Here is a 72089-nt window from a genome sequence, read left to right as displayed (position 1 = left end):
GACGGCTGTTTTAACATTAAGTTATGATTGAATTTTTTCTTGTTACAGTTATGAAATAGTTTGATAACAAGCAGGAAACGTTCATGGGCCAGTGACATGACCACATTGAAATGGTCTATAGTGAATGTATGCATTTCTTTGTCTGCAAATTTAGTATTATCACCTATTTTTTATCTATATCATTTTACATAAATATGTTGTGCACAATTTAACATTATTGATTTTATTTTCAGATTTCCGTCTGAAACATTACTGTAGATGTTTCAGTAACATTAAAATATTAGATTTTTTCCATGTACTGTATATAATGTCACTTTTGTGTTGTTAATTTGTTGAGAACACTTATTTCTGACTCTTAATACATCTGCGATTTATATAAATATTTTATCAACATCCCTGATTATACAGTTAAAAATGCTCAACTTTGTCCCTTTGAGCAAAAATCTTAACCTCTCGTCCTTACCCGGCATCTTTAAAATCAAATCTGAAGGAGATTCTTTTATTTTCTTTTATTTATTTTTCATGTAGAACCTGCAGGTGTGTTTTTATCTTGTTCTGTGTCTGAAAATTCAATAATACCTTAATAAATACATTTAACAAATGCCAAACTTTAAAATATAAGCATATAATTACACAACATTCCAAAATGACCTAAAATAAAGCTAAATTAAATTCACTTTTTTAACAAAAACATACACTATTGCATCTGAATCCAGATATATACTGTAGTACTGTCGCTTTCCTCATTCCTTTGCTTTCTTTTTCTGTCTTCCCTCTGCCTCCCTCCCTTTTTTTCTTTCCCTTCTCTCTCTCTCTCTCTCTCATTCGCTTTGGGAAGCATGCCTTCCCCAGCTGTGTGTTCAGCCCCCACAGTGAGGGCTCAGGGCAGGCCAGGCTCACAGCTGGCCAGACATTGTGGAGCCAGTCGACAGGCGCATGGAGGGCCGCCCGCCCCGGCCTCTTCCTTTGCAAACATGCCCAGGTGTGGGGCCTGATGGCTGGGCCTCTGATGTGTGTGTGTGTGTGTGTGAGAGAGGGGGGGTCATAAAGGCTGGGTATTCCCACTGAAGCTGTGTCAACACTGAATGCAGGGGAGTGTTTGTGGCAATGGGGGGGTGGGGAGGGGGCCGTTCGCAGCGATTACTGCCTCATTGTAACCACATTGTAGGGAAATTGCTCATATTTAGCCAAGCAGCCAGGCTGGCGCACGGGCAGATGCGTTAGAGGGCTTTCATTTCAGATGTATGCAGACGCAGTGGTTGTTTAAGTCAACAGTGTGTTCTCTGTAACATGGAAAAAATCAAATATGGTAATGCCAAATCATAAAAGTGTTTAAAGATCAAACTTGATTATTTGTTTACATTCATAATACCATACTTTGATATATACTGTAGTAGTTATATGGTAATAACCTTACAGAAATAATAATGTAATACCATATTATAGAGATTATATCAGTGAATTTTGAAATATAATGTATTTACATGGTATTTTCAGAGTATTTGCAGAATTACCATGGTATTTTTTGGTAAATTGTACTAAAAACACCTAGCATGGTGCTAAGTGAACAACGCATTCTCGACACATGCATATATGTGAGCGCATATGGGAATTGTATACTTCACATGTCTGCTAAATTGCAGCAGATGTATGATGTTTTGGAGTCGTAGATGGACGGTCCAAGCTGTTAATCTATGATCTCATCCCAAGCCATGGGTTTTGTTAGAGATGTGGCCAAAAGCTGGACAAAAGGTGCTTGAATGAGATAACAAACATCCTATAATCCTTTGAACATCTTTATCTGTGGCCTAGACACACACACACATACTCACACACATACACACACACACTCACTAATGAGGTGTTTCTGGCTCTGTCTTGTGTTGGATTCTCTTGAAATCTCACTACTGTCTCAGTCACAGTGTTTCAGTCCCTCTAGTGGTGGAGAACGGGTGTAGAACCCTCTGCACATCTGTATCCAGTCCCTGAAGAATGACAAAAAGATTCAGTGTGGCCATGAACGTGTAATAAGTGTGAAAGCATAATGATTTGTTCAAGCTGTCCGTGACTCTCAGGAGGCTAATTCCTTCAGTTTTCTCTTTATTTTATGAATTATAACACTTCGAAATGCACAACGCTCACCAACAAGTAGGGACGTGTAAAACAATTTGTTATGCAGTGATTTATTTGTTGATTTCACTGGAAAAGCACTAAAGTGGTTACCCGGTGCAATGATATTTACAATAGTCCTTTAAGCTTAAATTAATAAATAATTACTGAAATAATTGATCATGATGTATGTTATCATTACAAAAAGTTTGTGGTCATACCAAAAAAACACGACAATACCAAGGTGTTTATGTTATTTCGGTGTTAAAAATCGAAAAACAAAACATAGATGTTTTAGGGTATTTTTTGTGTACAATAATCATCAAGATTTCTGTTGGACATCGTGGTAAATGCTCCAAAGACATTATTTTTTCAAGATGCGTGCCTTTTATAAATAAGCCATGATATTATCTTATTATCTTCTTGTGTCCAAAAACATGTCATAATAGTAGTGGATAAATGTGTATTCAAAATCAAACTTCATTATGAATTTACATTGACAACATGGTACTTTTTGGCGGCCTGGTAGCTCAGCGGTTAGCACTGTTGCCTCACAGCAAGAAGGTCGCTGGTTCAAGTCCCGGCTGGGCCAGTTGGCATTTCAGTGTGGAGTTTGCATGTTTTCCCCGTGTTCGCGTGGGTTTCCTCTGGGTGCTCCAGTTACCTGCACAGACCAAAGACACGCAGTACAGGTGAATTTGGTAAACATAATTAGCCTTAGTGTATAAGTGTGTGTGTGAATGTAAATGGAGATTTTCCAGTGCTGGGTTGTGGCTGGAAGGGCATCTGCTTCGGAAAACATATGCCGGAATAGTTGGCTGTTCATTGGCGACCCCTGATAAATAAGGGACTAAGCCGAAGGAAAATGAATGAATGAATAAAGATGGTACTTTGATAAATAGTTTAGTTAGCTATATCATAGTATTACCCTTACAAAAACATTAGTTCACACTAAAGGACATTATTTTGTTTTTATTTTGTATCCAAAATCACAGTAACATCACACAGGCAAGAAAAGAGACATTCAGGCATTCCTCTTATGTATTCAAAACAGTAGTGAATTCTATCTTTGTAATGATTAAACTTAGTTATTTGTCTACATTTACAATCCCATGGCACTTTGATATTTACTATAGTAGTGATTACCTTATTAATATATTATGTTGTGACCTTTACAAAAAAAAAATGGCAGTAGCATGGTGTAGTGATGGTAATTTTTATGGTATATCCAGTGATATCACTATTTCAAGAAACCATGGTTTTACTTTAATATTGTATCCAAAAAACAATACCACACAAGCCAGGACAGAGAACCCCCTCCAAAATAAAAATACAATATAAATACTAACACTATTCATAGCCTCCTTAAAATAGTGACTTGTGAAGCTAAAATAGCACAAATTAATAAGGCTAGACCTAGTACTATTGATGCATGGCAATGTTTTTCTTCCAGCATTTTGGACTATATAAAGAAATGACCATGTAAAGGTTTTTTTTTTCTCCATATAAATCTTTCAGATTGAAAATTGTGGATCTGTCTGTTGCTCCCCCTCCCCTGTTTGTTTGTTTGAATGTCTTTTTCATTTTGTTAATCTAAAGTCAATAAAACGTTGATCACAAAAAATAAATACTAACACTAATAAATAGCGGACACAAGTACTTATTAAACATAATAAAGCTACATTCATGATTCATTGCATCTTACAATAAGGAAAGTATTTATAAGGGTTAAGGTTAGGATCAGGGGTAGGTTTAGGGAAAGTACCTAACTATTAACAAGTTTATGTAATGACTATAATAAATACATAGTATGTACATCTGAAGCAGGACTTTAAATGGATTACCTCCCGTGATACCAAAGTATAGCATTAACGTAAAATGTATAGTATTACCCTTAAACATATTTACCATTGTGGCTGAAATTCAGGTATCATGGTGTTTACACTGTGCTCCAGGGTTTTTTTTCCAAGACACAATGATACAACAGACCTACATGCAATGCAATACTGTGGCATTTACATGATCCATGCCTTAGAAACTCTGTTATGTTATAAAAAACACATAATCCCACCTTCTTTAACCAAATAGTCCAAATTGCAGTGGATGATTGTGTTTTCAATAATCAGATTTGATTCTTTATTTAGGACACATTCCTATATGTTTTATTGTTCTCTGGCTCAAATCACAACAGGTGATGACAGAGAGAGAGAGAGAGAGTGAGAGCTGAAGAATTCTTTATAATTCAAGCATAACCTCAATAATGGGGTGCGAATGGTTCTGTGTGAGGTTGCTTGGCCTCAGAAACACCCAAGGGATGTCAAAATCCTCACAGCATGTGTGTGTGTGCATTTTGAGAAAAGAGACAGCGAGGCAACGTGTGTTTGAGCTTGTGCCGGTTACGGTGTGTGTTTGCTGAATATTTGTTCTCTCTTGTGTGAATGTGCTCTGTATTGTATCTGGGGAATGAATTGTTGCTCACCTGTTCACACACACTCTGACAAAAGGCAGGCAGCGGAAGCAGCTGTCTCACAACTGTATTGGTACAGTCCTGGGCTCTCATAGTCCTGTTTGCTCAGTACATATTCTCACCCTGGTCAGCTCAAACAGCTCCGTTCTCATGTACAGCTCATGTGTCACCGTTTAAACAGCTGAATATGTCCTCCAGGTTTGTTTACTCAGTGAGTACTGGATGCTACACTTCCGTGTGCTACAGGTGTATGTACTTAGTATATCCTGCAAATCAAACACAGTTAGCGGATCTTTACAACACATATATTTATGAATATGATCTCATGTGTGGCTTATATTTCTGCTTGTTAATGTAAGTAATGCTATTAAAATGATTGAAAAATTATAAAATTAAGTAATGCTAATAAAAAAATAGTTTATGTTGCAATTCTCACTATTCTCGCTATCTAACTAGTGCAGAGTGCAGAGAGGGAGAATGATGGGGATATATTAGAGATTGTCAATTCAAATTTAATGTAACCCTTTGTTTATTTGTTTGTTTTAATGTTAAAAGCTAACTGAAACTAAACACTTCAATTAAATGGTGTAAATTAATCAGATTTTGTTTAAATGTACATATTGTCACCCGACAATGCAAAGACTTTGGTGAGTAAATCAAGTCAAAGGCAGATTCTGCTTGACTAGTGTATTTATCATTGAACTCTATTGTGTTATAAATGTGATTGTTTTTTATTGCTATAAGTTATCATTTTAAAAGTTATACTGCATTAGATAATACAATTTAAAGTAATAATTTTTATTTATTTTTAAATATTATAAGATAAATTAAGAAATTACCCACAGCAACTTTAATGTAAAATTGTTTGGTATAGCTTCAGCCCACGGCTCTCAATGATATTTGGTTTTTGGCCCTTCATACGAAATCGTTTGGGCACACCTGGACTAGTGGCTTATTACTTGCCTTTTAATGAGCTATTGGCTGTTTATTAGTATTTATAAAGTACATGTTCTGCATGATCTTATTCTCCATCCCCAATTCTACCCAATTCCTAAACCGGTCATACTTTAATTGAAGGTAGAATTCTTGCTATTATTAAAACATCAACTATCATATTTGCCTACAACAGTTTTAAAATGTAATTTACATACACATGTAATGCATTATAAGATGCAAAATTAAACTATATAACCCAAATTTAATGCGTGTGTGTAAAGTGCAAGCAGAATACAGTGTAGCTGTTTTTGTAGCCTGTGGCTTTAAATCCGTATGAACTGCTTTTCCCTGCCTACTGCTCCGACGTGCATGTTTGCTTCTCATGCATTACGTCAGATAAACAGCCGTCAGTGATAGAGACAGACACAGATGAAGCTGAAATACAGCTCATTAATCAAACATCTAACAAGTAAGTTTATTTTATGTATTTGTGGTGGTTTATTCAAGCCTTTCTGAAAGGATGAGTCACACACAAATGCTGTTTGCAGTACACACACACACACACACACACACAAACACATATTATCATTTACTGACATCATGCGGCTGTGGTGATTATGGCGGTTAAAAATTACATAGCAATTTTACTGTACAAACATGCTCTGTTTTAAAAATGTTTTAAACTTATAAAACTACAGAAAGTATTAACAAATATTTGAATCCTAGTTTATTTGCAAAAAAAAAATAAAAAATTGTGGACATGCGTGTACATGCTATTAAAACAATATGGTGCCAGTCAATCAATTCGGTGGGCGGGGAGTGGTTCTCAAAATCACTGGCATTTGGATCCTATATTTTTAAGATCAGGAAATTAAAAAAAGAGACTTATTGAGTTCATATCACTCCAATATGACAGTGGACACACTATACCTGCACACAGTTCTGTCCAAACAGCTTACAAAAATCATAGGTGCCCTTTAAAAATACATTTTTAATGAATAGCTTACATTGTGACGAATGTTTAAGTCGAAGTGGTTTTAAAATGAGTCCTTGTGTTGAAAAAATATTAATTCATTAATTAATTGTCCTTCAGCTTAGTCTCTTATTTATCAGGAGTCGCCACAGTGTAATGAACCGCCAACTATTCCAGCATATGTTTTACGCAGCGGCCACAACCCAGCTGCAACCCAGTACTGGGAAACACCCACACACTCTCACATTCACAATCTCATAACACAGCCAATTTTGTTTATTCAATTCACTTACTGTGGGGGAAACCGGAGCCCAAAAAGATATTCAAAATGTTCTTCTCACAAAGAATAAAAGGATTTTTTAAAAACACTGTTTTAAAGTGGACCAAATAAGACCAAAAGAAAATCTTTATTTTCAAGTCTAGCAACAATCTACCATCATCAAGAAGACCTTTGTACTGGTAAACCTTTCAGCAATGTTAACGCTAAATCTGTTATTATGACTCAGATTTCCACAGGTCATTTAGTTTCTGTTTGAGGAAGACAGCGTGAGCTTGTCAAGCTGACAAATAACTGTCCAAATCTCCACATAAACACACACAGAGCAGCAAAACTGGAACAGAAACTGAAGTCTTTACAGTACAAAACAAATGAGACACTGGCTTGGGTTCAAATGTCGTGCAACTCAACTTCTTGCACAACACCCAGAACTCTATAACTAGAGTTTAGCAACATACTGTACAATACTGTGCAAAAGTCTCAGGCAACCATGTACCAACCAGGATGTTTAAGCAAAATTTTACTCTATCCGGGGGATTGCATATTCAGGTCTGTGTAAACTAAAGATTTTAACTAGTTTGAAATGGAACATGAGGAAGCACAATAATAATGCAATAAAAAACTTTTCAAGATTAAGTTAAGTCAATGTAACAGTTTTCCAATGAATTTACTCACCCTTTAAAGTAAAGTAACTGAGTTTTACAGTGTAATGTGAACAGGTTTTCCCAAAGATGGGGTGCAGCTGGAAGGGCATCCGCTGCGTAAAACATATGCTGGATAAGTTGGCGGTTCATTCTGTTGTGGCGACCCCAGATTAATAAAGGGACTAAGTCGAAAAGTAAATGAATGAATGAATGAATGAATGAATATGAACAGGTAGATTTTTTTTTCATCCCAAAAAAGAGGACAGTGGTTCTTTACATTAAAAAAATTACAATTCTTTAATCAATTTGTGTTGGTACAACAGTAAGGAATTAAGTTAATTAAATTAACATATAGGGCTCTATTTTAGCGATCTAGGCGCAAAGTCTAAAGCGCATGTTGCAAATGCATTAAGGGCATGTCCGAATTCACGTTTGCTATTTTAAGGATGGAAAAATACACTCTGCACCCTGGCACATGGTCTAACAGGGTTGTGTTATTCTCTTAATGAGTTAACCAATCAGAGTCTCATCTCCCATTCCATTTTAGAGTCAGTTGCATTGCGCATTTGCTATTTACATGGCAGACTTTGTTAGTGGAAGAACTGAATGCTTCACTAGTGAGAAAACAGTTAATCAAACCATCTGCAGTGCAAGGATAAAGAATGAGCCTTCTCCATTCGGCCTCTTTACTTTCTCTTTACTTTACTTTTACTCTTTATTTTACTCCTTTACTTTGTAGACAAGGAAACGGTGTTGTATGCACTCCACTGAAGACATCCATGAGCCTACATATTTAATTTAGTTTGTTAAGCGCAAAGATTTGTTTCGAAGCGATTTCTAAATTCAGTTCTAATTTCCAGCAAACCAATAAATGAACAATAATAACGAAGTTATATCCAAACACACGTCCTATTTTTATGCCCCATGTGGTAATACATATGTCTCCAAAACTCGACAGGTTGACAAATCTAAACTTATTTTTATTAATACAAATATAAGTATGCATAAGAAATACTACTACTACTACTACTAATAATAATAACATTATACAAATGCAAACTGTCATGATTAAACTGAAAAAAGCCCCCTATTCAATGTGGTGCAAAACATGAAAATTACTGTTGCACTGGTCTAAAAATAGCAACAAATCCCACTATACACGTCTTGCGTTGGGTGTATAATAGGGCCCATAATCTTTTACAAATTTAAGTGGATTGAACATAACACAATTAAGTTGTCCCCCCACAAAACTCACAAAGCTTCTTTTATTATAGTAGTTTGAACAAAAGCAATAGTCATTTTTGAGTGTATATGGCATCACTGTGAAAAGCCCACATTGTAGCCTTCATTTTTAGGTGAGTATCAACAAACTACCATCATCAAGGAGTCATTTGTACTGGTGAAAATGCCAAATCTGTTATTATGACTCAGATTTCCACAGGTCATTTACTTTCTGTTTGAGGAAGACAGCGTGAGCTTGTCAAGCTGACAAATGACTGTCCAAATCTCCACATAAACACATACAAAGCAGCAAAATTGGATCAGCTTTTACAGTACATGACACTGGCGTGCATTCAAGTGTCCATTGCATGTTGTGTGCATGTGTGTGTGTTTGTGCCTGCTACTACTGTGATCTGTGGAAATGATCCGGCTGTTGTTGATGATTGCTAGCGCTGTAACTGTGATGACATGTGCTGCTGATATTTACTGAAGACCTCAGGGGCCGATCCACACATCTGGAGTCTAGACTCAGTGGCTCTGCAGGCCCGAGACTCCCTCGTTTTCTTCCCCACTCTCGCCGCTGTCCACTGTTTGCATAGCTGCTTGTGTTTAATTTCAATTAAACTTGCCCCCCTTCGAGTGGCTAATTGATTCTAGCGATGAAGGACAAAGTAACCGGAGCCGAGTGTCCTCAAAACACACTAAGAGAAATATTATTCCGACGACTTACGCAAACCAGCACCGCCTGCATCTGTGTTTGTGAGAGAGAAACAATATGATTATCGCCAGAGTTGCTGGATGGAGAGGAGCCATTTTGGGCGTTTATTTGTATAGCTTTTCTTTTTTTGAAGAGAAAGAAGTCCTTTTTTTTCCTCGTCAAGGCTGCATACACTGTTAGCTTCATTTTTTAAGCTGAATCAGTTTAAGTTGAATCAGTCACTTCAATTACATCGATTCAACAGACTTAAAACCAGTTACAAATTTTGCATAACTAAAGTTAATAATAAATTTGAAACATAATTTATTTAAGTTAAATAAGTTAAAGTAACACAAACTCGACAGGTTGACAAATCTAAACTTTTTTATTAATACAATTATAAATATTCATAAGAAATACTACTACGAATAATGATGACATTATACAAATGCAAACTGTCATGATTAAACTTGAGGTAATGGTTTTTATATTTATGTAGAAAATAATTTTTGTAACATTTTAATGCTTTAATTTTTTCATATGTCAAGATATTTGTGTATTGTTGTACATCCTGTGTGCATTAAGCAATGTTTAAACGTTTGGACCTGCATAGGCAAATAACTAACGTGCTCTGTGTTGGACTTTAGAACTGCTTTTAGTTGATCAATGGTGAGGTCTATGTCAGTTTCTCAAAATAGCAATGCGCCTTACACACCTCCTTTTTAGACCAGCACACCCATAAGTCCACAAAGAGGCGCAAATGGATTTACTATTCAATGTGGTGCAAAGCGTGAAAATTACTGTTGCACTGGTCTGAAAGTACTTTGAAAATGATTTATTTAAGTTAAATAAGTTAAAGTAACACAAAACAAATGTTGTCATGACTTTTTGATCATATCAAAAACAGATCGTATCATTTTCAGTCTATTTTTGATCCAAAATACAATAAAAACTGTGATATTGGGAACCCTTATTTACATTTACATTTACATTTAGTCATTTAGCAGACGCTTTTATCCAAAGTGACTTACAAATGAGGACAAGGAAGCAATTTACACAACTATTTGAGCAACAGTGAATTTACTGTTCAACAGATTTACTGTTCAAATAACTGCTATTGATTTTCAAACACTTTATTTTTATTCCATATCATTTTTAAGCAAAGATGCTGAATTATACACTATAGCTATTATGGTCTTAGCATTGCTCAGTATACTATTTTCTAATGGTTGTTGACTTGCTCCCTCACCATTTGACTGTCACTTTTAAGTACAATCTCCATCCATACTCCAATCATTGACCACCTTCTTAAAAATATATCAATTGTCTGTTCTGTTCCCAAGCTTAGGCTGAGAATAACTGAGACAGCACAAATCAGAGGCCATGTTTTTTATGATGTCATCATATACTGTAGAGTCACAAAATACAAGACACTAAAGTATTTTGAATTGGTTTTATTGCCAAGCGTGCTTTACACACATAAAAAAAAATTTGGGCTACAGAAGCTTCCAGTGTACATAAAGTGACAAGTGACAACACAAAAATAAATATGAGAAAATACAACAAACATTAAACATCAAACATTTTGATACAAAATATTAAGTCATTTTCATCAACCCTATCAAATACAAATGACAAAATACTATTTTACTATATATAATACTACTAATTACTATTATAAAGCTATTTTATACTAATAAGTATTTGAAATAAATACTGGTACATGGTACCAGTGGTAAATACATAAATACCAATCATCCCTGAATTATTCATGGAACTCAAAGTTGACCTTAATCTAGTCTTTAGTGTCATGTGATCTTTCAGAAATCATTTTATGTTTGATTATAATCAGTTATTTTTGGTACTCAGTCATTAATTATGATTGTAATAATTTTCAATAGGGCAGCACAGTGGCTCACCGTGGTCGCTGGTTCGAGTCCTGACTGGGCCTGTTGGCATTTCTGTAAGTAGTTTTAATGTTCTCCCCATGTTCTTGTGGGTTTCCTTCGGGTGCTTCGGTTTCCTCCACAGTCCAAAGACATGCAGTACAGGTGAATTGAACAAACTAAACTGGGTACTGGGTTGCGGCTGGAAGGGCATTTGCTGTGTAAAGCATATGCCGGAATAGTTGACGGTTCATTCTGCTGTGGCAATATCTGAAATAGAGACTGGAAAATGAATGAATGATTCATTTTCAAGAGTGAATTTTTTTTCTTTCTGCTTTATAGTTTTGTGTAAACTGATATAGTTGAATTTGGTTTGATGAAAGGAAAGTTCAAAAGAACAACATGTATTTTAAATAAAATAACTTTTACTTTGCAATCATTGTTTGCAAAGTTTGCCCTTGTTTAATAAAACAAATACATTTTAACAGTACTTTTGAATGACTCTGTATTGAATTTTACAAAAAGAATTAAGCAGCCCAACAGTAATAATAATAATAATAATAATAATAATAATAATAATAATAAAATGTTTCTTGAGCAGCAGATCATCATCTTAGAATTATTTCTGAGAGAAGACTGGAGAAATGATGCTGAAAATGCCACTTTAAATTACTGGAATAAATGACATTTCAAACTACATTTAATAGGAGAACAATTCTTTAAAATTGTAATAATGTTTGACAGTTTTGCAGATTTTACTGTTGAATAAATGCAGCTCTAGTGAGGAGAACAGACTTTCTTTGAAAACATTTCAGAACCGTACTAATCCCAAACTTTTGACCGGTATATTTAGTGTGCATTTGACTTAATGCATCCGGGTGTTTATGAAAACAGTCACACAAAGGCTCTTGTTGGCTGTGGTGTGGTGATGAATGTGTGTCATTGTGGGGATGTGCGGTTGAAGAGTCTGTTTTACCTGTTAATCTCTTTATCCTCTCGGCTGCTCTATAGCTCATCCAGCCAGAGCTCCATACGCTGACAGGAGTTTACTTTACTTTACTTTACAGACGCTCCCTGGCGTCTTCTGGCCTGCTTTTCAAGTTGAGTTGAACTGCTGAAGTCATCATGTGCATAAAGCATTAGTAAAGGATATAATGGAGCGAAAACTTTTGTTTGCGTTCTTAAAAGATTCTTAACTATATTTGTCCAATTTTCCTACAAAAATATTTAATGATGCAACATTCTTATTTTAATTCAACTTAACTTATTTTCATATAATTAATTTACAATAAAAATAGGAAACAGTTGTCAGTAGAGTCAAGATTTTTAATGTATTTGTAAAAAGTCTTTTGTGTTTACCAAGGCTATATATAGTTGAAGTCAAAATTATTAGCCCCCCTTTGAATTTTTATTTATTTTTTGTTAATATTTCCCAAATGATGTTTAACAGAGCAAAGAAATTTTACAATATATGTCTGATAATATTTTTTCTACTGAAGAAAGTCTTATTTGTTTTATTTTGGCTAGGATAAAAGCAGCTTTTAATTTAAAAAAAAATATTTTAAGGTCAAAATTATTAGCCCCTTCAAGCTATATTTATTTTTCGATAGTCTACAGAACAAACCATCATTATACAATAACTTGCCTAATGACCCTAACCAGCCTAGTAAACCTAATTAACCTAGTGAAACCTTTAAATGTCACTTTAAGCTGTATAGAAGAGTCTTGAAAAATATTATATATATCATACTATCATACTATTTCATCAGATAATAATGATAAATAAATAAATAAATAAATAAATAAATAAATAAATAAATAAATAAATAAATAAATAAATAAATAAATTCATTCATTTTCTTTTCGCCTTAGTCCCTTTATTAATCAGGGGTCGTCACAGCGGAATGAACTGCCAACTTATCCAGCATATGTACACAGCGGATGCCCTTCCAGCCACTATCCAACGCTGGGAAACACCCATACACTCTTGAATTCATACACATACACTACAGATAATTTAGCTTACCCAATTCACCTGTAGTGCATGTCTTTGGACTGTGGGGGAAAGTGGAGAACCTGGAGGAAACCATGTCAACACGGGAAGAACATGCAAACTCAAACCAGCAACCTTCTTGCTGTGAAGCGATTGTGCTACCCATGGCATCACCATGCTGCATAAATAAATAAATAAATATAATGACTGTAAATAATAACAATAATTATTATTATATAAAATAATCTAATAAAACTTATAAACATGAATAATAATAATTATAAGTTAACAAAATCTAATGATAATGGCTGTTTTTCATCTTAATGTATTTTATTTTAAAATGTCATCTGTTTGAAACTTTTTGTTTGTTGTCATGAACAATTATTCAGAAATTATTCTAATATGCTTATCTGGTATTAAAATGTTCAAATATTCAAAATCTGCTTAAAATTGCTTATAACAGGGTTATAACAATGCTAAAGACTTTTTTTCTTGCCCTGCCAAAATTTTCACTGGCCCCACCAAAACAAAAAAGTTAATAGCTATTTCTTAGCCAAATGTTTTATGTAAGTCACATGTGTAGATATTTTTATGCAGTTCTAAATTATTTAACAAACGTTGGCTGATTTGCCAAACTGACAGCAAACTGTGCAAAACATCACTTCATTTTTTTCGTTGTTTTGTACCCAAATGTCTGCTTCCAAGACGTTAGTAACAGACGTTTCGTTTAGCCATTTGAAGTTGCCGCCATGTTGCTGTCTTTGCTGTACTGTATGTTGCCAGGTTATAGCAAAAAAATGACATTCTCACAACATCCAATCTGATAAGAGGAACAATGTGACATCACTGAGAAGATGGCATTTAAAGGCTTAAAATCAAAAACTGTTTCTTGATTCTAAGACTGTATTTGCATGCAATTGACAAATAGTCACAGGCAAATGAAACTTTAGTGACAAGGCAGTAACCGGCGCCAGGCCATCGGGCAGTCCTTATTGTTAAGCCTTGTATAATAATTAAAAACTTTAGAGAATTCTTTTACACATACAAATAATAAAATAATATGTTTAAACAAAGTCTAAGATGTGTGTTTTTAACATATTAATATTAAGGAATTTTCTGTCTGTATATTTGCTTTTCATAAGTAATAACAGTCCATACCATTGCTGAAATTAAAACAAATGTGTTCTCGAAACTAGTTTTAACATTGGTTTATTTTTCCAAATGGTCCTCCCAGAGCCCTAACTTTGCATTCAAACCCTCAAAATGATGGAAAATCAGTCTGAAATGATCTTTGTGTGTTAGAGAGAGAGAAGGAGGGAGGGAACGAGTAAGAAAGTATAAATGCACCCCTGATTTACAGCCTGTCTTTAGGTAAAAGCCCCTCCTTTTTCCATGTTCTCCCCTTCTCTCCTTTCTGTGCCCATAATAATGGACACGGTGTTTTTACGAGAGTACCAGAGCAAACCCCATTCACACCGCGGCACTGAGTCGCCACTAAATGGCTCTGTTCAGCTCACTGCTATTAAACAGCTCATAAAAAAGTGGCCACACAACTGCTTGAGTCACACAGATGCAGCTTCAGGACTCCTGATCTCAGTGTGATGTGGTTCAGACATCTGCGTTTGCCTCTTTCATATCTCGTCTAAAATGACATCAATTAACCATAAACAAGTCACAATTACACTGGGGGATTAAAGTCGATGTGAAATGGAAGTTGCGATAGTATTTTCGTACCTTTTGTGGCACGAGGCACACACACACACACACACACACGCACGCACACACACACACACACACACACACACACACACACGCCCCAGCAAGCTTTTTTTTTTAAAGATGTCTAATATATGTCTAATAGACGTCTAAACATAGTCATCTTGGCTAAAACAAGGGCAAATTTGGGCTGTCAGTGAAAATCTGATAGACGTCTAAGAATAGGCCGAGACTAGACTAGTCACCAAATAAACAGAAATGAATGACTACACATATAATGTCTGTCTAATCTGTCTATTTGACAACTAGTCTAGTGTTGGGCTATTCTTAGATGTAAATTATAGATTTTCACTGACAGCTCAAGTTTGTTTGCTGGGACAATCCACAGCTTGGATGATTTTTGAGTGAAGTGTCAATTTCTGTTTTATTATTTTATTATATTTACAAGGTTTGATATAATATGTTCCCAATTTCAAATAAAACATATTATTTAGAGAATATTAAGAAAATTACAAATGTTCAGAACAATATTAATCAGAGTTACACAACTAAATATTGATTTCATAACTCTTCTGAATTTAAAACAATGGTATTACGTTATTTTAACTTACACCAATTAAAATGACCAAAAATAATAGAGTAACAAAAATAATAGTTGTCATCACTTTTTGTTTATAATTTGTTTTACAGTGAATATAATCACCAGAAAATGTGGATGTTTTTTTATTTTATAAAAAAATAAGCTCCATAACAACATATTTATTTAAAATTTGGAAGAAATATCACTTAAAAATAATTTTTTGTAATTATGTATTTAAATTAAGCCGAATCAACACAATTCTTGAGGTTTTTTGGTGACAAATTAACTTAATCAATTTATATTGGGACAACATGTAGGAATTGTATGGAACCCAATATTTTATACAGTGTTTGTGGAATAAAACAGAAATCAGCCAATTAAATTTATGAATTTTACTCAAATACAAAACTAAAATCATAAAGCATGAATCCAGACAAGCTGAGAATTTTTAAGTGGTCTCAGGTGTTTTTATCTTGATGAATTGCATTATTGGACCTTGATATATGCACTATGAACTTTTAACAATGAAAATGTTTTGCTCTACGGTTTAGCAAAGGTACTTTTATTAACATTTTTAGTAAACAAAAATTGGATAAGAAATACATCTAGTACAAATAAATCTAGTTTATTACACCTCATTGCTGGGTTTAGTGCCGTAATTGAAAAGATATAATGTTTCAAACTGTTAAAATTTCAATAAAAGTCACTTTGTTAAATGTTTTAAGCTGTCAGAAAAGAGATCAAAGTCACATTATGTGTTTTAAAAGGGCAAATAAACAGAAAATGGTCCATATATAGTTGAAGTGAAAATGATTAAATGATTAAAATTGGTTTTTATTCTTTTTCAATAGTTCCTAAGTGCTGTTTAACTGACCAAGAACATTTGCACAGTATTTTTCAGTCTTTTTTTTCTTCTGGATTTGGTTGAATAAAAGCAGCTTTTAAGTTTTAGTTTTTTGAAGAATAATAATATATTTTATTTTGATTGGCTACAAAAAAATACTGCTGTACAATGATTTGCTGTATATTGCTTGTGTTTGTGTGTGCGCATGTGTGCAAGAAACAGCTTAGATGTGATTTTGGCCAATTCATTGGCCAGTAGGATGGCTGTGCTTATGTCATTGACAGGTTGTCTTGTCGTCAGAAAAAATAAATGTGAGATGGAGATAGGGCTGGGTGATTAATCGAAACGTAATTGAAATCGACATTAAGAACCTATAATTCATCTAATTTTCCAGGTCGAATTTTTCAATTGCTTTCCCTACCACGTGTGGAGCCACCACGTGACCCTACTGTGTTAAGACATTGATGATGATTGGAAACTGCACCAGATATGCCTTGAGATGGCATACTTTCTATTACAATAAAATTATTTGCATTAAAAATCGTATTTTCTACTTTTGAAAACATTGAAAATAATTAATTTTGTTTCCAAAAGTGCAAGTTATTTGTTTTTTGAATGCACCCTTCATTGGAAAATCTCCCATTTGTAATATGTGAGCATATTTACTGTACAAAACTTGTGAACTGTGAGGGCAAAAAAATAAAATAAGCATAAAATAATTGTCATTAATCGTAATCGAGTTAAAATGTTCAATTAATTGAGATTTTGATTTTAGGCCAAATTGCCCAGCCCTAGATGGAGAGGATGTTTTTTTATTATTATTGTTAAAGATGACTGCATGAATTTAACAAGAAATCAAAACTAAATATCCAGCTTTGTCAGCATGCTACTTTTTCCTTTTAGACCAATCAGAGCGAAGTATCCCAGAAAGCTGTGGAATAATACTAATTACCACTGACTTCTCTGAGGGCTGAGGCAACTCGGGTTCTTTCCCACCCTGCTAGCTTTCTCTTTCTCTTCTCTTCTTTTCTTTTTCTTTCCGTCTGACGCACTATGAGTGAAGGATATCAAATTCCCCTGAAAGCTCTCGGACAGGTGAGAGCTGCTTTGCTTGACCTCCATCTCTCACATTACGGTGCTAAACTGCGACTCCCTGCTGTTCTCGATTACACACGTTTGCCTGCACACACACACAGGTGTGATCCTTACACATCACTCGCTTTCAGTCGCCAATCGGTATCGACATCATCGAGGCTAAATGGATTCAGTTACATGGCATTATTATGTATGATGCTCAGACATGATCATACAAAACATGTCTTGTACAAAAACAGACAGACAATAGGAAAAGTGAAGAGACCAGCTTTTCTGGATTTATAGTTGTGTTTGAGTTGAATATCATTTTTGTTTTAATTTGTAATCTAAGGATGATTTCTCTTCCAAACTTAAAACAAAAATGTTTACATTTACTAAATTTTTGGCATAAAATATCTAAAGAGTGCCATGTTTTGAAACACATTTGTATTAAATTTTGGACTGCAAAATACCTTAACATTCATTCATTCATTCATTCATTTCTCATCGGCTTAGTCCCTTTATTAATCTGGGTTCACCACAGCGGAGTGAACCACCAACTTATTCAGCATATGTTTTACGCAGCGGATGCCCTTCCAGCGGCAACCTATCTCTGGGAAACATCCATACACACACACATACATACATTTCAGCTCACTCAATTCACCTGTATCACATGTTTTAGGACTTGTGGGGGAAACCGGAGCACCCGGAGGAAACACGAACACGGGGAGAACATGCAAACTCCACACAGAAACACCAACTGGGCTCGAACCGGCGACCTTCTTTCTGTGAGGTGATTGTGCTAACCATTGCACCACTGGGTTGCCTACCTTAACATTTATGTTATTTATTTATACCAGGACTCCTTGGTAGAAAAAATATTGTATTTCAATAGGACATTCCTGTTTAAATAATTGAATAATTAACATTTAAATCGAATGTTTAAAACAAAGTTTTTTTATTGCAACCATCTAAAAGCATTACTTTAAATTACTTTTATGCATCATTGCTAAATAAAAGAATGTACAGATGTTGTATAATCTTATGTACTGAAAAAAAGATTCATTTGATTTATTCTACATCCTTCAAAAAACGTCGCCTCATTTCTGGAGATCATGAATTATGTAGCCATAATTACATATGGCTGTATTTCATCTTTATAATGAAGGCTACGGCATGGTATGACGCTGTTCCTTTTCATGCTTACCAGCTGACCGCTTACCTCCGTGTAGATGGCTTTTCCACTGTTACCAGTTTGTCCAGTTAGCTCGCCATGTAGGTCGGCGGACTTAAGACGTAGAGAGGAATTGACCACGACGACAGGGTTTGAGTCTGATGAAGAAAACAGAAGTCAACAAATAAAATGTGGTAAACTCTGAAAGCGTGGTAAAAATCAGGCAAGGGCTTTACTTTTTCTGGATTGCTTTTTTAAAACTGTTGGTTGGGTTTAGGGAAGTGGGTGGGAGGGTCAATCGATGCTTTTAAAAGCACTATTGGTTGGGTTTAGGGAAGAAGGAGGGTGGTCAGTCATTCAGTCAGTCGACAGTGGCCTCTGGTGGATTTACGTGAGAACAGCAGTCTCAAATGGCACTCGCGATAGAAATTTGAGATCAGCAAAAGCATACACAGCAACCTCTGGTGGATTCGCGAAAACAAAAACGGCAAAAAACCTCTGGGGACGTATTTGGTGCTCTCCAGAAATGTATATAGCGGTACAGTTTCAGAATGAGCCTGGGTAAGTGGTTGCAAATTTTTTATATGGGCTGAATTTAAACAAACAAGTTGAACGTTACTAAATTTAACTTGTTTGTTTAAATTCAGCCCATATAAATAGTTTGCAAGCACTTACCTTAAAAAAGTAGTAAATCCAATGAATCTTATTTTTTTGTATTTAACTGTGTTAATGTACTTTTTTTAAACATGACACTATTATAATAAAACCAAAAGACCTCATATTGCAAGTATTTTGATCAATAACATTAAATATTTTCACTGACAGTATCTTGACCCCATAGATGCTTTAGTAAGAATTTGATAGCAGTACCACTGAAATCTGCACACTAGGTATTGATATAACAATATTAGTTTAATATCACATGAATCTAAAGGACACTTTGAGCAAAACCAGTCCTGCTGGGATCTCAGTGGGTAGTTGAGACAGTAAAAGACCAACTAAAGCGCTCCTCGAGGCACCAAAATATAATTACCTGTCTGCAACAACCACACATTTAAAAAACAACAGCAGCTTTGCTAAGTGATGGGAAAACAAATCAAAAGGAAACCAGAGAAATAGTTCATGGAGACAGCGAGAGAGAGAGAAATGAATAACAGAAAGTTGATCTACATAATCATCTCTAGATAGAACAGCTGTGCTACATTGTGGTCAGGCTCAAACCTCAGCAGAGTTTTCATGGATTTTTAACGTGCTCTTATAACACTCAGCAAAAAAGCACCTGCACTTTTCACTCCCACTCAAGTATGAAATGATGTCGACACAGAATGACTCAACTGATTTGTTGCGCCACATTCAAAAAGACAATACGTTCTGTATCTATACAGGGCTGCATTCTAAGTCTCCCCTATACATTAAAATAGTGTACTATTTGAGGGAGCAGGTATTGTTGTTTGAAACCATAGTGGACGTTCTTAAGTGCACTCAATCAATCCCACAATGTATTGTGCAGTAACAAATGTACAGCCGATGCACACTCAATTGCTAGAGCACTGTTTCCCAACCATGTTTCTGATGGCACACCAACAGTACACATTTTCAACCTCTTTCTATTCAAACACACCTGAATCAACTCATCGGAACATTAAAAGATAAGGGAGACATTCAAAATATGTACTGTTGGTGTGCCTCCAGGAACAGGGTTGGGAAACACTGGGCTAGAGAATACTGTAACCAGTAGAAATATGGTACAGCCTTTTTAAAGGTCACGTCACGTGAAGTGCTTTCAAATGTGTATTTGATGTCAGTAAGACGGTTGGTTTAAGATGTTGGCTTGACATTTAATTTTGGTCACTTTCCAACACAACCTAAAATCAACCAAATATCGACGTCATTTCACGTCATTATTGGACATCAAAATAACATTGTCCTTAGAGTTAAATCTGACCTAATATTAACGTCTTATGATGTTGTGTGTCTGCTGGGATATGAGGTAATCTCAACTGAAATGTGAAGAAAGGGCGGGACATAGAGTAGCTCTTACCAACCAACAGTTGTTAATAGCATTTTGATTTCATGTGGACTTTAAGAGCTCCACGCTTCAGTTTGATCTGTCTGTGCTGTAAATGCAGCACAAACACTGCATGTATGAGGAATACTTCTGTTTTCTTTTGTTCTTTTAAAGTTATATTTCTTTATGTAAGTAACTGTTAATGGCCTAATGTATGTGACGAACAGTTGCTTACATTATTAATGTTAAAAAAAGTGCCAGTTGACAATTGCCTATGTCAGGGGTGCCCAAACTCGGTCCTGGAGGGCTGGTGTCCTGCAGATTTTAGCTCCAACTTGCCTCAACACACCTACATGGATTTTTCTAGAATACCTAGTAAGAGCTTGATTAGCTAGCCCAGGTGTAACTAAACTATGCAGGACTGAGTTTGGGCACCCCTGCTCTATGTTAACTCTGTATGGAAACTATCCCTATTTCTGCAATACAATACCCAAAATGCACTATGAGAGTTTGGGTACAGAATGAATTCTGTATCTGACCACAAGAAGTTTCTAAGTATATATACTAGTCAAAGTCATATTAAAAAGTCAAAGTCAGCTTTATTGTCAATGCCCTTCCAGCTGCAACCCATAACTGGGAAACATCCATACACACTCATTCACACACAAACACTACGGCCAATTTAGCTTACCCAGTTCACCTATACCGCATGTCTTTGGACTTGTGGGGGAAAGTAAAGTACCTGGAGGAAACCCATGCAAAAATGGGGAGAACAAGCAAACTACACACAGAAATGCCAACTGACCCAGTCGAGGCTCGAACCAGCGACCTTCTTGCTGTGAGGTGACAGCACTACCCATGTAATATTTTATTTTTAAACTGTACAGCAACAGGAATGTGCTTTAGATGCACTCTTGTAGTCAGTGGAAATTGATTCGGCGAGCAAACTCTCGGTCAATTATGGGGATTTTAGCTGTCGTGTGTACATGGGTTGTAGACTCGTTATTGCTGTGCATTGTGGGATTGATCAGTGCACTTCATAAAGTCCACTATAATTTTGGACACCATTAAAAATACCTGCTTATAAATAGGGGTGATTTTGGATACAGCCATAGTTTTCCTTTTGTTTGGTTTTCCCGCCATCATTAGTTTTCAGCTGCATCACCTGTTTTCCATTCAGTTTGTTCATCCGCTGTGTATTTAAGTTCCCGGTTGAGTTCAGTTTGCTGATGGTTATTTGATATTTGAAGTGTCATGGTTTGATGTGAATGTTGCATTCTGTCTTCACATGCCATCAATATCTGTCGGCTGGATTTTCAACCTTTTGTAGATTCTAAACTCTTTAATGCGCTCTGTCCTTTACCAATGCAAGCCTGAGACTAGGCAGATACAAAAGAGAGAATCCAGAATCAAAATAAATATTCTTTATTCTTCAGAAAGTTTTGTTTTTCAAAAGTGTTCTTTTAAGGTAAAAATCGCTGTAGAGCACAGGTGTTAAACTCAGTTCCTGGAGGGCCGCAACCCTGCACAGTTTAGTTCCAACCATACTTCACCAAACTTATCTGTAGTTTTCAAACAAGCCTGAAGGAACCAATTAGTTTGATCATGTGCGTTTAGAGTTAAAGCTAAACTGTACAGAGCTGCAGCCATCCAGGAGCTGGCTTTGACACCTGTGCTGTAGACGGTCAATTTTGAGATTAGGGGCGTTTTTGGCTTTTATTCAGTCTAATGTTTCAAGAGTTCACACTTAGCTGATGATTGATAATAAAGCGCATTTGGCATGCTGTGCCGGGAGAGAGCCCTGAGTTTAGAATATCCTCGAGACTGGGGCTCCCTCCTGTTTGAAGAGCAAGATGGAAGTTTAGGTCTCGAGAACTCCCCTGCTTGTAAACGTGCTGAGATATAACTGGCTAAAAGTTTGTCTTAAGATGCTACTTTGGAGTAGTCAATTTAGTTATGGTGTATGGCTTTGGACAGTGGGAAGAAACTGGGAAACCCAGAGAAAACCCACGCGAGCACGGGGAGAACATGCAAACTCTGCACAGAAACGCTGACCAGCCTGGTGAGGGACCAGTGGTGTTCTTGCTGTGAGGCAACAGTGCTAACCAATGGGCCACTGTGCTGCCCTACCAGGAGAAGAAGAGGAGTAGGGGTGGAAGGGGGGATTCTTCAAGACGAAGATGACTGGAGGAGAAAACTATGGGTATTTATAGTGTGTCAGTATTCATCTGATTGGTGCAATATACTGAGCTGATGCGGTACCAGCTTTGTTCAATAATAAGCATGTGATCCTCTCAAAATTAGTTTATAAATAAGTCACACAAAGAAAATATCCAAAATGCCTTCATTTGTTTCTTATTTGTCAGCAGATTACAATACATATTTTTCTCTAAAAGGTTTTCTTCTCCACTGAACCATAAATCTCCACTTCAGCAGCACTTACTCACTTACAGCATCATTTACTCTCCCTTCTCTTCTTCCAAACCTGTTTGACTGCCGTTCTTCTGTTGAACACAACACAAGATTTTCTGAAGAAAGGTAACCACTGACCTCCATAGAATTCGTTTTTCCTATATAGAAGTCAGTAGTTACAGGTTTTCAGCTTTCTTCAAAATATCTTCTTTTAGGTTCATCAGAAACTCATAAAGGTTTGGAACCAACCAAGGGTGCCAATTTTGGGTGAACTATCCCTTTAATGAAATCATGCCACGGTTGGATATTAAAACAACATTTTAGAAAACTCTTAATTAGTCAAGTGCAAACGCAATAATGGAACTTTTATGTTTAAGAGTGTTTGCTGAAATGATTTGAGTACTTGGATATTTCTTTCTTCACCTGCAGTTACTCAGAGGTTAACACTTCTCCAGTATCTCTGTCAGGGTTATGTAACAGTGAGAGGATAGTGTGGCTGATCCAGGTGCAGCTCTTCATTTCTGTCACTCACACTATTATGATTTACACTAAGAAGTCAAGCTGGGTATCGGAGGCAAATGTTTTTCAAACCAGATTCATCAAACTTTCTAAAGAAGAAAGGTTGGGTGGGGGGGATTATGCTATTTGTTTATTCAGATATTAAGCACTACAAAACTATAAACGTCTATAATATAAAACTGTGTAACTACTTCAATATTTTACTTATTTAAACTAGCATAATTAGCTTATTAGATGTTTATTTTCTATATAGAAATACCATGGTTTATCAGCAGCTCTTTACTAGTGATGTTTTTGTGTCTTTTCACGTCATCCATCTTTAATTAGTTGAATAGTTTACACTTTTATGCGAGTACATTTCTTTTTGTTGTTAAATGAGCAAATTGCACTCAATAACATTTATTAAGAAGATTTTTTTTTGTGAATCAAGCCCCAGGACATATATAGATAGGATCTTAATTATTATAAACTTGGTCCAGAACATGTTGAACTTATCATAACAAAAAAAGTTCACTTACACTATTGCTATTAAGCAAAGTGAACGTCAGCCAAGATCTACAGCAATACGCATTAACACAATGACTTCTGAAACGACAGTGGTGAGAATAGAAATATCTGATCATAGCCATATACATTTGTTTGCATCATGCATCTGTTGATGTAATTAATCTGCCATTTACATGGTTATAATAGTTTGATTTCAAAGTATAGTTGAGATTATAAACTATAATAAATATCTGAATGTATAAAACTATAATACTGTATAGAAAGGATTTTTGGCATTATCCTGAACATTATACAAATGATTTCTATGCAGTATGAAAGAGTCGCATCCTTTTGATTTCACCTTGCTTAAATGAGTCTACAAAATTGCTTAAAAGAATCTACAAAAGACTACTTAAAAAGGTCTAAGAGATTGTTAAAAGCTGTTCTCACACTCAATAAAAAAGTTATTAATTCATAAACACTCTTACATATAACCCCGCCAATAGGTCACTCAAATAAGATAGTATGAAACAATGTTTTCACACAACATCTGTCTGGAATTTTATCTTACAGTGAACGAATGTCAGCAAATCATTTTTCATAAAATTTTTGTTCCTAATATTGATGTGATGTAAGTAATAAGGGAGACAAAACGCAATTCCAAATTGTGTATTGTTGCTCAAATGTGATGTAACAGGACCACGACAAAACCTATTGATTCCTGCATGAGACTTCACGGCTGGTCTTCCGCTAAAAATGTAGTCCTTTGGCACCATCTGGTGGCCACAATGCCGCTGTAACTGAAATAAACTGTAGCCAATTTAGCATTTTTGTTGCTAGATTCAACAACTCCTCATACTACCCTAGTAACAAAGTAACATTTTTTTTTCTTTCAAAAAGCAACTAGCAACAATTGTAGCTATTTGTAACATCCATTTGGCAAAATTTGGCAAATTAATATAACTGAAAAAAGCAGTAGGCCTAGTGACTGCAAGTTTAACTCTCACAACACACGCTAGCAGTGCATAAGAAACGCGTCTTTTCAATTAAAGTGACAGTGCATTAATAAAGAGCAAAAACACATTGCATGACATTAAAAAGCAGCAATTTTATCCAATAAGTCCATTGATAATATTCACAGATCATTAAATAGTCAATCAAATAATCTTATACGATTAAAAAAAAACAAATATTCCAAAACACTTTTTAGGGCCCGAATTTCAAAACCAAACTCTTTTTTGATTAAGTTACACACTAATTTGATTATGTATGAATATAATTAAAACTATATTTGTATAGATATTATTAAACTAGAACTATATGCTTACAATCAAACACAAAATAACATGGTATAACAGGCGATTGTTTTCTGAGCACACCAGAGTTCAACCTTAGCAACCAATCGTGGCACCTTTAGCAACTTCCTCTAAAAGTTAGTTTGCAACAGTGGAAATAAATATGTATGTTCCTGCAGCACTGAAGAAGGGAGAAAGGAGGACACATGTGTCTGACGTTACAGGAGATGTTTAATTTATGTATTAGAGAAACCAATGCTGCAATACATTCCAGGCCATTTTACAGAGTCTCAAAATGATTCAAATATTATATATTGTGGCATTGGAACAATTTAAAGTGACATTTTGTGCAACGTGTACTGAGCTATCGATCCAGTCAATACGAGGGCAATTGAAATGCATGCTTGGATATCTTAACTGCAGTTTTGCATGTTCTATAGAGCACCATGCACATCTGATGATAATGATGATGTCTGGATGTTTCAGGTGAGGATTATGAGTAGCTGACAATAAACTGAAAGCTATGTGGAGTGACATACTGTAAAGTATTTTGAATAGCATAAGTTTATTTATGCTTTTTTGTTATGCATGCAGCATTTATATTTAATTCAGAGTATTTTTGTCAAATATTTGTCACAGCATTTAAAATTTCGCAGCGTAATGTCCTATGATCGAAATGCTAAATAAAGTACTGAACATGTACCATACTTCAGACATTCTCCGCTTAAACATTCAACCATAAATGATGGCATGTTATGTATAATTTTGGCTATATTATTGCAGTGCTATTTGATGATATTCCGATGACTGAAATATAAGTTGTGTAGCTCCTTACACAGAAATATAAAGTCTAGTTATGCTAGTCACTTAAGTTTAAATAGCCAGACAAACATTTCTTGCTTATGAAGCACAGACTACATTCAAAACCTTCATGAAAACATCTGTATATTACAAAACTAGCATCATTAGCAGAGACCTGACCTATAAAATATACTTCAATTACAGTAAATACCTCATTCTATAAATCCTCTTTGTGTTTTCACAAATGCAAAAAAACAATGGGTTTCTAGAAAAATGTGACATAAATAACTTGGTTTTTTGAGGAACATATAAAGAAAAATATTTGAGTGTTTTAAACTCTCGTGTAGTGCATTCCTTTAAAGACACAAACATACTTAAAATGTACAAACTCGCTCTGTCTCCGTCAAATATCTGATTTCCTGAATTTTTGTTCTTGCTCGTGACTGACTGTGGTATGTATGAGGATGTCGTAATAATAATGATTGTGAAAATACATTATTGCAAACCAAACCGTGTTGCAACACCAACTTTGTGTGAAGGTTATCATCATTTATATGATCAAGTGCAAATGCATTCAGTTCAGAGCGTCTCCTTTAGCTTCAATAAGGCATCATCGCTTAAAATAAGCAAGAAAATTTAAGTGCCAGAATTGTTTGTTGCCACAGCAGTGGCGATCTGCTATTTGGGGGCTGATGGGAAATGTAGTCCCATCACTGATAGTGCAAGCAGAAAGTGAGGAGTGGGAAAATCTAGAAGCAAAGTTTCATTTTCATGCAGGATTTCGGCAAACTTCCTCTCAGTCTCACTCAGAAGCGGAAACAGTCATTAACTTCGTCTGAGCAGTCAAAGTTGATTCCTTCACACACGGAGTCCTCAAAAAAACGAAAAGTAAATTCAGATACATGTAAACTTGAGTAACCTACAGGAAAAGAATTAGTATCTTATAGTATCACAATCTATGTACAGTATACACCGGTGGTCTAAATATTCAATATTATCATATTATTTTTGGAGAAAGTACAGTAATATTGTAAAATACTATTTCCATTATTGATTAAAATGATTGTTCTTCATGTGGCCATTTTTATAAATGCTATTTATTTTTGTGTTGTCCAAGCTGAATTTTCAGCATCATTACTTTAGTCTTCAACTTGAGAAATAATTCAAATATGCTGAATTGGTGGTACAGGAACATTTCTTTTTTTATTCTAATTAATGTTGCTTTTACTGCTATAGATGTTTATGGAATCCATGATAAACTAGCATTTCAGATTTTTAAAGCAAGATATTTTTAATTAAACAACATAAAGGATTCAATTGATTGAAGTATGTGTAACAACATTTATTATGTAACAATTTTTTAAATACTGTTTTTGGGAAACCCTGAAAACTTTTAGTTTCTACATAAAGATATTAAGTAGAAGGAGCTTAAAATATTATATATTAAAAATACATTATAATAACTTATTAATAATTCAGAAATAATAACTGATAAATGCTGAGTGCTGAATTAGAATTTCAATATTATAATTTTTTTTAAGTAAATTCGACGTAACAGCACTAAAGACTGCTTATGTTGCATTCTGAACATTTGAATAATTCAAACACTTATCACAACACATACATAAAAAACATGGTTAAATCTTTCAACACAAAATGTAGGCTTTAAGACAAAAAACAGAATCACCATACAATGAAAACTGCATGGTTTTTGAAATCACACATAAAAAAAAACATCATTTATAAAAATGAAATGGGGTTCAACAAAAAGCTTTCAAACTCATGGGATTTAATATACTCACAGATGGCTGCCAACCACACGAGACTGTGAAAACGGAGAGATGAGGATGAAGGGGAAAAGAGGATGAAAATAGGAGAGACAAATATGGAGAAGACAAATTTGCACATTCAATAAATATTGATCACGAAAGCACAACATACATTACTTTAAATGGATCACCCAGTTCACCCAGACAAATCCAGTCATTATTTACTCACGCTCATGCCATTCCAAACACAAACATACATTTTATGTTGATTATTTCTGTACAATGACAGCTAACATTACTGTGTAATATGTATTATCATATCACTTAAGAAATGAGAAAATTGACAACATTTTAAGGTAATTAAAGTGTGCCATTGTGATGTTACTGTGTGTTTTTGCATTTTTTTTATTTCAAAGGTCAGAAAATTTCCAAGACCAAAGTGCACAACATTTATTAATTCTGGAAATAATAAAAAAAGACTGATTCTAAACCCCCCAAAACAAGTCTAGGGATAATAAAAATAGTTCTAGTCTTATTTCCTGCACAAATATATAGTTTTTTATATAGGTATTGTTTTTGTTTGGATGAATGGATGGATGGAAGGAAGCAAGTCTATTGCAGGAGACCACTTCTAAGAAAGCTGTAAATTGACTTAAACCCTTCGTCACCATTTACTTTCATTGCATGGAAATAAGGCTTTATATTTTTTTTTGGAAGAAATTTATACAAGTTTTTAAAAAGTATATGTTGAAGTATAAACAGTTTAGGTCAGAATTATTAGCCCCCCTCAATTATTAGCCCCTTTTTTATTTTTATATTTTATTTTTATAAATTTTTTATTTTTATATTTCCCAAATGATGTTTAACAGAGTGAGGGGGGGGGGGGGGGGGGGGGTGGGGGTAAGTTTTGCACATATTGCACAATTAGTTTAGCAAAATTTTATTGTTTTTATAAAGAGTAGGATCATGCCAATTAAAACTGTTAGTTTATTACTGTACATTATTAAATTGCAGGTTGCTAAATTATGAATACTGCATGATCTCTGCACAGAGCACTCATACAAAACAACAAAAAAAGAAGCTCAAGCTGAACAATGAGTGTGCAAAAAAAACAAACATGCACTTACATTAAAAAAAGAACAAAACGAAGAAGAGCAAAATCATTTCATGCGCGATCAGTACTGAGTGTGACATTCAGGGGTGATTCACAACACCAGTGTGAGGGTGGGTTAGTGTCAGGACAACACTGAGTCCCTGTAAGGTTACGGAGCTTGTTTAGACTGTCACTAACTTGGCTTTGCTGGAGCAGCAGTGCCCCGTCTGGTGTGTTTGGGAAGTGCAGGGTGGTGGGGGAGGGGGTGAGGGGCAGCCAGGGCCGGTTGCCAGCGCTGTAGAGACGGGGACGCTTAACCTGGTCGTGACTGGACAGAGGGGTGTAACTATTCCGCCTTAACAGCAGAGGAGCGCAGTCTCGTCTCACTTTCCCCTGCTTTGAAATGGAAGAGACTGGGTGGGTTAAAAAGAGAGACCTTCTGCACAAGATCTTAAATACACATCAGACACTTCAACCTCCACAAAATGACCAGGGGACATGTTAGCTGCAAGTATTACCAAAGCATTTACAAATTAAAGTAGTTCTTGTTAATATTATACACACGTCAATATAGGGATGGAGAACACATTACTTAAAACACAATGTTGTTTAATGGAGAGTTCAACAGACGCATGAACATTACTCACAACACAAACTTATCATAGCTGTGCGACTGACACAATCACAAATGTACAATTTTTGTTGTAAACATATAGAGGGGAAGGGCTGAACCTCACTCTGATGAGGTGAATGAGCAGAAAGAAGATTTTTCTTAAATCAAACCTTTCGATTGGTAGTTTGATTTAAGTCAGAGAACACAGCTTAAAGGAATGTTATGGGATAACAAGATAAGCTGCTACCATAAACATTCAGTAAAGTTAAAGAGCCCCTATTATGGATTAAAAAAGGTCTTGGGGTCTCCAACAACAGGCTGATATGCGTGCAAGGTCAAAAAACACTTTCATTGTCTTATAATATGCATTTATTTTGACCTAATTATCCCAACAACTCCCATGATTCGTTCAGCAATTCATTTGTTCCCAAACCCCTCCTTAGCGCGATGCTAATCTGAGCTGATTGGTCCGATGATCCAGTCTGTTGTGATTGGTCGACTGCATTCAGCACGAGACAGAGAGAAATGCCCACCAGGGTTTATCAACATTGTTGAAGTAGTCAGAGTGCAGAGTGTATGTGTGAGCCCAATGCAGGAGTGCATTAAAGCAATGCAGTTTAACACCAGCGTGTTGCTCTATTCTAAACCATCACACACACACATTCAGTATTAATTCACACAGTCGCAAAAGCAGTGACAAACAGCAGTGGATCGCGACGCATTTTCGACGTGGTTTTAGACGCGATATGAGAATATAAAGAGTGAACCAGATACAGTACAAGTAGCAAAACACAAATGAAATTAAATACATTAAATACATAATTTGCAAGCTAGAGAAATTTTAATCGCACTTAAGTTACTTACACTTGTGAAATGGAGGAAGAAACTGGTCCATTAACTGTGTACTGTAAAGTTCTGACAAAGTCCCATACATCAATAGTCTTTTCTGATCCTTCCTTTAACAAACGGCTGATGAATCTCTCATAGTAAGCCTGTAGATTGCTGTAGCTTCGTCAGAAAAATGATGGGAACACAGCACAAGGCTGGGGCTATACTTCTGAGATATTATCAACCACTGACCCTTCACAGCCTCATCTTTGGGTAGGGAAAATAGCACTAACTTTCCCTCACACTTCAGAGCACAATGCTTTCGTGACATGATTCAACCGGGATGTGCTACAGTGTTTGTCTTCCTCTTTTTCTTTCTACTGTGTTTGGGCGGGGCCGGGGGTTTAAATTTTCCCGAGTCTGCATGCGCAACAAATAGGCGGGGCTTGAGTTCCGTATCTTGAGATTCGTTATCTAGATGAATCAATAGTTTTAAACACAGTGCACAAATTTAAGCCTTAGCTGGATATTTCACTTCACTTAGTGCTGTGTTACACACAGCATGGACGGTCATTTTCAAAAACCCATAATTGGGGTTTTTTAACATAATTTGGCTGGTTTGACCAAATAGCCAATAGAGAAGGTGCTATACTTTACATAGTTTACCATTACAGTTGTTTGTTTTGTTACTGGGTACAGTTGTTACCATTTACAGTTGTCAAAATCGTTTTCTTGACAGTATGTCACAGATGCTGTTGATAGGCTTCAGTTGTACCTGACCCAGAAGATTGCTTTAAGAATTGGGTTCTCTGAGAAAAACATGCAGCAAAGCCAAATATGCTGTGATGATTCCAGATTTATAAACAGCATGCTTGTTGTGAAGTTTCAAAAATACAAATTTGATGTGCCACTAATTATTTCAAAATGAATATTTAATTTCCTCTATTAATACTTCACGCAAGCGGGTATGTCACTGAAACAGATGTGGACTCACCAGCGGTCGGTCCCGATGTGTGTTCACTGCCTCCACATTCAAATGAAACATCTCCACTTTACAACCTAAAACATCAACCAAATTTATCTCTAATCATTATTTGATGTGTATGTTTGCTAACAAACAAAGGAGGACACAACTGTCCAACCCACCGTAGGCAACAGGAGTGAGCTTCATGACAGTATGAAGAGGACATAGCAAATAGGGAAGATCATCTATGACACAAAAAAATTTAGTTTATAGCATTACTTAAACATCTATGAGCATTGATAATTGTTGTTGCATATTCCATTCCATTTCATTAGTCTGTCTGTCAATCTCACGTTCCATCCTTTTCTCACTCGTAAACAAGATCCCAAGATGCTTAAACTCCTTTACCCGGGGCAAAAACTTTCCTCCAACCTGGAGTGGGCAAGCCACCTTTTACCATTGAGCACCATGGTGTCGTATTTAGAGGTAATTTCACTTGACAACCACTCAGTCCCGGACAGTTTACCAGAATTTCTTTGAGGCCGACTAACCCTCTTTTATGAACTCTACCCAGTTCTGAGTTGGCCCGCCCACAAGCCAACCAGGCTCTATAGGACTCTTTCTTCGCCTTAACAGCATCCCTTACTTCTAATGTCTGACCTCTAGCCTAAAGTGTCCCTTATTTTCAAACATAGTATTTGTTATAGACAAAATAAGACTAGCACAGTCCCCAGTTGGTGCACTTTCAAGCACCCCTCCCAAGGACTCCAAGAAGACTGGATACGCTGCACTGCTGTTGGACTCTTAAGCACAAACTACATTGGGATACCTATCCACGACCTGAAGGTGCAAGGCTCCTTCCCCCAGTAAGGTGACATTCAATGTCCCAAGGGCCAGTTTCCCCGACCAAAGATCAGGTTGTCATGGACCTAGCCTTCGACCACCACCCATCTCACATTTCACTGCTCACTATGGCTCCTCCTGCAGAAGGCTGGTCCATTTTCATATATATATATATATAAAACCAACTTTTCCCAGTTCAAATGCATCCTACCTGCACTCTTGTCCAAGAAATAGGCTAGTAGGCACCGCATTACCGCCTGATGGCAGATGACTAGTACATTGCCTTGTCTCTCAAGCTCCATAATTACAGGCTCCAGTCGCTGAACCAGGTCCTGATATGACTACAAGAACAGAAAGCCTTATGAAGTCAGACCTTTCCACAAGAACTCCACAAGATTTTAACATATGCCAACAAAACCCGTAGAACTATATATAGAAGAGACATACTCTGATGAGGAAGTTTAATAAAACTGATAAGTTCATGATAAGTTGTACCTCTCCTCCTGGATATCTGTAATGGTACTTGTCCTGATCTCTTAAAGCAAATTCCTCTGGGAATGTGTTCTGGATCATTTCATAGGTCATCTCTTCACAAACACCCTGTGTCAGAACAATGAATGCTGATGAACATATAATACATAAAAACTTAATCTAATCTCTGCTGGGATCTTGTCATACTAACAGCGTCTATCTCATTGAGGATTTTCCACTGTTCATAGGGAACTCCCAGCTCCTCAGCCGTCTGGATGGTTCTCCTCAACTGGCTTGTCCAAACCTTCAGGTTAGACAGCTTATGCTCCTCAACAAACTCATGCAGGGCACTCGCAAACTACTCACAAAAGATAAAGAAAGTCAAGAACCTTCTCCTTAATTGATGCTAAAACGAAATAACTGAATGAGGTCAGACCTGTCTCCCTCGAGAAGAGAGTTCAGAGTCTCCTCCAATGCGCCCCTGGATGTTGTGTTCACTCTCTCCATGCCTGCACAGGTAGATGGAGTGCGAGTGTACATGGATGTTCATGAGGTAGTAGACAATCTTGCTTTGGATGTAGTCCTGAACACGGTTCACCAGGAAACGACGTCCCACATTTATCACCTTAATAAAGGACAGGTCTCTGGGGAAAGACATTGATCAGATATTTTAGCCTTAACTATTCATGTGTACTGGCATAAAGGCAGGACAAGCAAAAGCAAACCATAACAATAGTTCAAGTTCTAAAGGAAAAAAGGTCATTTTTACTTGTTCAGGGTCTCAAAAAAGAACAAAGCTTGCAGTTCCAACTTTGTCAGAAAGCATTTGCAAAAACTATTTATAAAAGCAGAGGATCTGACTGACTTTCTTCTAGCATCCATCACATAAATGTCTGTTCAATATTCCCTTTAATTGTAGATGCATGTGCATTTACTCCAGATGCTGCCAAAAAAGTTTGTAACTCTCTAGAGAAGATGTGTTTCACCCAAATGTGTTACACCTGAATCTGTTACCCACTTGGCATTAGCATAGCATTTTGTGTGAAGGTGTACAGATGAAAAAAATTCCCTAAGAAATGAGACACAACTCCTACATGCACACAAACACAAGAAGATATAACAAATTACAAAGTTTTGTGCTGAACCGGACAAACACTGTGTTCGAGTTCAGCTCAAAAGCAAATGAGCCTCCATAAATAAATAAATCTTTAATCTGTGACAAGTCATATTGTTGGGTGGTACGGTAGCTCAGTGGTTAGCACTGTTGCTTCACAATCAGAAGGTTGCTGGTTTGAATTTTGGCTGGGCCAGAAGGCATTTCTGTTTGGAGCTTGCATGTTCTTCCTGTTTTCCTTTCAGGTGGTCCAGTTTCCCCCACTGTCCAAAGACATGCAGTATAGGTCCATTGAACTAAATTGGCCGTAGTGAATAAGTGTGTGTGTGTGTGTGTGAATGTGAGAGTGTATGGGTGTTTCCCAGTACTGGGTTGCAGCCGGAAGGGCATCTGCTGCATAAAAACATATGCCGGAATAATTGGTGGACCATTACGCTGCAGCGACCTCTGATAAATAAGGGACTAAGGAAAATGAATGAATGAAATCATAATGTTTTGGCTCATGGATAGCCCTATTAGTATTTACATTTAGATACACCATCACATTACCAAGACATAACATGTCAATTTTGCAAATATTCTTACTTGTCATATTCATCAGGATCTAGCGGCTGGTAAGTGACCTTATAACATTCAATACGTTTCAGGAAGTCATCCATAACTCTCTCTCTGTGTGCTTCTGGATAATCCGGACTTGAAACTTTGACTTCCTAAAGTAATAATAAGCACATAAAGGAAAGATTATGAACAACAGCAGCACTATGCAGCAATACTTCACTGTACCATCAGTTTAATGCTTTAAATATAAATAAAACTCCATACCAGTATGTTAGCAGCAATAACCTCTGGATCATCACATACTGACTCCACAAAAAACACCTGCAAACATACAGAAATAGGAAACTGATCAACACACACTTATCTTATTGAAGTTTAAATTATACATGTGGTTTCGAAACCTTGTATGCATTCTCCTGTGCAAAATCCAATATGAGATCCCGCCTCTCCCGAGTTGTGTTTGTGGCATCAAATACCTTAGAGAAAAGAAAAATCAGATTACTGACAATTTCACATCTGTTATTTATAAATCAAATATAAACATTCATCAGCATGTTTGATTTGAAGAAAATAACAGCACATTACATTTAAAAGTATTAATTGAACAGTGAAGAGGGTAAAACCTTACAGCTATTTGTCCACCTTCCTCATTCAGGTAGATCTTGACATCTTGCAAAGCCACCAATGCACACTGTCTGTTTGGGATGCAAATTAGGTCATTATGACTTGTTAAAATGGACAAATGCTCTGAATAGAACAACAGTAAATTCAGATCACAGAAAATTGTGTCAAATTATATATTTAAGCTTTCTGACATCACATTAGTCTCACTGGCTTATTTTACTCACATCCTTGGTTTACTGAAAATATAGACTCATGTTTTTACTACTAACACTAACATGTTCTGTTAAACTTCTCCTTTTGAAAGTCTTCAGGTTAGGAACAACATTAAGTTAATGATCATTGAATCAACATTTTTGAGGGAACTATTCCATAAAATGACATTTGAAATATGTACATACTTCCGTATTTTCATGGCCTCCTCATTGTCATGTCTAAAGAAATCATATGACTTGTACGCTTTAACTGCGTCCCTCCGGTACACACCCAGATTAAACACTGTATACAAAAAAAACAACAACAATTTAAGCTGAATTTCAATATTCAACAATCGCTTTTCACACTTGAAACATTAAACCCTTAATGCCCACATGCGACTTCTTCTGTTTGAAACAGTGAAAAAGTGTGTGCAAATCCTGGGTATACGTCAGAAGTGCGACACGCATATGCTGTCATGAACACACTCTGAACTGACACCAAAGAGACGAAACTGTTTAATGAAGTTGTTAATTGTGTTTTTGTGTGCACAATAATTTTCTTATAGCTTCATAACATTACAATTGAACCGCTGAAGACGTAGCCTGTTTTGAGGATGTTTTTGGAACCTTCCTGGACTTTAAATTCTTGTGTTCCTGTCTGTGGAGGGACAAAAAGCTTTCGAGTTTCATCCAAAACATCTTAATTCATATTCCAAACATGAATAAGGGTCTCATGTTTGGATTGACATGAGGGTAGTAATTAATCACTGAATTTTCATTTTTGCATGTACTAGCCCTTTAAGAATGCATCTCTTTACATGTTGAGATAAAACAGTTCAATTATCAGTGTGTAAGGAAACTCTGACTTTATTTACAGTGATCAAACACTTACATGTTACTTTAAAAAAGTAATTAGTTATAGTTACTAGTTACTTTTTACAAATAGTAACTGAGTTAGTAACTGAATTACAGCATTATAAAAGTAACTATTGTGTTTATTATGATTTGGACATTAAATTTATTAAATTATTGTTATAAAACATTTTACACTATATATTAAGATATATTCTAATGTTCATTCATCTTTTAATCTTGTTATAATGATAGTAAAGCGCTTTCTTCTGACACACTGACTCTGATGCTGTATGGCAGATTCCTGCCTTCACTCACAGAAAGCTGATGATATGGAAATGTTTTTGTAAAGTTGTTTGTCAAAATATGCTGACATGCTTAACTAATTTTGCTTATATATTTTTGCATTTCAGAACACTTATACTAATTTAAGTTCCTTTGATGTAGGCCCACACATGGCTCTGTCTCCTCCTTTTGAAAGCGGGGCTCAGGTTATTGCCTGTTTTCATAGCCTATCATCATCAGTTATGTTGTTGTCCCACCCCATTATACACACACACACCAATTATCATCAGTTATATGGTCGTCAACCCCCCTACACTCCTCCTCCCACTCACAATTGTACATTTTTGGAAAAACTCTGGCTAACACTGGCTATTTTTACAATTGACTATAAATCTTATATTTTATCTTTAAAGGGTATAAATAGCAAAACATAATTTAAAAGCCAAATTATGGCTTTCAGTGTATAACCATAAGTTTATTTCCCTCTGTCTTTTTAATTTCATTTTTAATAAACTAGTTTATTATATATTTTCTTTAAATTGTAATCTGCATAATGTAAAACCTTTCCTGTATTTTTTCTAATGTTCAAAGTTATAACCTTATATTTTTAACTGTTTTAAAATCAATAAAAAAATCATTATCAGTTAGGATAACACACACACACACACACACACACACACGGTTCGGTTTTGTGCCCCACTTCTTCCACAACACACAGCAAAGCAGGTCCTATATGACAGTCTAGTCTGATTAAAACTGCTTCAGTGAGCTCAATTACAGCAAATGATCAATTATAAACAGTTTATCAAATACATTTAGCGCTGCTATATTGTCAGTAATGCTAACAATTATGTAATGGGGAATCAGTAATTGGTTTGATTACTCGTTACTGAAAAAGTACCTCTGTTACTAGCGCTGTTTATTTATTATGCCGTTATTCCCAGCACTGATTGTGGGTCATGATGTACTCAAAAGAATAATTGGCTACACATCTATAGATCGCAAGTTCAAATTTAGCCTCTTGATAGACCTTGATGTCAAAATGGTCAGCTGAGCATTTAAAAGGAGAGACAGATGATATTTATAGTGATTGTCATTTGATATGTTGCAACTGTCTGAATCCAGCTGCCCACTCACCCTTTGTTGGAACTCCTATCCAGTTGAGGTAGCGAGTTAGTTTTTTCGACATGTACGTCTTGCCTCTGGCAGGGAGGCCGATCATGACGATCACGGTGGGGGAATTTGTCATGTAAGAAGCCCATGCTGTGGTCAAACGGACACCAAAAACAGAGAGACAGTGTTTTTTAGCACATAAAGATTTGGAGGATGTTAGCAGTATCCCAAGGACTAATTATTATTCATTCATTTATTTTCCTTTGGCCTAGTCCCTGATTTATCAGGGGTCGCCACAGTGGAACGAACCACCAACTACTCTGGCATATGTTTCACCCAGCGGATGCCCCTCCAGCTACAACCTAACTATTAGAATCTGTTAAATATAAACTACTAAAATTGCAAATATGGAACACCAAAGGGATAGACGTAGAGAGATATTACACCCAAACATGAAATTTTATCATCAGGAGACGATCAGGAGAAGGGTATTAATTTTGTGTTGTGGTGCAGTGGGTAGCGCTGTCGCCTCACAGCAAGAACGTCACTGGTTTGAGCCTTGGCTGGGTCAGTTGGCATTTCTGTGGAGTTTGCATGTTCTCCCTATGTTCGCGTGGGTTTCCTCCGGGTGCTCCGGTTTCCCCCACAGTCCAATAACCTGCGGTACAGGTGAATTGGGTAGGCTAAATTGTCCGTAGTGTATGAATGTGAATGGGTGTTTCCCAGAGATGGGTTGCGGCTGGAAGGGCATCCGCTGTGTAAAAAATGTGCTGGATAAGTTGGCGGTTTATTCTGCTGTGGCGACCCTGGATTTATTATTTTTTTTGGACTGTTAAAGTGCTGGTAGACATTGACAGTTGATTTCACCAAAGACCATGGTTTCAGCAATGCTCAGCAAATTTTAAGGCATGTTTTTAAAGATTTTTTATCTTAGATTTAGATTGGTTTGAAATAAGTCTTTAATGCTCACAAATGTTGTCTTTTAAAAATGTAAATAATTATAAATATTATAGCTATTTGCAATAACTATTTTAATGTTATTCTACTTATATATACACTTAAATATATTATAAAATTTAACATTTTAAGTTATGAGAGACAAAGCTGAATTTTAAGAACTATTAATTACTCCAACTATTACTTAATTTTGAGAACTTAAAATCTTTTGTGTCTTTTGTCACACGATCTTTCAAATATCATTCAGATATGTTGATTTGCTGCATTAGAAACCTTTGTAATAATTTTAAATGCTGAAAAAGCAGTGCTGATAGTATATTGTCAAAACTTATTTAACATTTTTAAAGATATTTTTAGATATTACGCTAAATAAAACTTTACATCAAAGCAGCAATTTAATGTAACACACTCAAAAACAAATAATCCTAAACCCTAAAAAACTCGCCTTTTACCTTGATCTGCAATTTGAAACCAGCATAACAGACAATGCTGACAATCTAAATAAAGGGCAGCACAGCAGTTTTTTTTATAACCCAGCCTGACAGTGAACTTCTGTTTAGCTGCTTCAGTAACAGCTGACACCATAAGGACAACTGTGATATGATTCAGGGCCGTCGTTAAACTTCACCAGGGAACAAATCTGTCATGCATCAGCTGAAGAGTCCCCCAAACCTCTCAATAACCCACGAAACATTTTAGATCAGTGGGACACGAAAGCTTGTGTACTTACAGCATTTCTTCTCTTGGCCTCTAGGCTCTGATTTCTTGGCTTCAGCAGAACTGGTTGGACCAGCCTCCTCCTGCTGCAGCCATGCAGACATACTGAATCTGACACACTTAATCACTCACTCACTCTTAGTGCTGCAAACCTAGACGCACCTGCAGAGAGACGCACACAAACGGCGAAATAATGACAACATACGCATCCTACGTTAGTGGAAATAACTAGTGTTTGCAGAAATTATGCTCTACTCGGTGACAAACAGCTTTTATTCTTGGCATATCGGCACTTATTCAGCGCAGTAATACAAATACGTCATAACGGAGAAAAGGATGCTGAGAATACCGTGCCAAGTTACGTCATTACCGTTAATCTTTGGATGAGGGCTTTTCAACATTCACTGACAGTTTAATCCATACGCGTATAACATCATACTGTGAACAAATTAAAGAAGCACTATGGTGAGATACATAAAACCATACTGTTTCCTAATCGTTGTCATTCTACCTCAGAGGTCCGTGTTTACTCCGTATCTCCAGGTCCCACCGGCAAGTTCAATATGTTTCCGCGGGGTGCTGTCGTTGCCTCAGCCGGGTTTTTGCACTTGATAACCTTCCATAGCAACCAGAGCCAAGCGCGTGAGTGAAGGTGTGTCTATACGTCACCGTTTACTTACCGTAATACCTGCAGCAGACTGAACTGGGAGGTCAGTTGAATCGTGGTTTGATTCATATGAATTTTGTGAATCGACTCGTAAACTGATCTGTTCAGTGTGGAGTCAGACTACAGTCGGGTTCCAGTAAAAACTCTTTTGTTTTTTGTCTTTTTTTTGGAGCTATTTGTTTAGATATTTATTTATTACTATTATTTTCTTTTACAAAAACTGTTAGCCTGTCCCCTTTTTTGAGCACAGACCTACAAATTAAAGTTGATCTCTTTTTAAAGATTCAAGAAATCATAACTGAATTTAAGTTATCTATAAGCTAGTGTTCTCCAAAAAAAATCAGAATATATGACTTCTCAAACACGGATCAAACATTCATGACATCACTCTGCACTTGTGAGATATTCTGCCCAATCAAATTCTCTCAAGAATCTGAAGCATCTCACATTTTACTTTTGATAGATGCAAAAACTGTGGCTGACACCAGTCACTTGTTCATACAATTACTATTTTCTACTGTATGTGGTGAATGGCACACAGTGTACTATATTGGAGATAAATGATTCAAACTATGTAAATACTTTCCATTGGGGTTGATGATGTAAGGTACTGTCAACTCTCCAATCACTTTTGTGGTATTCTGGTTTTATTGACCAATTAGGCCGTGCAGCGCCGTTTAAAGATGAACAAACCTAAACAGACACCCATGAAGCCCCACAAATAGTTATATCCTCATGATGTCAAAACACTTAAAGATTAATGGGTATATTATTTCTGTAATAATTATTTTAGAGGATCAGTTTACACCAAATTGAATTTTTTTTGTTAGCAATACTGCTGTGATACCGCATCCGCGCACAGCACGCAGTATTTAGCTGTTCATGACGTGTCATATGTGTTTGTTTCCATGATCCACAGGGTTTGTTGCATGTTTTTCCCCACAAAGCTGTCAGGGCCGATACAGCAAAGCTGTTTGTGTGCAGCAAGCATTTTTTTCTGGAGAGCTGTATGAGAATTGGAGAATGGCGAACTTTTGTCGTTTATCAGTTGAGTTTGTTACCACTCAGACACATCGTCTATATCCATGCTGCTGTGTTCGCCAGTTTAAAATCTTCCAGATAGCCGGCAAGGTTAATGGTTGAAATAGATAAGGCAAGAGACCTGCTGCAGTGCTATCCATTGTCTCTGCATTCAGACCCGGGATTGAGGAGAGTCCTCCTCATTTATAGTGTTTATATAAACACGATTATCTTTACGATGATGTAACAAATTGTAGTTATTCATTCTTTTTTTTTCCGGCTTAGTTTGGCTTTATTAATAAGGGGTCACCACAGCGGAATGATCCGCCAACTTATCCAGCATTTGTTTTATGCAGCGGATGCCCTTCCAGCTGCAACCCATCACTGGGAAACACTCATACACTACAGCCAATTTAGAATATTCAATTCAACCATAGCACATGTCTTTTGACTATGGTGGAAACCGGAGGAAACACATATGAACACGGGGAGAACATGCAAAATCCACACAGAAATGCCAACTGACCCAGCCGGGGCTCGAACCAGCGATCTTCTTGCTATGAGGCGATCGTGCTAGTCACTGCGCCTCCGTGACGCCCCCAAATTGTGGTTATGTGTATATGAAATAACAGATGTAACAGGGCATTACATTTCTTACGGTTTTTTTTTTTGCATTTTAACTGTGTAAACTAAAATCATGGGTCTCCTCTCGGATTGGGTCTCATTTTGTGAGCCGACAGTTGTTTGTTCCCCTCTTTTTCCCTTGCTCTGCTGGCCACGCACACTCCTCCCTCTGCTCACAGCGCTCCACGTCCATTTAGGAGCATTTTTTGAAAAAAATAAAATAAAATTCTGAGGTAGACTTGAACTGAAAGAGGGGAGTTTCCTGACCCTTTAACAATAATATATTCACACATTAATAATTACTATAGCTTTTATGATTTGTTCATTTTAAAAGATTTTATACAATTCTAATAACGTTTAGCCAGTGACTGAACTAATAAAAACTGTTTCTTAAAAATAACTAAATCAACACATTACCATTTCTTGTAACTAAACAGAAACTAACACTTACAAAACAATAATAAATAAGTCTGTTGCTTTTTCTGAATATTTAATAGTCAGGAGGAAGGGTGATCAGACCCATCACATTCTACATTCACAATTACTCAACCTCCCAAATCCTCAAATATTTGCTTAAGGATTGATGATTAAAGAAGAATCTTGGAGAAAGGTTTATTCTTATACAATGCCAGTAGAAAGTGCTCCTCCAAGAGCTTCAGTGTGCAAGATTTTCAGTACCCTTTTCTTAAAAATCTCAATTGAATTGCCCTATTCAGCAGTTGACAAATCCATATCTCATAAATAGCTTATCTAAAAGTACTGTCATATGCAATTATTCACAAGGCACATAGTGGTTCCGTTTTAAGTGGTTGCTTCCAGACCACATAATACACTCGCAGTGGCTACATTTATGGATAACAGTGACCACTGCTTGTAATATAACTGGTAAGTAGTTACAGTAAGCAAGTGCATCAAGAAAAGCCACTGCAATCTTGTTGTGCTTCTTTAACGACTTTAGGAGTAAGAAGAAAACTCAACAAGAATGCAGAGTTGAACACAGGTTTGCTCGGTCTAGCCGAAGGCACAGGGTACAAAAGAAAAAATGCATACGTTTGGTCAGTAGATTTGCACAGTTTTTTAAAATAACAACTACTTGGTCATCTGGTTGCTTTAAGAGTCTCTCTGGCCCCCAGAGTTAAGACGCTGGCAGTGTAAAAGTCATCATGGTTTGATCTTCCAGAGCTGTTAAAAAAGCACATGATGGATATTGTTAAAGCTGTTAGTTAACGGACTGTTAAACACCATTATTATAAAAGTCATGTACTACAAAGAGTGAGCAAAACTCTTTGTCCTGATAACAGGAAGCGGTGTGTCATAAAAACACAGATCATCGCGATCAATAAAGGTGCATTTCAGCGGGACAATAAAACAGGCCCAGGATACAGGTGCAGATAAGCACAGTAGTTAAAGTGCGAATGTTTCTCTCACCCGGATGTTGAACCCTAATAAATCGCTGACAGCAGCAGAAACGGCGGACAGGATGAGCACTCGTGTGATATTGTAGATGAGCGGGTTCACTGTGAGGCCTAGCAGACGAAATGGAGTGTCCAACTCCTGAAACAAGCAAATCGTGGTCAATGCGAGCAAAACATGCTTTGTGTTTTTGCAAGGTTGATGCTTTTATAACGGTCTTACCTTCAGTAATTTGGTGGCCAGCCTCAGCACGTTGTTTACTATGTTCAGCTGATCCTTTTTGTTGGGTTTCTTCTCCATTTTAAGATACAAGTTGATCTGAAACAGACTTGTTGCAGTTAATTAAAAGTAAAATATTGTATTTTATTCTAGATAACTGGCAGCCTACGACTTTTTATTTGGATTTAATTCAGGGGTGCACATGCATTTAAATAAAATCAATAATGTAAAGAAAAATTTAAAGGTGCCCCATGATGAAAATCTGGGTATACCAAAGCATAACAAAAGAATAATAAAAGATCAGTATATGGAAATGGGCATACTGTGAGCCTCAGACACCACCGTTTCTTCGTTCTCATGTAAATTCCACAAGTGTAAAACCGCGGTGGGGTCCTCCCAATCAGAGGACAAAACAAACTGTGATGAGACCTGACGAGCAGCTATGTCATATGGCATATGAGAGAACACGACTCAGCTCTGAGATTATAAGAAAAGCTCTGAGATCATTAATATGCACGCCTCAGGCTGTTAACAGTTAACAGTGATAATTTTCCTCCCTTAATTATTTTAAGCATATATTTCACTTACTATGTATGTAGGACTTTTATTTTGAAAATGTGAGCCTCAAGTTGTTTACTGTGCGTTACTGCATGACAGCATGAGGCATGTGACAAACTCGTCTCAGGACGCAAAATGCTAAATTTACAGATTACACATTTATTCATCTCCACTTTAACGAGGCATAAGGTATGTTTAGTTACATCTTTAGTTCATTTATCGTGAAATTTGAACCGCATGTTTCAACAAACACATGTAGACCACTGAATTGTGTCAAATCACTCAGCTCAACTGTCATCTGTTCCTGCAGAGGTTGGTATTAATGCGCGCCTGTTTTCTTTGACTGTAGCTTCAAAATACAAAGCAACACATCTCTATCACTCTCTTTTATCAAGTTTAATGATAATTTAGACTTTATCCACAACAGATCTGGTGAGCAAAATAGGTTAGAGTTGTTCTGATTCGATTTATATTTGTTCAGCATACATCATGCTGTGTGTGTGTCTGTAAGAGCAGCACGTCAGAGGTGAGCTCATTAATATTCACAACACGAACCATATATGGTCAATCATGAACCTTGTTATTTTAAACTTGCCGAAGCCATAAACCAACTGTGTAGATATCAGAGAACAATTTAACTTATTAAACCCATGCAGTATATGGCACATTTAATATTGCTATGTCATTTCTTCCCCAATATCAGACAGTCCTAAGTAAAACTAAAATATAAATAATTAAAAAAATATATCAAAATCACCACAAAATTACTAAAATTGACTAAAATTAAAAAGACATGATATATAAAATAAAAAACAAATTCCAGTTAATAATAAAAACTACAATAAATAATACTAAAACAGACGAGTCTTCGCTGAGGCCAGCTTCCAGCCTCCGCCACTGAGACTGCAGCTCTGCACAAGACGTTTGGCCAGCGGAGAAATTAAAATGATCGTGCCCAACTGAGCCTGGTTTCTCTCAAGGTTTTTTTTTTTTCTTCACTTTCGCCATTTAGTGAAGTTTTTTTTCCCTCTGCGCTGTCCCCACTGGCTTGCATGGTTCGGGATGCTCTTCAATATTTGGACTCTCACTAGTGATTATTAAACCACACTGAACTGAGCTCAACTGAACTGAACTTAAACACTACAAACTGAACTACACTGTTCCTATTTACTGTGACCTTTTATGTGAAGCTGCTTTGACACAATCTACATTGTAAAAGTGCTATACAAATAAAGGTGAATTGAATTGAAATTAAAGCTGATAAAGCTTAATTTACTAATTAATTATGTCTGTTAACATGAACTAACTATGAACAATGTTGACAGCATTTATTCATCTTAATTATTGTTCATTTCAACATGTTATAAACATTATATTAATTAGAAAAAAACTTCATCTGTTAATATTGCCTAAACAACCTGAGCTAACTGAACAAAGTTAACTCTTATACTTTCATTAATAAATGTTAACATTATTCACTGGTAGTACATGTACCTGTTAATACCTGAAGAAATGTTAACTATCAGGAAGTATAATGACAAACACACTGCTCAGCTCGGCTCAGCATTTATTTGAGCCTGCTTTGTGTGCGCATATGAATGGTTCACTTGTTTTTGGACAATACTGCCTCTTTGTTCTGTGAGATGTTTTATCTCACCTGTTCAGTCAGAAGCACAGAAGCATTGCTGTATTTTCGGTTGGTCTCTGCTCCGAGTGTTGCGAGGCGGAGGAGGAAGACCATGAGAGCCGCACACCACACCACCAGCTCCCAGTTGGTCTCTGAGTCCAGAAATGTGTGGTGACTGTGCAGAAGCTGAAATACACAACACCAGTTTTCTGTATAGTGCGAATACATTTACCAAGAACAGAGCTATGATGCTTAACCTAACACTTGAAGACACTTTAATCGCCTCTAAAGATGATGCTGTGACACTAGGTTTGCTCAGTGAGCAAATGGACTCTTTTCACAAGACTGTTATGACACGTTTGATCAGTGATCATAATCTTAAATCCTTGAAAGTTTTTAATATTTAGATTTTTTAAATCTATGTACATATGTATTATATTATCTTTGCATCAAACTACAAAAACTATTTACCGCTTATGCAAGGTTTTTGTAATGCAGCGTCTATAGAGGAGGACAGTAAATTTGAAGTTGTTCTCTCATCAGTCTGTCGTTATCAGTCTCACACAATTTTTTTCCTTTCTCTGGAAGCCTTGATAACACCATGGTGGAGTTTTTCTTTTATTATTTCAGCAAACGGGATAGTAAAAATATATATTTGTTGTACTCTCCCTCTCACTGCACTCTAAGTTTACCCAACTATGACGACTTCCGCTACTGAGAAACCCCGATGTGAAAAGGGTCCATTATATACACCAACTATCGGGGGTCTCCTTTTGTTTTACGTGATTTGTGATACATACACACACATAAATACATATCTATATTTATATATGTATAATGTCAAGGACGAAATTATTCAAACCCCTGGCAAATTCTCACATAGTTTATTCAATGGGCAATTTTTTTTTAGATGGATGGATGGATAACTGACGGATGGACAGATAGATAGACAGATAGATGGATGAATAGATACATAGATAGATGGATGGATGGATAGATAGATGGATAGACAGACAGACGGATGGATGAATAGATGGATGGATAGATGGACAGACGGATGGATGGATGAATAAATGGACGGATAGAAAGATAGATAGATAGATAAATGCATATATGTGTGTTACACCTAATTTATTAGTCAGGTTTATTTAAACTTTCAGTTTTATGGGATAATGATTGAATTCTGACCTACAGCAACCTGTGATGAGCCATTTTATCACATGCAATTCTCAAAGATGACCTATTGTTTTAAACAAAATGGTGAATTTCACTTAAAGGTTTGTGCTCCTGCATCAATAAATGGATGATCATGAAAGATTGTGCTTACTGATTTTCAAATTATCTTCGTTCAGCATTGTTTAAGCATCTTCCTCATCTCTAATGGTTCAGACCACTGACTGAATATGTCAGTGAACTACATTATATGGGTCAGTCAATGTTGTGTCTATATTAACTCATTATTTTCGTTATTATTTAAGATACAGATCAGTGCAAACACTTTCCCACTATTTAAAAAGGCAGACCAATTAGAATATTAGCGCTCAATAAAGCAAAGGTTTTAATAAAAGTGCTTCCACAATCAGGTCTAAGTTGTTGATTTGGCAAGCAAATGTAATGTAATATTTTTTTTATTTAATGCCATGTCAGCAACCAAGGTTATTTTCATGGCAAGAACATTTCAATAATAAATATACAATTCAAAACAACAAACAAATGAATACATAAATTAAACAAGATTTTTACTGTTCATAAAAATTTTACTGTGAAAAAAATTCTAAATAAATTGTTTTCCTGGTGTCACTTTGTTTAAAATGTCCTTAAGAGAATTAATTTAATTAAAAAAGCCTCCTGGAATCATTAAAAGCAGGACAGTCCAGTAAAATGTTTTACAGTAAGGGGAGTTGTGCAGTACAAACATTGATTGGGGTCATCAAGCAAAAATGCACGGGTTACTCTTAATATGTCCGTTATGGCATCTGGTAAAAATCACTTGACCAAATCTAGTCTTACAGCTCTTTGAGATTTCAGGTTGTGATTTATACAATTGATTATTTTCCAATGCATCCCACTCCTCTTACCACTTATTTAAAATGTAAACGTTGATAAAAGGTCTCATTTTAAGCAAAAAAGACAATTTTTGCTGTTGGTTTTAACACGTTTGGCTGGAAAATTATACGCTGCTGCTCTCCTGACTCTCAATGGTATCTTTGTAGAAACAGAGGGTGTTTCTGTGCTTCAGAATGAATGACCTTTAAGGTAAAGCATTTATGTAAATAGCATTAATTTTCTTTAGAAAGAAGAAACCTTAAAAGAAATGCCTAAAGGGTGTGTCAGAATAAAAGTGTTTAGTAGAATAACAGCTAACCTGTGCACAGATGATGAAGGCAATGGACAAAGCCAAGAGGAAAATTGATGATACAATGACATCGACAGACCGCTGAGGGCCACGTCTCTGTTAAAAAGAACAAAGAAATGATTAAATTGATACTGTATCTTTATATAATGAGACTTGGGTATATTATAAAAGGACTGCCAATCATGTCTGCCAAAAAAAACAACACCATACCAGTTAAACTAGTAGGCTTAACTTGTAACAACAGCCAAATAGCTTTTTGACAGTAAAGACTGTAAAGCATTTTTCATCACTCTTCCTAATAAACAAAAACAAAACCCTCAGTTCTAGCTGTGGCCAAGATTTGATACAATTCGATACTAATTTTATAAATGTATAAAAAATAAACCTACAAAAATGCAACCATTTAATGCTACAAGTAAATGACAGAAGTGAAATGTACAGTTTTAATTTGATATTCATTTTGAGAAAAACAACATTTAACTATTATAGGTCATTAAATAAAGTAATAGAGTATAAGTAATGAAATACAGAGATTAGATGATGCCAAAATGTAAAAATTTATTAAATGTACTAACTAAATTAATACTAAATTAAATGTGTGTGTGTGTACACACACACACACACACACACACACGCACACGCACACACAAACACACACACACACACACACACACACACACACACACACACACACACACACACACACACACACAATCACTATTAACCAATAAATATTTGTTTTTAAAAAAATCTTTAAAACTATACATTTTCTAATCAGAACGAAAACATAAAATGGATCAAAAGTGACAATAAAGACTCCATTTCTTACTTTTAACCTTTCTATTACGTAAGAATTCTGGAAATATTAAGAATTGGAAATATTTTAAATAAAATGTTACTTGAGCTCCAAATTATATTAGAATAAGTTTTGAAGAATCATGTGACACTGAATTTTCAAAAGAAAAATTGTATTTACATTATTTAAATAAATATTTATGAGAATAAGACATAAAAAAATAAAATATAATCTCTACTATCAGACAATGACTGATATATGGTGCTGTCTCTTTACATGTAAAGTGCATTGGGAAGGTGATACCTTTAGGAATGATCGAAGTGAAAGCCACATCTTGATATTCTGTACTTTCTTCAGCCGAAAGTGAGGAATCTCTGATTTTTTGGCTTTGCGTGCAGATGTGAGATGGCTGAAGAGTTTTGCAAATAAAAGGCGCTGTGGATGATATTACATTTATGTTAAGAAAAAATAAAAAAAAGAAAACGTCTGAGTTTAAAACGGTGGGAAATGTCAAGTTTTTGATTGTTAGTAGCTCAAAGACTCTGTTGGTGGTTTAAAAAGTTTAGCAAGTTAAACAAATGTGACAGAATCAAACGTTTACTATCGCATTTGAAAATTTTGCATAATTGTACATTAACAACAGATTCAGCATACAGTAAGTTACACATTTGTTGTACTGTATATCATTCCAGTAAATAAGGAATTACTTATAATATATTAATAAGGAAAATTAATGGAAACAAGCTTGAAATGTATCTGCAATTCTGGAATGGCATGGTTGGCAATAAAGAGGTAGTTTACGCAAGGCTCTTAGACATGAAGAATTTATGAGGACAGTTTGGAAAATCCAGCCTCTTAATCCTCTCCTGAAGCCCTGGTAGACCATTAACCAGATGCAAACCAGTAACATAATTTATGAATCATAACCCTGTCAAATTGGTTAGTGTGTTGGTATTACACCTCCCACGGTCAGTTTTCACACCCAATGATGGGCTTTCATTTCAAACCTTGTCTATAATATACTGAACAAAGTATTAGTACGTAGAACTAAACATAACCTAACAAAATAAAGGAACATATTAGCCAAATCATTATTAATGCACTTACCAATACAAACACTACATTTGAAGATGATTTATTTTTGTCTTCACCTGTCTATACGTCCTCTCAGCCACACACATCATAAAGAAGAAGAGTCCACAGAGGAAAACTCTTTCCATGGTGGCGATGATGAAAAACGCATAGGAGAAGGCACAAGGCGACCCAATGGCGACTGCTGGCAGATCCTCCAGGGAAACTGCATTGAGATCCAGTTTCTGCGCCAGTCTGAAGCAGTAGGGCAGCAGAGCCAGTGATGCAGTGACCAGACCACCAAATATCAGATAACCCATCCCCTGTTCAACCACCTTCACCTGGAAACAGAAATCATTGAGCGCAGGTTAACAGTAATAACACTCACCTGTTACTTTAAGTGACTCATAGGCAAATACCACTGCAAAGCAATCACCATTCAAATGCTTACAGAGAGGAGTTTACATTGTATTTGAATACAAGTCAACAGTTCTTTTGTCTCTCCAAGAAATTGAAATCACTAAAGTATAGTAGAGATAAACAGGGGTGAAAAAGGACTTTACTCGTGTGAGAATGATACCACTGATCTCCAGCACCGACATGTCTGCTTTCTTACACTCTCCTTGCTCCCAGATAATGGCACTGACACGGTCTTTGGATGGGTGACAAGCTTGTAGCCATGAAAACTGGTGCTGAAGAGAGAAAGAAATCATTTGTTAAATTCAAAATTGTTGTTTGAATTGTTTTTAACCACAGTTACTAAAGAAATTAAACGCCTATTTTGTTTTTTACACTGTTAAGTGAATTCTATAATGAGGATTTTTAAATACTCTGAATAAAAGCTGGGGGTCATCAAGTTAAAAAATTCAAGGTCACAAGAAAATACGAAAATGTCAAGAGAATAAAATGATTGGGAGAAAGAAAGTAGTGCATAAACTGGTATGAAAATATTTTGCTATTATTATCAAATTATTTGACTAACTGATGAAAAAATGTATTGGTAAAATTCTTGGCCAAACTATTGATGTGGTCCAATATGTAGAAAAAATATATAACAAAACAAATAAATGTGACTTAACAACATCACACAAGAAACACCCATCTATTATGAGTGCATCTATGAAAATGACATTATGCAAATTAAATGTGTATGCCACTGCAGGTTAACACATTGTTGCCTGCAGACAGACACTAAAATTAAAGATGCGTGAAAGTGTCTAAACAAACTTTAAAGCACATGAATAATTAATTAGTTAATTACTGTTCAGTTTGAGATTGATTGCCTGCCTAAATGACTGAAAAAATGCACAAAAGCATGCACATCACTTTAAATAGGTGCTCAGCCAAATAGCAAAAAGTGCAAAAATATATAATCAAAAAGGCGAGAACACCAAAGTTCCAAAAACGCCAATTTATTAAATTAAAAAGGCTGATACAAGGCGTGTAACGTTTCGAGCACAGCGGCTCTTCATCAGACGGTGTTACATGCCTTGTATCTGCCTTTTTAATTTAATAAATTGGCATTTTTGGAGCTTTGGTGTTGCCACCTGTCTAAACGACTCGCATATACATTCTAGTGCCACATTATTTGCCATGGAGTTGTTAAAAGAGGCTTTTACTGGGGATAATAAGACATTTGCAATGTTAAGAACAGTGTGACAAGTTATCTCGAATTTATAACCACAAAACACTGCAAGCTTAATATGAACTGAAGGGATTTAAAGGCATTAATTTAGGATTATGCGCAGTGTGAAAAAAAAAAAAAAACAATTCACATAAAAATTCTTGCATTAAATAATTTCAACTTAAATTTGCACCTGAGGCCACAAAATTTATGGACTTTTCTGGGTTAAAGGATGATAGCTGAGGGTTATAGATACAGCATAGTTATGTTATTTTTTTTACAGCAAGAAGCAGTGCACAGAGTCAATGACAACTTGAGGTTTTTCTTTGAGATCTGGCAGGAATTTGAAAATGGATGAGGACCGCAGCGCTGTGCCACATCTTGGAAATTTTAATGTTTGTCCACTTTTGTCCAAATAATTTTTTCTCTTCTTAGCTTGCACAGGCCCGCACCGTTGCAATTTTTGATTTGAATCTAATGGGAATTGAAAGAAAAACAATTGCAATGCATTGATGAATCAATTTCTTCCACCCACCCCTAGTGTATTGTCACATTAAAATTATTTACAGCACAGCAATTCAAACCACAATCTTGTGAAGAAAATTGCCATTTCTACACCACAAAATTGCCATTTCTAGTGGTTTAACAGAAGTTTCTAAACGGGGGGTGGGATTTAATATTGTTACTAAATTATTACAATATTTCATCCATAACCCTCAGAAGATAAAACTAGTAGATAGAAGTTACATTAAAAAACCACATGCAAATAAAAAGCCATCCGCCTTTCAACCCTTGGGGTGTTTACGTTAAATTAAAAAACTGAACTACACTGTTCCAATTTACTATGACCTTTTATGTGAAGCTGCTTTGACACAATCTACATTGTAAAAGTGCTATACAAATAAAGGTGAATTGAATTGAACCTATTAAGAGTATGTTTTACTTTCGAAATGGGGTATAAATTAGTCCCATTTGGTGTTTTAAATTCTTTTGAACATAATTAGGTGCTGCTCGTCAATCCGACAACGCTTCTGTGTTTGTTCTTGCTGTCAATTACTGAAAAAAATGATGGATAAAACAGTCATGATAAACCGTTGTGAGTTTACAGTAGGTGCAGCGTGATGCGCGTGGACGCGAAGGGGAGTCAGATTTTGATACAAGTTTCCTTCACCTCGTCTTGGGTGCTATGCACTGGTCACTACTAACTGAATGGAGAAGGAGCACACAGTTATGTTTTGGTAAATAAGTTGCATATAAAATTTAAGTTTCATAACAGACCAAATTTGCCCTTTTTTTACCTGTACAAACCACCCAGTCTGGCAACACTGACAGAAAAACATTTTATATCTCAATCTTAATTCTAATAAAGGAGCTAAAATGAGCTTTTTTCTAAACTTAACAAAAAACATTAAGTGCATATAAAATGACATAATTCTTGAAATATTTTTTCCCAGCAAAATTGCACCCCACCTGCGGTAAGGCCTCGTCCTCATCCTCATCACTTGTTAAAGCAATGGTGGGCACAGGAAGGGAGTGGCTTTGACTGTGAGGCTCCTCCTCCCCAATCTCACTGCTTCCTGTGGAGGCGGAGTCAGAATCTTGTAAAAGCTCCTCCCACAACATATCATCTGTGTCAGAAGCAGGACGCGATCCCTCTGAAGGCCGGAGATGCTCAACTTCACGTGGCAGCCCTGGGATTTCTGTTGGCACGCCATTACTCTCTGCCTGTATCAGATCACAGAATGCTAATGAATATCCTGAACTCTCCAACAGACATCTCTCTTGGTTTCAGTCAGATATCCACCTGAGCCTGGGGTTGCAGATTGTTCTTGGGAACGTTGTGAAGTCTGTTTCTCAGAGCGCTGGCATATTTGGGAGGCGCTGATAAGAAGAGCCTCTCTCTTTGTAGCTCTGCTTCTTCTGCTTCCTCTTCTTCACTTGATAGATCTTCAGATGCCCCATATGGAGGCCTCCTCAGAGAGTTCTGTAAAGCCCACACAATCTCCATCAACATAAACATTAATTAAGAGTCTTGAAAGAACAGATTTTTTGGAAAGCGTTTTACCAGAGTCTTCTCTGATCTGTAGAGCCGATGGTTGTCTTCAAGTTGCCAGGGTTTGAGTTCTACTATCCCTGCCCCTCGACTGCCTTCATCCCCAGACCTCTTGGCCTTTCTACTCTTCCTCTGTCTGTGATTAAAAAACAACATCAAAATGATTAAAAACAAGAAACATAAAAAAATTTGATCAACCAGAAAACAGGACCAAACTTTTTGTAATATATAATATTAACAATAAACACTTGACACTAGGGTCAGTGATGATGCAACATTTTTGACTATATAATTTTTTTATTAAAATGTAAACCATCCATTCATCCATCTATCCAATGAGTCTTCTACGTTGTAACAGTTTTTTTTAGCATCAAATGTCCTGATATAAGAAAATATATATCACAAAAAGTAATAACTGAAATATACAAAACTTATACTGGTTATTTGTATTTAAATGTTAGTAAAGAATTTACATATTCCAATATGCTATATATATCACAGCTAAATCATATTTATACAAGACCAATCAAAAGTTTGGATCAGTCACAATTTCTGTTTTAATAAAGCTGAATTTATTTGACCAAACATTAATAAAAACTGTAATATTGTGAAGTATTATTTACCCATTACCATTTGGGTTTGTGGGGGCAGGGTTTTTGCGTGCTGCACTGCGAGATATTGGGCTGACCATGGAAATGCGACATGATTTCGGCCTTACTGCTCAAACTCCCAGACTATTGGCTCAGCCCGACCCGCTAAAAACCCTGGCTCGCACTGGCCCGGCAGTAGAAATTCAGCTATTGATGGAAACATTTTGTTCTGCTTTATATTTTTGTGGGAAAAAGTAAATTTTATTTTTCATTATACTTTGAATAAAAAGTATAAAATAGCTGAATTTCTATGAAATAACATTTCTGTAATATAAATGTCTTTATGGTCACTTTTTATTAGTAAAATATATTTAGATAATTAAGATAAAGCTAAATATAATTAATGTTTCTCAGGTTTATAAAATGCCCCAAAAAAGAAACATTCAATTAATGTTTTCCTAAACACCGTGACTCCAAAACAAAGAGTTAATCTGTACAAATATAGAACATGCCCGTTTATCTACGTTTTTCCTTCTCTTCACTATGGAGTCTCTTATTTGTCATTGACCCATTAGTGTCAGCTGAACACTGGCACTGCTGATTAAGCTGCCAGCTTTGCAGAACATTAGATGCATTGGCCATCTGATGAGAGGGAAAAAAACAAACACTCAGTCCCTTATGAGATCTCACACAAATCTGACACAGCAGAAGCTTAACCTTTTCCTGCGAACAGGGCTGGCTGTCCGGCTGGGAACAGGGCTGATGTCTGGGCTTCTGGAGGATTCCGTGGATACTATTTGGCAATGCACTGTTCCCAACAACAGCATTAGACACAACGGACCAACAACCTCACTAGCACAGGCTGCTGGCACCTCAAAATACAGCACAGCTCCTGCCACTGCAAACAACACAAATCCATCAAGAGGTCAACATGATGACGCATATTTGATTATAATTGTTTTCCCTAAACCCCATGTCTTATCTCTCAACAAAATCTGAAAAATTCAAAGAATGGTTAACCAAATAACTTGAAGCACACTTTCACATTACTGGTTTGCTGAAGAGAAGAAAAACCGCATACCTTGAAGCACGTAGAGAACCAAAATGAGGGTGGAGATGCATTTAGACGTAACTTGGATCCACCATTGAAAAAAGAAAGGAAAGAAAAGGACTCGAACCAAGCCTTTACGAGTCAGAGCAGTCCAAGGGCTTTCTGGCTTAGCTTTGCTAAATGTGGAACCTGCAATTATAGAGCAGCATTAATTTTGACAGCAAATTCTGTTTCAGTTTTATTCTTAATATTATAACATGCAGTCTTATGATATAGTTTTCGGCACACTTTGGTCATCTGAATTGCTTTAAAGGGGTTAGTTCACCCAAAGCTGAAATTTCTGTCATATACTCACCCTTCACTTGTCACAAACCTGTTTGAGTTTCTTTCTTTTGGAATGCTGTAATCATTGACTACCAAACTATTTGTTTTTCCTACCAAGAAAGTCAATGGTTACATGTTCTTTAACGATCTTCAAAATATCTTTTTTCATGGTTGTTGATGATACCGGATCAGATACGGTTGCGGCCAGAAGTTAACAAGAATTATTTATATTATTTATTAAATTTCCCATTTACTGTATTTTATTAACGCTTACCCCTATCCCAACCGTTACAGTAACGTAAAAACAATAGTTGTACTGAGTATTATTTATGGTATTTATTAAATTACCCAATAAATTGTATTTTATTAACACCTACCCCCACCCCAACTGTCACAGTACAGTAAAAATATTACTTATAGTTATACAGTGTTAAAAAAAAAATGATGCTAGATTGATGTGCGTATCCGCAGCTGTATCCTATGTAGACTTTACCTTATATTGTGTTAAACAGAACAAAGAAACTCATAAAGGTTTGATACCACTTGAGTAAACAATGAGTACATTTTCATTTTTGGGTGAACTATCTCTTAAGATCTTTTCTATTAATTACTACTTTAAAGTGTATTTATATTTTTTATGAAAGTAAGAGATGAATCATTATTACAGACACTGAAGTCACTCAGTCTGACTCAGACTGAATTTCTCTTTTCGTTTATCATTTAATTTTTATCCTTTTATCATTTGATTCGTTTGTTGATTCGTTAATGACACCGAGAGCAGCATGTTTATACAGTTTTGTCATTTTAAGAGCTAATGCACTGATAAAATACACAGATGCACATCCTGTATTCTCCCAACTCAACATTTGAAAAAAAAGGAATGATTTTTCTTATTTTAGTTATCATTTGTCAAAAAATGTCGCTAAACTATGAAAAAGATTCTTTTTAATTATTTTAAATCAACACTGTTGTAAAGACACTAGTTTTACTGTCCAAAAGAGCATCGTACTATATAACAATGACTAATTGTATTACAAAACAAACAGTAAAATATAAACATAAATCAGGTTTAATAGGCTAGGTTTCCTTAACTTATACAATGTCATTTTTAAAAATGTACATTACAAGCAAATGTTTGGAGTTGGTTAATGCTTTAATTACTTAATCATATATACAGTAAATATAAATATCCGTTCAAGGTTCATAATCATAAAAATTAATGCTCAAAAATATTTCTTATTATGAAAGTAATGTTGAAAACAGCAAAGTTGCTTATTAGTTCTGTCCATTGATTGATTGACACACACACACACACACACACACACACACACGCACACACACGCACACACACGCACGCACACACACACACACAGGAGAATCAGAATAATTTTTTTAATGTATTTTGCAAAATTATAAATGCCTTAACTGTCACTTTTGATCAGTTTAATGAAAAATTTATTTAGTAACACGGTGTTACAGACATTACATTTGATTATGCTGAGTTTGATAATTATAATACTTGCATAGTAATGATTAAGCATTGAATAACATATTGAATGTTAAAAAAATCTTTATCGTTATTTTTTTGACAGTTTCTATTGAATCTGACCTGGTTTACAGCCTGTATCAAGTTTACACTCACAGTAACAAAGGTACAAAAGTGGTCACCGGATCTGAATCAGTTCATTTTTGTATATTTAGGTTTTAATATTTACACTAATAACACACCAGTATGGACTCTTTAGGTACAAACGTGCAGCTTTTGCACCTTTATTTATGAGTAATGACAACAGATTTAGGTGCTAAACCTGTATGACAACTCACCTCTCACTAGATCGACATCAATGAGATCTGGCTTAATATGGCCAGTCTTTTTAAGTTTGTTTCCAAAGCCCTGTTCAAACGGAAGAGTTTCACAAATCTTATTGCACACATTTTACACAACAACAACAAAAAAAACCCATCCATATTTCAAACACAAATTACCTTAAACTCAGTCTGTTCCAGAGATTTTTCCCAAATCTGCTGATCATAAGCTCCAATCTTTGACAAGAACACGACAGACATTTTTAACGCCTTTCTAAAAAACAACCTCTGTTTACCTGACAGGTGTAGACACACTCACTTTTTTCTGATACCATGCTATTCCTGCCATATTTGAAATACATAAGTTCAGCTCATCTCAGACATCAATGTCGTTCACTGGAAATTCCATTCCTCGAAAGAGCAAGACATTCAAGTTTATGTCATTATCGTTGACATTAAAAAGAAAACGCCTGCAAGCTGTATGCAGTACACATAATAGGAAGCGACTCATCAAGAACAAATACAGCGAGCGGGCGTGTTTCAAAAACTAGAACGCCGCCTACCTAGACAGCACACGACAGTTATTGGTAAAGTTGCTGTAGTTTTAGCTCTCGTGACGTGATATAATATTAAACTTACCTGAAGGCCAATAAACTGTAGTTTCCTCAGAAATGCGTGAGGAGTTTTGTCAACATTTTCTACTGGAGCTGAAACAAACCTCGCCCCCTTCACCAAAACTATCTGACGCTACATCATCAACAGCTCTGCAAGATGTACAAACAGCCGTCTAAAGTTGTGAGCTGCCTTTATCTGACGTCAAACCAGAATAGCATTAATTCGCCTCGACCTGTTCGGCGGTAGAAATAAGATGTTGTAAAGGAGAAGTGATTGTTAAAGTTCCCACTCTCATCAACGGCGCTGCTGCTGCCTGCTGGCAGAGACGATAAGTGTGTGAAGCAAGAGATTACGACACAGCAGGCGCAAATGGCGGAAGTACACGGCGTACAAAATAAACTGCGGTAAAAATGTGGAATATTTAACAAAACAAACAACAAATAAATATATAACAGACAATAAAATAAATTTAATAAACTATAAAAAAAGATAAAAAAGAACAAAATAAACATTAAAATAAAATAAAAAGTAAATAAAATAAAATACATTGTTCTTTAACAGGGCTGCATGGTGACACAGTGGGACAGCAAAAAGGTCGCTGGTTCGAGCCTCGTCTGGGTCAGCTGGCGTTTCTGTGTGGAGTTTGCATGTTCTCTCCGTGTTCGCGTGGGATTCCTCCGGGTGCTCCGGTTTCCCACACAGTCCAAAAACATGCGCTATAAGTGAAATGGGTGAGCTAAATTTTCTGTTGTGTATGAGTGTGTATGGATGTTTCCCAGTAACGGGTTGCCGCTGGAAGGGCATCCGCTGCGTAAAACATATGCTGTATAAGTTGGTGGTTCATTCCGCTGTGGCGACACCAGATTAATAAAGAGACTAAGCCAAAAAGAAAATGAATGAATGAATGAATGTATATTATTCAATGCAAGCGTGGGCCAAAATTGTTTTTGCCAAGGAGTGCACCCAAGTGTTAAAGCATCTGAATCAAATATGATGAATCAGATGAATCAGTCCATGAACTTAAACATGTAGTTTGTCCCACTCGCAATTTTACAGCTATATGTAAATATAATATATGTAATAATAAATATATGGTGCTTTTGATATCATTTTTAAAATAATATTGGCTCCATTGAAGAGTAAACTTCACCTACGCAACACCACCAAATAGAGAATTTAACAACTCACTGTATATTTACTACATATACGGTTAGATAATGACTATTGCTGTTTTCTGTAGTGTGCAGTCAAGCAAAATGGCGTCTCAAACTAACTTACAGTTCAGGGAGATTTCTTCTTTAAGCAAGAAGATGGGGCTTTAAAACGGAGCACTGATGGTGTATTGATTTGTGTTGCTGCATTTACATCAGATGAAGGTATGTGTACTTGTCAGCATTTGTTAAATAAAGATTTCAGATGTTTACACAGGCGCTACACATTTTCTAAAGGCAAATCTAAGAGTTTTAGACCTTATATGAGAAGTATATTTATTCATTCTTTTCCACTTAGTCCCTTTATTAATCAGTGGTCGCCACAGCGGAATGAACCACTAATTTATCCAGCATATGTTGTTTACGCAGCGGATGGCCTTCCAGCTGCAACCCATCACTGGGAAACATCCATACACTCTTATTCATACACATACACTACAGACAATTTAGCTTATTCAATTCACCTATACCACATGTCTTTGGACTTGTGGGGGAAACCAGAGCACCCGGAGGAAATTCACACGAACACGGGGAGAACATGCAAACTCCACACAGATATGCCATCTGACCCAGCCGAGACTCGAACTAGCGACCTTCGTGCTGTGAGGTGACAGTGCTACCCACTGCGCCGTCTGAGAAGTCTGGAAATTTTTTCCCCAGTTTCTGTTTAACGAAGAGAAGATTTTTTTCAACACATTTCTGCTCATAATAGTTTTAATAACTGATTTCTAATAACTGACTTATTTTATCTTTGCCATGATGACAGTAAATAATATTTTACTAGATATTTTTCAAGACACTTCTATACAGCTAAAAGTGACATTTAAAGGGTTAACTAGGTTAATTAGGTTAACTAGGCAGGTTAGGGTAATAAGGCAAATTATTGTATAACAATGGTTTGTTCTGTAGACTATCGAAAAAATATATAGCTTAAAGGGGCTAATAATTTTGACCTTAAAATGGTGTTTAAAAAATTAAAAACTGCTTTTATTCTAGCTGAAATAAAACAAATAAGACTTTCTCCTGAAGAAAACAATATTATCAGAAATACTGTGAAAATTTCCTTGCTCTGTTAAACATCATTTGGGAAATATTTAAAAAAGGCTAAAAAAATTCTAAGGGGGCTAATAATTCTGACTTTAACTGTATATAATAAATAAAACTATGTAGGGATGTCTAATACCAGCATATTTGTGCTGGTACTGTGGTTGTTTTACAGCCTGCTGTGGACAGCTGATTCACAAACATACTCATATTATTTACATTCTATTCACTGGTCAGTTCTCTGGCATTTTTATCTATAAAGATTTATTATTTATTAGGTTTTATTAACATAAAACATTATATTAAAGTTAAATTAAATTAAATGGCAATATTGTACATGAATTTTCCTAATGAAACAAAATCATTACAAAAATTATATATTTTTTTTAAATCTGTGCAGGGCAGAGATGGACCTACAAGTGTTGTTTGAAAGTGGAATTGTATTTACCTCATGTTTACAACAGCAAAAATAACACCAAGGAGACTGCATTTGAATTTATTCGTTTATGAAATTATTTGTAACTTGTAATTAATTGAAAGAAACTAGATATCCAGTTAAAACCACCCAGTAGTTGGCAGCAGGACACACTTAATTCATTCAAATAGAAAAAAAGAACCAAGCAAATGTAAATGATCAGTGAATAATTACTGACACTGATTTCATTTATAGATGACATACATACTGGGTTATATGAGAAGATGTAATAAAGACTTTTACTCTGTTGCACCATTTTTATATTAAATAGGTAATATAAATTTATATTCATTCAAAGTAAAGCATTAATTAGTGGAAACGGCTACTAATATATACTTTCGCTAATAAACAAAGCTTACTCCTATTCTTAATAACTTTAGAAAAAGTAATCATTTCGAAACTCAGAAAGAAGTATTTGAACACAAGCCCAGTAATTTAATAGTCTTAAATCTCAACATGCAATGTTAGTATTTTCAGTTTGCTGTGGATTATTCTGAGAAGTATCGCATTCAAAGGTAAAACGGAACTACCAAAACACTTCTTTGCGGAAAGGTAGAAGTGAAGTGACGTCATTGTGAAAAGGCTCTATTGTTTCAAGTATTTTATTTATGTTAGTTTAAAAAATTGCCACCATCCCAGAGGTGGGTTGATTTTCAGTACACATAAACACAGACAAATGCACACACATTAGCAATTGCACCAATTGCAATTTTCTAGGCCTAATCTGATTTTTGGGAATTGTGAGATGCCGATATTGATTTTTTGCTGAAAACTTTACTACTGCTACTAGGCTACTACTACTACCCAAATAATATAATACAAAATAAATCATAGTAAAAACTAAACATCACAGTTTCCCCCAAACAACAACTAAAACAACAACATCAACAACAACAACAAATCTTATGTGCTTTTCCAGTCTATAACTTTACTTTTTTTCTCATTTCAAAAAGTGATGATGCGCATATAATTGTTTTATAGATTGTTCTACTTAAAAAAAAAATATATTTATCTTGCATTTACTAATAACCTTGATGTCACTGATGTTTTCTCTCTCTTTACACAATTATGACTGATAGGTCTAGCATATTTATTTCCTCATGCAACAAACATAAAAAAAATAGCTTGAAAGAAAACTGTTTAATATGACTTAAATTACATTTTTAACCAATTATCTGAACAAATTAATTGGTCAAAAGTCTTACTGTCAGTCAAAATGAGCTCAAGCACAAGGAAACATGTACAGTAGGGTGTGAAATAACTGAAATTATTAGTGAAACAGAATTGTAATACAGTCAAGACCTGCCTGGAACTATTTTAGCTGTTTATTGGTAAATAATTGCATGCCTTGGAATGTTCTTTAGCCAATCAGAATCAAGCATTCAACAGTCCCCCTATAAGTAAAGAATAATTGACGATAGGTCAATGAAGTTATAATGTACTTAGGACTAATTGACCCAAATTTATAAAAGTTCCTTTTTACTTTAATTGTAACAATAAAATGTAAGAAAGAAAGAAAGTATTTAATGAGCTATCCAATCAAAAGAGTAAACATAACAAAGTCACATGTGCATGCATAAATTATGTCATACTTTTGAGTATATCTTGATCACACAATTGAGTATAAGTAATTGGTTATATTTAATATACTTAAAATATCTTATGCTTACACTTTCCTGTATAAGCATTAAGTGTTATTTTAAGTATATTCAGAGAAGTACACTTCAGGTAAACTGAGTATTTATTTTGTTTAAAAAAAGTATACTTATAGCACACTTAAACTTGTAAGGGTTTATAATTGTTGGACAAAAACAATATGTTTCAGAGTGCACTAAACCATAAAATGCATTTAAAATTTGGTTTGAGGCCATCTTTAACATATAATATGATTCAAAGGCATTCAAATGCCAATTCAAGTTAAATGAGTGACGGGGAAATAAATAACGTTCTAAGTCTAAAAATAGAAAAGCAGTTGAAACAATTAATATTCTATGTTCCTCCTATAACATTTTTACATAAATATTTATTAATTCATTCATTTTCCTTCAGCTTAGTCTCTTTATTCATTAATTTATTCATTATTAATTGAATAAACTAAATTGGCCGTAGTGTATGTGTGTGAATGAGTGTGTATGGATGTTTTCCAGTACTGGGTTGCAGCTGCAAGGGCATCCGGCATCCGCTGTGTAAAACATATGCTGAATAAAAAGCTGAAAAAATGTGAAATACTTTTTCTGTATAACGAAACTGTACATGCTTGTTCTTGTTAATAAAACATTAAAATAATAATAATAATTGATTAACTTTTCAGTAATCACAAACGACTGTGATTGGTCAATAACGATACGCGCTGAAAAAAGTAACATTTCCGCTGCCATTTATAGCGTAGTGACACAATAATGCGCTGTCAGTATTTCACCACTAGATGTCAGCACTTTAATTGAATTAGTTTACATGACAATGACAGATACATACATATTTGTTTTTCTTCTCTTTAAATCTTAAGATCATTTTACAGTGCGGTTGGATTGCTGTAAATTTCACTTGTCTCCTCATTTCTCCTTTTTATATAATGGCTATTCTAGATAAACCCTTCATTTAATTGAATTCACATGCCTGCTTCTGTCTGACAAGATAAAATTACTGCAGAAATCCAATTGAATCTTTTGACACTAATCAACACCATGAATCCTTAGACCTTTATTTGTGCCTTATGACTGCCATCAAGACACAAACAGGCTGTTTACGGGCTCTTATCTGGAACTTATTAGATCAAAAGAATGACTGCTGTTTACAACCATTTTATGATAATATTTGTTATTGCAAGTTATTGCAATGTTTTCTACTTCGATGAGCTTCGTCTATAAATATATACATGCAGAAACGCACCCACACTGTGTTTGACAAGTAATGTCAGCTTCTCTGAACAATGCTTTGAGTATTCCTCATATAATGAAGGACATGCAGAATAATCACAGTAATCAGGTTGACACCATAATGTCACCATATGAACGAAAAGAAATTACATGAAGCAATTATGACAGACAATTTACTGACAACGCTTATTATCTGGACCATAATGCAAGTCTTTGGTGCCTTAATGCTGTGTTAAAGCTTAAATGATTGAGGAGTAATCACTAGAGAAAATACTTCAACAGAAAAGGTTGTGTTGTTGTTGTATTTGGTCAATATTTAGCTAAAGAGATCAGGATGCTCTTTCATATTTTATTCATAATTCATATGTAGTTTAGCTTTTGTCATGGATTTGGGATGGCAATCTGTGGAGTTTGGGAATTTCTTTCTATTTAGTTAGATATTTTTATGATATTAAACTTGACTGATAATTCTGAAACATTTTAAATGAGTGATTTTCATACAGCATAATCACCATCATAACTAATAATCATCATAATCTATAATCATTCATTTTCTTTTCTGCTTAGTTCCTTTATTACTCAAGGGTCGCCACAGCGGAATGAACCGCCAACTTATCCAGCATATGTTTTACGCAGTGGATGCCCTTTCAGCTGCAACCCATCACTGGGAAACACCCATACACACTCAATCACACACATATACTGTACGGCCAATTTAGCTTATTCAATTCACCTATAGCACGTCTTTGGACTTGTGGGGGAAACCGGAGAACCAGGAGGAAATACAATGTGAACACGGGGAGAACATGCAAACTCCACACAGAAATGCCGACCGACTTAGGCGAGGCTCGAACCAGTGACCTTCTTGCTGTGAGGTGGCCCACTGCACCATCGCACCGCCCCCAATCAGTAATCAATAAATCTTTTTATTTACGTTTTTACTATTTTATTATTACTGAATTTATTATTCTAGAAGGTTAGATATTTTGGTTTGTTATTTATTATTTTGTTTATTTATTAGCATCATTAGTACATTTTTAATATATTAATATATGTAATACTATGGCTTATCTTTTTTTATTTCGCCATTTATATAATTGCTAAAACTATTTGTAATAACTTAACATTTCTTGTTTAGATTTACTAATTTAAGGTAAATCTATTGGTGGTATTGGAGGTGGTTGGATTAGATTTTTTATCAATAGTGAATTCTAGTTTGTTGAGTGGAGTCGTGCCATCTTGCTTAAAGCATGCTGTAGTACAACCCCTTTAAAAAAAGCCCAATTTGGATTCATCTGATTTGAAGAATTATAGATCAATTTTAAAATTGTCTTTTCAGTCCAAAATTTTAGAGAGAGGTCTCTTTCAACAACTTTCTACTCATTTAATTTGTAATGACATTTTAGATTAATGTCAATCTGGTTTTAGGGCACAGCATAGCATCTTTTGACTGTTGATTCAGGAAAATGTGCACTTCTAGTTTTGCTAGATTTGACTGTGGCATTTGACACCATAATTCACGAAATTTTGATTAAGCGTTTAAAATTGTGGGCTGGGATTCAAAGAAAATGTTCTGAATTGGTTTAGTTCATATCTTTGAGGGAGAACTTTTTCCATTGAATTTAGAAATGTTTCATCCACTTCTGCCTGTATGGAGTGTGGTGTCCCCCAATGATCAATTTTGGGCCCAGCTCTATTGCTTCCCCTGGCTGCAAGAAATATGATATAAGTTATCATCTTTACTCTGATGAAACTCAGCTTTATATGCCAATAAAAACAGGAGAAAGCTTGGTTTTACATGCTTTTTTTACTTGTTTTAATGATATTAAGGAATGTTTGGTGGGAACTTTTTACACCTGAATGAATCAAAGACTGAAGTGCTAGTGTTTGGCCCTCAGAGTGTTTGTGAATCTACAATTAATCAACTTGGTCCACAATTAAAACTAAGGTCCACAATCATGCAAAGAGTCTTGGAGTTAGTTTTGACACTGAGTTAAAGTTAAAGCCTTTTCTGTCTTCTAAGGATTTGGAAACCCTCATTGGCGTATTTATTTTTTTCCAGATTGGACTATTGCAATTCTCTGTATTCAGGAGTTTCCAGTGCTTCAATTGTATGCCTGCAACTGGTCCAAAATGCAGCCGTTAGGCTTTAAACTGGGACTAAACATCTTGCTGGCATTTTGCCAGTTTTATCATCACTTTAACTGGCTCCCAGTGCAGTTTAGGATCCAGTACACGTTATTGTTATTTGTTTTTTTAGGTTTGAATTGTCTGGCACCTACTTACATTTGTGAGCTTCTTCACTGGCATATCATCTAGGCAACTTTGGTCTGCACAGCAGTTCCAGCTAGTTGTTCTCAAGTCTTGATTAAAATCAAAAGGAGACTGGGCTTTTTCTGTTGCAGCCCCTCGTCTATGGAATGATTTGTCTTTACTTATCAGGTCATGCTCTTCCCTTGGTGCTTTTAAGTCTCATTTAAAAAATCACCGTCTGTCTCTTGCATTTGATTGTAATTCATTTTATTTTGTTTACATGTACAAGTTTTTGTGTGTTGGTTGATCTGTAAAGCACTTTGGTCAACATTTGTTTTCTTTAAATGTGCTATATAAATAAAGCAAGCAAACAAACTAATTGTTATAAAATATAATAAATGTTACATTTCTATTTTGTATTACTAGTTATAATTGTGTTTTATTATTGTTATTTTTGTAAATAGCAGTAGTTATATCAATAGGTTCACATATTATTGTTATTTTTGTAATTAGCAGTAGTTATATCAATAGGTGGACATATTATTGTTATTTGGCTATTTGTTTTTAGCAGCAGTACATGTAACAGTAGTGTAGTTAGGCCTTTTTGTTAGTCTACATTATAATATTTTATAATGTTTATCATTTGTTATGGGAAGCAGACGGAAAAGGAAGGTGAGTGAGATATTAACGATGTTTATTTACAACATGTAAGCACATAAGTAGAATGGAGGAGAAGTGAGTGGAGTCTGGTTGTTCGTAGAGATCCTTGGTGGCAGGTTGGATGACTGATACTGAGGGAGACCGAGTGCACACACCAGAGGGCTTGCGGGGAAGACAGACTGACGACAAACACAAGGCAAACAGGATACCGGGAACACTGGACAAACTAGGAGAGACAGAAAGCAGATAAGTACAATATACGGATATCGAGGGTTAGTGATTACCAGGAGGTGTTCACTCAGAGTCCGCTTCGTAGGAACGAGACCGGACACTGAGTGAAGTGAGGTGTGTGCTTATATAGTGACTATAAGTGATTGGGTGCAGCTGTGTGTGGTTAATACTCAGGTGATGGTGATCTTTGCGTGATGCTGGTGGAAGAGCCTGGCCAATCCGTGACATTACCCCCCTCCCCAGGGCCCGCTCCTGAGGGCCTATACCTCCGACGCCGTGGTGGTCTACCACGTCCACGAGGTGCTGGAAACTCGGGGTGATTGGAGTGGAACTCTTCCATAAGTGCAGGATCTAATATATCTGATCTGGGGACCCAAGATCTCTCCTCCGGACCGTATCCCTCCCAGTCGACAAGATATTCCAGCTGACCACCACGACGTCGGGACCGTAGAAGGTCCTTGATCTTGTAGATGGATCCGACTTCCGACATCAGTGGGGGAGGAGGTTCCTCTTCATGGCCAGGCTCTGTGGAGGGAATCAGAGGGTCGTGAAAGGGTTTGAGGAGTGAAACGTGGAATGTGGGGTGGATCCTATATTGTGGTGGTAACTGTAACTTAAACGTGACGGGGTTGACCTGCTCCAGGATGGTGAAGGGACCAACAAATCTGGGACTAAGTTTTCGGGAGGGCAGTCGCAAGCGGATGTCTCTGGTGGAGAGCCAAACTTTCTGCCCCGGCGCATAGCTTGGACCTGGGATCCTCCTCTTGTCGGAGACCTCCTTGGCTCTGCGAACTGCCCTCTGGAGATGGTGATGAGCATCGTCCCAGACCCTCTCGCTCTCCCGGAACCAGTAATCCACTGCGGGGACATCAGAAGGTTCGCCATCCCAGGGAAATAGTGGAGGTTGGAAGCCCAGAATACACTGGAATGGCGTAAGTCCGGTGGTAGGTTGCCGCAGGGAATTCTGGGCGTATTCCGCCCAGCCCAGAAACTGGCTCCAGGAGTTTTGATGACCGTGACAGAATGTTCTGAGGAACCGCCCCACTTCTTGGATCTTCCTCTCTGTCTGGCCGTTGGTCTGTGGATGATAGCCAGACGAGAGGCTGACGGTCACACCTAGGAGTCTGAAGAAGGCTTTCCATAGTCTGGAGATGAACTGGGGTCCTCGGTCCGAGACTATGTCTTCAGGTAACCCAAAGCATCGGAAGACATGGTTGAATAGGGTTTCGGCGGTTTTCTAGGGCTGTGGGCAGACCCTTCAAGGGAATCAGACGGCAGAATTTGGAAAATCGGTCGACAATGACTAAAATGCAGGTATTACCTTCAGATGATGGTAGATCTGTCATGAAGTCAACTCCTAGGTGTGACCAGGGGCGGTTTGGGATGGGCAAGGGATGGAGTTTACCTGCAGGTAGATGGCGAGGACTCTTTGACATAGCGCACTCTCTACAGCCTTGAACGTATCTCCTCACATCCCTCGCCATGTGCGGCCACCAAAAGCGTTGGGATAGCAACGAGAGGGTGTTGTTGGTCCCGGGATGCCCTGTGCCCAAAGATGTATGGGTGGAATGAATCAGATCTACCCGTTGGTTTTCAGGAATGAAGCGACGATTGGGGGGACAGCCCGGCGGAGTCCTGGATTCGGGAGTGGCGATGACTGTAGGAGCGGACCAGGTGATTGGACAGACCGTGATCTGTTCTGGGAGGATTCTGGCTGGGGTCTCCATGATTTCCGGCTGATCATATATACGGGAAAGTGCGTCCGCTCGGATGTTCTTTGACCCAGGTCGGTAAGATATGGAGAATTGGAATCGGGAGAAGAACAGGGACCATCGGGCCTGACGAGGACAGAGTCTTTTGGCTTCTTTGAGGTACTGGAGATTCTTATGGTCTGTAATCACCTGGAAAGGATGTTTGGCTCCCTCCAGCCAGTGTCGCCATTCTTCCAGGGCAAGCTTGATAGCCAATAGCTCTCGGTTTCCAAAGTCATAGTTTCTCTCCGCCGGGCTGAGCTTCCTCGAGAAATAGGCGCATGGATGGAGTAATGCTGGTGTACCTTGATGTTGAGACAGGATGGCTCCCACTCCAGTTGTCGAGGCATCTACCTCGACCACGAACGGGATTTCAGGATCGGGGTGAGTCAGGAGTGGAGCTTGAGTGAAGGATTGTTTGAGGGTTTGGAAGGCTGCATCGGCTTCGGGAGGCCAGGAGAGTTTCTTGGGGTGGTTTTTGAGTAGGTTGGTCAGCGGAGCGGTAATGAGACTGTAGTTGTGGATGAATCGTCTATAGAAATTGGCAAATCCTAGAAATCGCTGGAGTTCTTTAATGGTTGTTGGTTTTGGCCAGGAGACAACGGCAGTCACCTTCCCCTCGTCCATGCGAACCCCTTTCTGATCAATAATGTACCCCAAGAACTGAACAGACGGTAGGTGGAAGGAGCATTTTTCAGCCTTGAGGTACAATTGATGGTCTCTGAGGGTTTGTAGGACCTCCGCAACATGGTGGCGGTGTTCGGCCTCACTCCGGGAGTAAATCAGGATGTCATCAATATAGACTATGACGGAGATATGGAGGAACTCCCGGAGGACTTCGTGAATGAAGTTCTGGAATACGGAGGGGGCGTTGACCAGACCATAGGGCATGACCAGGTATTCGTAGTGTCCTGTAGGGGTCACAAACGCCGTCTTCCACTCGTCCCCCTCACGTATTCTGACCAGATTGTAGGCGCTGCGGAGGTCCAACTTCGTGAATATCTTGGCAGATCGTAGTTGTTCCAGGGCCGCAGGGACGAGAGGAAGGGGATACCGGAACTTAATTGTTCCTTGATTCAGAACTCGGTAATCGATGCAAGGACGCAGCCCTCCATCCTTCTTGGCCACAAAGAAAAAACTTGAGGCAGCGGGTGATGTGGACTGGCGGATATACCCCTGACTCAGTGCTTCCTGAATATACTCCTCCATGGCCTTAGTTTCCGGAAGGGACAACGGGTAGATCCTACCTTTGGGCATAGGAGCGTCTGGCAGCAGGTCTATGGCGCAGTCCCATGGCCGATGTGGAGGTAGCTGGGAAGCTCTCTTGGGGCAAAAAACGTCTTCATATGTGGAGTAGATCTTCGGGATTTGAATGGATTGTTTATTGACTGGACTTTCGACAGACGTGACATAGATGGTAAGTGGTTTCTGAAGTTGAACAGGTAGGTTGGGAAAACATCTGGTTTTGCAGTCTTCACCCCATTTCTTTATTTCTCCTGTGCCCCAAGAGAGGATGGGATCGTGCTTCACCAGCCACGGGCGCCCTAGAATGATGTCCATGGATGCACCCTCCAGAACCAGAAATTGGATCTCCTCCTTGTGGAGCAATCCCACTTGGAGATAGATAGGTTCACATTTGCGATGGATACGTGCCTGGGAATGGATTGCGTTGGTTATTGGTTGGATCTGGTAGACGTGCGTCGAGGCTTCGGTGTTAAGATGGAGCTGGCGACAGAGGGCGTACGAGATGAAATTTCCAGCTGACCCGGAGTCGATGAGGGCCGTGACTGAAACAGATTCAGAAGGGGTAGTTAACTGGACATTGGTGGTGAGAGGATGCATTTTTTCAATGGGGGAACTGAATACACTCACCAAGGGACGTGCTGGACGAATGGGACAGTCCAGCCTGACATGTCCTTCGGCACCACAGTACATACATAGACCCCGGGTCAGCCTCCTCTGTCGCTCAGTGATGGTGAGTCTACCAGATTCCACGATCCTTGGTTCAGGTTCTGGAGGGACTGCTGGCTCTGGCGAACGGAGGAGTGCTTGGGGAACAGGTGGAAGATCGTGCTGGTATACCCTCAGACGATCGGAACAGCGGAGGGATAGTTGGATGAATTTCTCCAACCCCAAGGTATCGTCGAGGGCTGCTAGCTGTAGTCGGAGGCTGGGCTCCAGTCCGAGCCGGTAGGTGGTGATGAGAGATCGCTCATTCCATCCGCTAGCAGCAGCCAGAGTACGGAACCGGAGCGCATAATCCTGAGTGGACATGGCTCCCTGTTTGAGATGGTATAGCTGTTCTCCAGCTGCTACTTCGGCATCTGCATGACCAAAAACCTCCTTAAAGTACTTGATGAAAGCTTGAATGGAGCTGGTTACCGGCCCAGACTGTTGCCAGATGGTTTCTGCCCACCGAAGAGCCGATCCAGAGAGAAGGGAGATGATGAAGGCGATTTTGGACCGATCTGTGGGATATAACTCAGGTTGCATGGTGAATATGAGAGAACATTGCAAAAGAAATCCATTGCACTCCTCTGCCCCGCCAGAGTAGGGCGCTGGTCGAGCCATGGGACTGGATGAGTGGGTGGACGGTGAAGAAGTGCTCGGTGCTGGTGGTGCTTCGGGAAGTGGAGTAGATGACAATAAAACTCTCTTCAACGAGTCCACCAACTCTTGAATGGGATCGTGAGTGCTCATGCTGTTGATTGTAGTGGTCCGGTCTTCTGTTATGGGAAGCAGACGGACAAGGAAGGTGAGTGAGATATTAACGATGTTTATTTACAACATGTAAGCACATAAGTAGAATGGAGGAGAAGTGAGTGGAGTCTGGTTGTTCGTAGAGATCCTTGGTGGCAGGTTGGATGACTGATACTGAGGGAGACCGAGTGCACACACCAGAGGGCTTGCGGGGAAGACAGACTGACGACAAACACAAGGCAAACAGGATACTGGGAACACTGGACAAACTAGGAGAGACAGAAAGCAGATAAGTACAATATACGGATATCGAGGGTTAGTGATTACCAGGAGGTGTTCACTCAGAGTCCGCTTCGTAGGAACGAGACCGGACACTGAGTGAAGTGAGGTGTGTGCTTATATAGTGACTATAAGTGATTGGGTGCAGCTGTGTGTGGTTAATACTCAGGTGATGGTGATCTTTGCGTGATGCTGGTGGAAGAGCCTGGCCAATCCGTGACATCATTATAGCAGTTTTGTATATGGAATTTGAATAAGAATCATTTAAAACGAAAGAAATAGAATAAACATTTATTGTATTATTTATTTAGATTTTATTTTTAACCATTTTAATGAGAAATATTAACATTTGTAGTTATTACATGTTACTGTAAAATACATATATAAAAGAAAAATGTACCACTTAAATTTGTGTTTCACTATTTTAGTCTTTTTGAAAATGTCAAAATGCCATTTCCTTGTAATTCAATGTTATTCTTCAATATGTGTAATTTAAATCATCTTTACCATGCAACCTTTACCATGAATTTACGACCGAAAGCTCCAGGATGGAAAACTCTGACTGTTGACGTGTTTTTTTTCCCCTCATTTGAATGCACTAATGGTTTCTAGCCTTCATAGATCACCTGCTATTTTGTCCAGGAGTAATTACCGTGTCCTCTGTGGGTCCGTATACGTGAGCGCTGTTTTTAATGCTTATAGATTTCATTTGTGAGGTTTCCCCTGATTTCCCTTGCCTCAGTGGAGGGCTGTTATTGACTGGCATTATATGAAATGTCTCAGTCGATTTTTTTTTCCCGTCCACTAACACCGGGACCTGGGGAACTTCATCTGTCCTGTGAGACCTTTACTAATGAGCCAGATCTCACTTCTCTCCAGCACATTTCACTGTATGCCGTAGTTGTTATGTACACACTGCCATTAATGACCCCTTTTGGAAATGTATTTTTATCCATTTCCCAGTGAGTTTGGACAACGGTATTGACACATTTTTATGATATATTCATTAATATGAGAGTGTGGTCATCTAACATCTAGGATACGAAAAGTATTACATTTAGATTCAAATAAGATGTTGCAAAAAA

At 36.8% G+C, this 72089-nt stretch overlaps 2 protein-coding genes across 5 annotated transcripts; both read right to left on the bottom strand.

The window, feature by feature from the left end:
• Positions 1-25527: 25527 nt before the first annotated feature.
• On the bottom strand, positions 25528-39746 carry pfkfb2b (6-phosphofructo-2-kinase/fructose-2,6-biphosphatase 2b). 3 transcript variants are annotated; one of them, XM_056468101.1, is made up of 17 exons: positions 39622-39746; positions 39124-39272; positions 37461-37586; positions 35391-35487; positions 34997-35063; positions 34770-34844; positions 34633-34689; positions 34396-34520; positions 33133-33340; positions 32908-33054; positions 32721-32825; positions 32437-32566; positions 31565-31627; positions 31413-31477; positions 29176-29370; positions 27918-27940; positions 25528-26987 (listed from the first exon to the last, which is right to left on the bottom strand). In XM_056468101.1, the coding sequence occupies exons 2-17, from the start codon at positions 39212-39214 to the stop codon at positions 26918-26920; spliced, it is 1644 nt and encodes a 547-aa protein (XP_056324076.1). In that variant the 5' UTR covers positions 39215-39272; positions 39622-39746; the 3' UTR covers positions 25528-26917. The 3 variants fall into 3 exon arrangements, with proteins under 3 accessions (XP_056324076.1, XP_056324075.1, XP_056324074.1); XM_056468100.1 differs by having other exon boundaries at positions 29176-29373; positions 39622-39744; XM_056468099.1 differs by lacking the exons at positions 25528-26987; positions 27918-27940 and having other exon boundaries at positions 28855-29373.
• A 2148-nt stretch (positions 39747-41894) lies between these two features.
• On the bottom strand, positions 41895-57861 carry phtf1 (putative homeodomain transcription factor 1). Of its 2 annotated transcripts, XM_056468028.1 has the most exons (17): positions 57549-57861; positions 57229-57320; positions 57090-57146; positions 56928-56997; positions 54810-54968; positions 54446-54626; positions 53151-53274; positions 52890-53069; positions 52556-52810; positions 50025-50153; positions 49542-49802; positions 48694-48825; positions 47604-47690; positions 45269-45424; positions 43057-43152; positions 42850-42975; positions 41895-42603 (listed from the first exon to the last, which is right to left on the bottom strand). In XM_056468028.1, exons 2-17 carry the CDS (start codon positions 57256-57258, stop codon positions 42583-42585), a joined length of 2064 nt encoding a protein of 687 aa, XP_056324003.1. In that variant the 5' UTR covers positions 57259-57320; positions 57549-57861; the 3' UTR covers positions 41895-42582. The 2 variants fall into 2 exon arrangements, with proteins under 2 accessions (XP_056324003.1, XP_056324004.1); XM_056468029.1 differs by lacking the exon at positions 57549-57861 and having other exon boundaries at positions 57229-57530.
• Positions 57862-72089: the final 14228 nt, after the last annotated feature.

Source organism: Danio aesculapii, chromosome 11, assembly GCF_903798145.1.
Source record: "Danio aesculapii chromosome 11, fDanAes4.1, whole genome shotgun sequence".
In the NCBI taxonomy this organism is placed as follows: Eukaryota; Metazoa; Chordata; class Actinopteri; order Cypriniformes; family Danionidae; genus Danio; species Danio aesculapii.
This window is presented reverse-complemented; position numbering and strand designations above follow the sequence as displayed.

Excerpts from the sequence above, each read along its gene's own strand:
- pfkfb2b (XM_056468099.1), bottom strand. The coding sequence starts at position 39,214 with ATGTCTGCATGGCTGCAGCAGGAGGAGGCTGGTCCAACCAGTTCTGCT. Across the intron at positions 34,521-34,632 it reads TTATTGCTGCTAACATACTG|GAAGTCAAAGTTTCAAGTCC; the intron begins GTATGGAGTTTT and ends TTATTACTTTAG. Across the intron at positions 32,826-32,907 it reads TCCTCAATGAGATAGACGCT|GGTGTTTGTGAAGAGATGAC; the intron begins GTTAGTATGACA and ends GTTCTGACACAG.
- phtf1 (XM_056468028.1), bottom strand. The coding sequence starts at position 57,258 with ATGGCAGGAATAGCATGGTATCAGAAAAAA. Across the intron at positions 57,147-57,228 it reads TAGCATGGTATCAGAAAAAA|ATTGGAGCTTATGATCAGCA; the intron begins GTGAGTGTGTCT and ends TTCTTGTCAAAG. Across the intron at positions 54,627-54,809 it reads GGTTCTCTACGTGCTTCAAG|TGGCAGGAGCTGTGCTGTAT; the intron begins GTATGCGGTTTT and ends TGTTGTTTGCAG.